The 71,089-nt window shown below is 50.5% G+C and overlaps 1 long non-coding RNA gene across 3 annotated transcripts; it reads left to right on the forward strand.

The window, feature by feature from the left end:
- Positions 1-3,153: 3,153 nt before the first annotated feature.
- On the forward strand, positions 3,154-51,317 carry LOC112662311 (uncharacterized). Of its 3 annotated transcripts, XR_007401595.1 has the most exons (8): positions 3,154-3,619; positions 4,486-4,574; positions 17,034-17,295; positions 29,614-29,956; positions 34,243-34,354; positions 34,857-35,023; positions 38,073-38,128; positions 38,620-38,914. It is a non-coding gene; the product is annotated as an uncharacterized LOC112662311 (long non-coding RNA). The 3 variants fall into 3 exon arrangements; XR_007401596.1 differs by lacking the exons at positions 38,073-38,128; positions 38,620-38,914 and adding an exon at positions 48,952-51,317 and having other exon boundaries at positions 3,156-3,619; XR_007401597.1 differs by lacking the exons at positions 3,154-3,619; positions 4,486-4,574; positions 17,034-17,295 and adding an exon at positions 18,212-18,421 and having other exon boundaries at positions 38,620-38,912.
- Positions 51,318-71,089: the final 19,772 nt, after the last annotated feature.

A 71,089-nucleotide genomic window follows, 5' to 3' on the forward strand; every position in this document is an offset into this window, starting at 1 on the left:
AAACGACTTGTTCTTTTCCTTTGGGTGAGTATTCAGAATTAAGGGAAAATTGCCCACAATCAGAGTCTGGGCATGATAAAAATGGGTCACAGTACAACGCCTTCCACAGTCAAATGATTCAATTAGTGTTGGAACGACCGTGTCATAGCCCTGGATCCCCTTTCCTGCTCCCCCTAGCTTATAAGCATCTCTCTGTTCTGAAGCCTGTCTTGAGGGTCTTGGTGTGTGATTTCTTGTATCTGTGTTTCACAGGCCTTATCTAGCTCTAAACAGGGTGAACTCTTTGAGGGATGGGACCACATCTGATGTACCCTCCAGATATCACTGTGCTTGACACAAAGAAGGCTCTCAGGGGACCCACAGGAATGAACCATGATGTTGTGAGTACCTGGGGGACATAGAATTTCCCTAAGAACTTGGAGATAAGTTTACATTTTGAGAATTCAACTTTAAAGGCCACACGTAATGGATCACAAAAGAGATGCCAAATGGGGCCATTTAAATGTGAAGACCCCTAGGGCATCTAGACCTTAGTATCAGCACCTAAAGAAAAATGTGTCAGTCAGAAGGCAGCATTGGCTGGCCCTGTCAGTGGTGGTTTGATCAGTTTTGGATGAATGGAAAAGGGAATCACAGAAGCACATCTTGCCAGGACCAGCCCAGCATTCATCAGGGAAGGAGTTATACTGGCATTGGGGTCCATTGGTCCAGTCATGCCCATGGTGGACAGGAAGTGAACACCTGGACATAAGCCTGGCACCATGGTGGTTCCAATTTCATGCTCAACAAGCCTGTTGGGTGGGTTTGCTTACAAGGAAATAGTGTATTCATTATATGGTCTCAAGTATTCTTGTTTCCATGTATGGTAGCCACAAAAATGGTCCCCCCAAGAGGTCCATGTCCTAATTCCTAGAGCCTGAGAATATATTACATGACAAAGGCAAATTAAGGTTGTAAATAATATTAAGGTTGCTAATCAGCTGACCTTAAAATAGAAGCTGATTAGACTGGAACATCCAGGTGGGCTCCTCGAAATCATAAGGGTCCTTAAACATGGAATCGGGAAGCTGAAGAAAAATGAGGGCAGAGCAATGTGGTGGGAGAAAGATTCAAGCCAGTGCTCCTGGCTTTGCAGGTGGAGGAAGAGGGCAACAAGCCAAGGAATGTAGCAGCCTCCAGAGCTGGAAAGGCAAGGAACCAGATTCTCTTCTAGAGCCTCCAGAAGGAAAGCAACCAGCTGACAGCTCGATTTGAGCCCCGTGACACTCAGGCCAGCCTTCTGGCCTACTGAATTGTAAGATAATAAATCTGCATAGTTTTAAGCCACTAAGTTGGTGGGGATTTGTCACAGCAGCAGTTGGAAACTAATACACCATGGCGGCGATTTTCTCAATGTGAGTGAATAAATTGGCATTTTGATTTATGTTCCAGTTTCAGGGTACGTGGTTGAAACTCTCCATGGGCTGACAAAATCAGATTTCTGACTTTGCAAAGTTAAGCAGACTCTGCCCCCAGAAGGCCTCTCTCCTGAGTATAAGAATATCACAAACCGGGATCCCTGGGTGGCGCAGCGGTTTGGCGCCTGCCTTTGGCCCAGGGCGCGATCCTGGAGACCCGGGATCGAATCCCACGTCGGGCTCCCGGTGCATGGAGCCTGCTTCTCCCTCTGCCTGTGTCTCTGCCTCTCTCTCTCTCTCTCTATGTGACTATCATAAAAAAAAAAAAAAAAAAAAGAATATCACAAACCGAGGAGTTCTATGTGCTGAGTGCTTTAGGTGGACTACCTCCAATGCCCTCTCGAGTCCTATGGGCTAGGAGTGGTTATGTCCACTTCACAGACGAGATAACCAGGGCTCCAGTGGAACCGCACAACCTCCAATAACGTGATCCGGATTGAAACCAGGTTCTGGTGTCTAAACGCTCGCACTGTCTCCAGCACTCCTAGCTGTCTCACCACCATGGGGTCCCAGAGAGCGACCTGTGTGGTCATGTTACATGAAGAACAGAGGATGCACAGCGGACTTCCCCATCTTCGTGCTCAGCTGGGGCTTTTACCAAATCCTCGGGAGAAGGCCGTGACACCCGCCCACAGGGTTGACTATAGTGAAATGTTGCCTACGTGCTCTGAAACTGTTAACCATTTTACCAACTGGGTGTGGTCCATTATGCCCTGCGTTCTGTTAGAGTCAATGACTTTGTTGTTGTTATTATATTAAGTATTTCTCAATGGAAGAGCTCCCTTAATTAATTGAAGCCAGGAGTGTTTAACCTGAACCAGGTATGGGGAAGCTGAAGGGAGACAAGGCAATGAACAGATGGTCAGAGAGAGCAGACGAGGAAACTAAAAACCTGAGTAGCAGGGCCGGGCGGGGGCGGGGGGGAGGAGTCTCCTTTTCTTCTACACAACACCCTGGGTGGGCTGCTCACATTTATGAGATCAGCTCCAGCAAATCCACTGGGTTTCCCCTGCTGCCTGCAGGAACCGGATTGATCTGCAGAACAGAGTTGAGACTGGTATTGTGTGACCACGGTCGGCTACACTGGGACCGAAAGACATGGAACATATAGCCACCACTCCCTGGATCCTCCCAACTCATGTGGTCAAAGAGGCAGCTGGCCCCGAGGGTCAGAGGGACTCGCCCAAGATCATGGAACTACAAGGCGGCAGGGGAGGAATTCACACCCAGTTTCCAGGGGGCATGCCCACCCAGCTGTACCCCAGCCTCCTTCCCCTGTACCCCAGCTGTGCCCTTCCAGCTGTGCCCTAGCTTCCTCTGTACCCCAGCTGCACACGTTTCTAGCTGTACCCCAGCTTCTTGATTTCATGGAGTCCTCAGCCCAGTGCCCTGCATATACGACGAGCCCCATATGTGAAGGAAGCTGAAATTTTGTGCACAAGAACCACGGATACCACTCCTTGTCTTCCAGACATTTTGTCGGGTGATTTTCATCGTCTTACTGATTGGGGATGTTCACCTCTGGAAGTCATTTCGATCACTTATGTCCTTGCTCAAGAGGTGGCCTGCAAAGCTTTGCAGCTTTGTTCCAAATTTTCCATTCAAACAACTACACAAGTGGAGAGGCCCCTGATTCCCTCCAAAGCCCAAACTGCTCCTCTGTCTCCTAAAGCAGAGCAAGAAAATGTGTCCTGCGTCGCCGCCGGGCTGGCCCAACCAGTGCCGGAACAAACGCGCCGCCTGCTTTTGGGGGCAGATTTCTTGGTTCCATCCTTTCATTTTCCTGCCGGGCCTAAGGAGATTCAAGATTTACTGTTTGTCAGGAGCCTCAGCAGAGGAGGTTTTCCCCATTCATGGTAGGGCCAGCGAGCTGGGTTCAGTCCCAGACACATGACTCTGCCCACCTTGGGCAGGAGGACAGAGGTGGGGCGGGAGCGTCTCACCCCAGGGAGGGCACACTGCCCGGCCTGGTGGCAGGACTCCGGCAGGCGGCACAAAACAGATGCGTGTCCCAGGCTGTGGCTGAGAGGCTGGGGGTGCTGAGGAGGGGCAGGCAGGAAAGACAGGACACATGCCTGTACGAGCCCTGAGACGCTCTCTGTGGGGGATCTGCATTGTTCCCCGCCAATCCTAGCAAGGCAGTTGCTCTTCCCATTGCACAGGTGAGGCATTGCGGCCCGGAGGAGCCAGGGCACCTGGGCTCAGACCCTCGCCCCCCCATTTCCCACGCCTGTCATCAGCCCCTCTGAGCCAAAGCTAAAGTAGCCACGAGGCTCAGTGAGAAATGTGGGCCGTCCAGGCCAGTGGGCTCAGTGCCCACCAAGGTCAGAGAACCCCGTGGGCCCCAGAGGCTCCAGGTGCTTGTGGCTGAGTCCCAGTTTCAAGAGTGGGTTCTCGGGCCACCCCAGAGGAAATGCCCGCATGGATTCTGTAGGACTGTGTTTAGCAGCTGTGTTGCTCATTATTCGTCTCCCTGGAGGGCTGGGCGCCCTGCCCCGGCTGGCCCTGGGGACAGCCACCCACGCAGCTGTGGGCCCCGGCCCTCCAAGCCCCGATCCGGTGTGGCTCCCACTGCCTGCCCGAGGGTGGGGGGAGCTGGTCGGAAAACTGTGCCTGGATTCGGAGATGCTGTCTGGCCCCGGGTTCAGGGAAGGTGGCAAAGGGCCTGCATGTGGGGTGGGGGGGTGTCTATTGATTTGGGGTGGTTTTTCTTTTACTTCCTTGTTTTGCTCATTTTATTTTGTTGCAGCGATGGGTTTTCTTCCCACTGCCTCTGAGAAGCCCCTCGGGAGAGGCTGGCGCGGGGTCTTCCTCACTAATGCGCGTCTGGCTCAGGGCCGCTCTGATGGATAGAGGCAATTTTCCTTGGAAATCGGCTGCAATATTGGCAGTTGTGCGGGCCATACATTATGTTCTCCTCGCCGAGCTTCTCCACGGGGCCTCGGGACGCAAGGATGCTGTTGGTAAGGCAGTGGGGGAAGCAGAAATAAGCTGAAAGGAAAGCATCTATTTTAATTTTTTTTTGCAGAGCTGTGTCTCCTACCGCATGGGTTCAGCCCACTCTTGGGAAGCGGCCTCTTTTGGGAAACGAGGGAACTTGCAAACGGCTTGTTAAAGGTAAGTAAATTCAAAGGAGGGTAACCAGAGGCATGTCCAAGTGGAATCCGCTGAAGGGGCCTCACAGGCCCTTCAGGTGAAACCAAGATTTTTTGGTTTTCAGCTGGGATGAAAGAGACTCCCGTTGATCATCACAGGCTGTGCCACCCACTGTGGGAGGCAGTGGGCCACAGGAAAGAGGGGACAAGTCACCATGCCTGCCTTCTCAAAGCTGACAGCTCTGCTGGAAGGGAGACATGCACAAAAATAGCCCTCTTGATACAACAGAGCAAGTTCATAATAACAGCTAACACGCGTGGGGTGTGTACTATATGCCAGCACCTAAAAAGCATGGAGTAATTTAAGTTCCCCCAAACCTAGTGATAGAGATATTATGACTATCATCTCCATTTTACAGAAGAGGACACTGAGGCCTGGGTGGTGAAGTAACTTGCCCAAGGCCTTCTCTACTAAGTGGAGGACCTGGGATTCAAATCCACGCCCTCTGGATCCCAGGCCTAGGCTCTTTATTGCTGGTTTGTTTCTGTCTCTGGCTCACCTTGGGAAATACGGAGAACTCAGAGCTTTATTTATTTCTTTTTAAAATATTTTGTTTAAATTCAATTTGCCAACATATAGTATAATACCCAGTGCTCATCCTATCAAGGGCTCTCCTTTGGAGAGTGTAGAGCTTTAAATGGTGCATTTGCTGGCTCTTAAATCCCAGATCCTCGTTTTAATCAGCCTTGTGCTCTTGCCCCTGGCCTCACTTCTTCTTGAACCCTGGCCTTCCTCCTTCTCGGTGACTCACCTCATCGTGGCTGAAGGCAGGCAGGCTCTGGAGTCAGTAGGGTGCAGGTTGGGGAGCAGAGGCTCTGGTTCAGGGTTAACCGTGGTCTCCCTCGCAGGAGAAGATGCTCAGCACACATGGGCCTACTCTGGGCTGGGTTCTGTGCCGGGCACTGGGGAGACACCCCATCTTCTAGATCTTGCTGTCTAGTGAGGGCATCAGATGATATTTAAATTAGCACATAAAAATGCAAATGAATGCTATACAGACCATTAAAACTGGCTCATGTGAACAACAGTTATAGGCATCTGGTTTTGAGTTGGATAGGTAAGGCCTCTCAGAGAAGTCATTTTGAAGCTGAGATCCGAATATTTAAAAGGAACCATGGGGCACCTCGGTGGCTCAATGGTTGAGTGTCTACCTTTGGCTCAGGTCATGATCCCCGGGTCCTGGGATCGAGTCCCACATTGGGCTCCTGTGGGAAGCCTGCTCCTCCCTCTGCCTATGTCTCTGCCTCTCTCTGTGTCTTTCATGAATAAATAAATATAATCGTTAAGACAAAAATAAAAAAATAAAAAAGAACCAGCTGGAGGATGATCAGAAGGAAGGACATCCCGGCAAGGGGCACTTGTGTGTGCCAGTGGCCCATGGAAGGCAGGACGGCAGGATGGGTGTGTGGACATAGTAGTGAATGGAGCACCGTGGGTGGAAGTGTGGTAGGAGATGAGAGAGGCCCTGTGGGGGACATGTGGGGAGTTAGGACCCTCTTTAGGTGCATTAGGAAACATGAGGGTGGTAGGCGGGGAAGGGACACACCAGCCCCTTTGCTGCGGTGTTAGTGGTCCTAACATGTGTAAGGCTCAAAGGCCAGATAGCAAAGCCTGAACTGGGGCCCTTGTCATGGAATCAGAAGAGCTACTTCATTCATTCGCTTGATCTTCATCCAGCAAATGTTTTTAGGGGCAATGACCTTGTGCCAAGCACTCTGAGGGGCACCGAGTATACGAAGTAGCCCAGCACACATTCCCACCTTGAGGCAGTCGCGTGCTCCTGGGCTACAAGGAAACCACTGGCCAGTGCTGGTCAGCAGGGATGTGAGCGTCAGCTTCTCCCATGGGGACAAGACACACGCAAATTTGTCTTCTGCTTTTTTTTCGAGATGGGCCTGAGAAGTTAGAAAATAAAAGTCCTTTTCTGACTGTTAAGAATTCTTAATGAAAATAACACAAATAATTACATTCCAATGTAATTCACATGAATGGAACCACTGTTTGGTTGGGGGACGGGGGCGGGGGCGGGGGGGTCCTAGAGAGGTTGTCCTGGAAAACGAATAGGAGCTTGTCTGATGGGGGGATAAAAGGGTTAGGAGTGGGTACTGCTCAACCTGGGTGTTGGGACCCTCTTCGCAGGAGTAGGGGTGCAAGGGAGGGCGATGAGGGCAAATGTGGAAAACAGTAATCCCTCCAAAATACGTTATGGCCTCACATTACAGCCAAGGCCCTTTCATGTGCAGACGCGCTAGGAATGCCCAGAACTAGCCACGTCCCCAGAAGCCAGAAACTTAAGAGACTTTGCTGACAACTGAACCTGGTGGAGGAAAAAACCAAAACCAAAACCAAAGCCAACTTCCTTCCCCTAAATACCAACACGTGTTGCACTGCCCTCTGCTGGCTCCACGTGGAACCACATGGCCGCGGGTCTTGATCAAACAACAAAGTTATATTCTTCGCTCTGTTTTCTTGGTAACAAATTTGTTTGTTGTGCCTCCCTCTGCGCACCTACCAGGGCAGACCTGGCAAACATGATCTTTTCCATGCTTGTATTTCCGTCCGCAAATAATTTTTGCCTACTCAGTTTTTACTCTCCAGTCATCTTTCACTGATTTATTGAGAAACTACTTACTATATGCTGGGCTTTTCGACACCTGCCTTGCATTCAAGGGGTCTGTGGGTATTTCCCTTCTTCTCAGACACAGAAGGGGTCTCCAGAAGGCAGAGAATCAGAGTGGTTCCCATTTGTGTTTAACAGAGGGGGAGGACATTAGTTAGAAAAACCCGGAGGTGGCCCCTTGTGCCGTCAAAAGGAGTGGGTGTGGCACAGCTCACACTAAAGGGCACACACATGTCTGTCCTGAGCCTTTTCCTTTTGCTGAGCTTTGTGGGAGAAGCAGATGCTGGGATGAGGTGGAGCGGGTGCTACTGTTGCTGATGCAGAGCCAGCTAGCAGGTATCAAGTGCTTCATAGACCAGAGCGCGTTATCTTTCCGCACTCAATGTATTCACCTGTTTTGTGGAGATGCTAGGACTTCTTGGACAAGGTATGGGACTGTTAGGTGGGTTACTGTGTAGGTTAAGCTGCAGCCTGGGACCCAGGCTGCTTTGCTACTGCCTGGAAAAGGCAATATGGGAATTCCCCTTTTTATGGGAATATGATGATAGAAAGACTGTCTTATCAGCTTCTTGGTGAAGATTAAATCTGATAATGCCTGTAAAGTCCTAGAACAGGGCCAGATGGCATGAGGAGCAATCAGCCCAGCTTAGTTTGGGGAAGAAAGAGGAGGGAAGAACCATTACAGATTAGAACCCTGCAGGGATGTGTAATGCGTGGACCTTGCATCCGATTTGAATGGGCTGTAAAAACACATTTTGAGACATTTGGGGTTCAGTGAACACAGACTGGCCACTAGAAGATGGGAAAGAGAAATGCAGTCCCTGGTACTGGGAGCTGGCCTGCTGCTAACAGCCATGCCTGGCTGCTGTGATGATCTTCTGATCTTTGTCTTTGTGGCCACCAAACCCTCTGGTTGGTTGGCTTAGTTGTCAGCTACTCATTGGACAGTTATTTCCTGAAATGCTTGGGACCAGTGAGTTTCCCAGGCGATGCCAAAGGGCTCCCTGTGTGTGTCGGGGCACACCTGCAATGGCCATTTGCACAGGAGACAACTCTACATTAGCCTTCACTTCCTTCTTGCATAAAACCTCAAGGTCAGACAGAGGTGAGCACCTTGGGTCCTCTAGGACATGTGAGGAGTCCTCTAGGTCTCCAGGGGTATGTCAGAACTTTTTTTTTTAATGTCAGAACTTTTCAGTCATTTATGAGCATCCCATCCCCCTGCTTTCCTTTTAAGGTATTTGGTTAGCCTGCTCTTTTCCCCAGCTCTTGTCACCGGCTCAGGCAGCCATCATATTGAACAGTTGCCACTGAATGTTTCCCACAAGTGACCTGGGAAATGTTTCTTCCCACTGGGAAACTCTTGAGTCAGGCTAAAAAAAAAAAAAAAAAATAACAAGCCCTGCAAATGAATAGTTACAATTCTCAGAGAACTAGGGCTTTGAAGGAGCTTCAATCCTTCTCTGTCCTTCCAGCAGCATACAGGCCACTGGTTTTCACTGTGAGTTAGGGCTGTTGGTGTTCAATCCTGCCATGGAGCTGGAGAGAGAGGACGGGAATGCAAGTTAAGTTAAAATGCCTCATGGCTCCCTTTTTACACACTGAGATTCAGCCATTTCTCTTAAACACAGGCTTCCCAGATTGTTGTGAGCCTTTGGTTATTTCTAGAGTTCTGAAGAAAAGTTGATTTTGACCATTTTGCTTCTGTGGAGGAGTGGATGTTTGGAGGTCCTTGCTCCACCATCCTCACGATGTCATCCTCCTAAGTAATTTTTAGGAACAGTTAATTTACCTCCATTGTGCGGATGCAACTATTTCTTTCTTCTCTCCTCAGACACTCAAATATTCTGCAAGAAACACACATTGTTATGCAAGTAACTTTGTACAAATCAAGAGAGAGGGTTCTAGGGGGAGCATCTAGGGCAAGAGGATTTAAAAAAGGGGGAAATAAAAGCTACTCTTCTCTACTTTGCTGCTTCACCTCTTCTCCCAAATCCTTAGAAAAATTGCCATAAATATGGGGTTCAAACTAATTTCACTTAAATTTTGAAAGACCAAGAATAAGGCAGATATTGGGGGAAATACCAGAAGAACGTTTACTGAGTACACGTTGCAGTCAGGGGTTGGGTACCAGTGATGATTAAGACACAGAACAGGCTCTTGAGTATCTCATAGCTTAGAATTACATCTAGAAATAAAGGTAGATGATTAAGGTAGATGATGCAGATGGTCTAATAGAGAAATCCTAAAGTCTCTTGGGTGGCAGACGGGGAAAGGGAATCAGGATGACATCACAGCTCCCAAGTGGTGGACTCATTTGCTCCCGTTTCTCCTGCTTGAAGCTCATCATAAGGACATCTCTAAGTTCAAGGAAAGTTGGCAGTGCACTTTGTTTCTATGCCTGGGGGAAGAGTAGGGAATGGGTTCTGGTACACACTTGCAGCCCCTGCCCTCTCTGTCAAGTCTTTCAAGGCTGTGATGCAAGTTCTGAAGGGCCCAGGGTCTGGGAGGGTTCACAGGAGGTTCAGAGTGGGCAGGGACTTCTTATTGTGAGTTCTGGGAATGTTTTCTGGAGCAGTCATCCTCGCAGCTCTGCCTCCATGGCCCTGAGCTTATGCTGTAGGCAGGGATAAAGGTGAGCAGTGGGCCCTTTGAAGTCCAGCTTAGGTACCGTCTTCTCTGGAAGAGTTAAGAATCACCCCCTGAGCTCTTGTGGTGTCCAGGGCTCCACAATACCAAAGCCCTTTCAGTGATTTCTTCATGTGGGTGGGTTTAGATCTCAATGGCAAGGAACAGAAAAAAAGTTGATGGGGATGGGAAAAATGGGTGAAGGTTGTCAAAAGGTACAGACTTTCAATGAGAAGATAATATGTCATGGATGTAACTTATAGCTTGGTGACTGTACTTCATCATACTGTCTTGTATACTTGAAAGTTGTGAAGAGAGATCTTTGTCTTTCTTAAGATTTTATTTATTTATTCATGAGAGAGAGAGAGAGAGAGAGAGAGAGAGAGAGAGAAAGAGAGAGAGAGAGAGAGAGAGAGGCAGAGACACAGGGACACAGGCAGAGGGAGAAGCAGGCTCCCTGCAAGGAGCCTGATGCGGGACTTGATCCCAGGACCCTGGGATCACGACCTGAGCCAAAGGCAGATACTCAACCACCAAGCCACCAAGATGCCCCAAAAGAGAAGATCTTAAAAGGTCTCATCACAGGGAAAAAATGTTAACTATCTGTGGTGATGGATGTTAATTAGACTTATTGCAGTGAACATTTTGCGATATATACAAATACTGAATTGTTATGTTGTATACCTGAAACTAGTCTCATGTTATGTCAATTATTTCCCCCCCAAATATGTATGTGTAAATATAAAAGAATCCCAGGTCATTCATATGACACTGATATTTGGAAACACTTATCTAGAGCACTTTTCTAGGTAACTGGGCATGATATCTATCAATTTTTTTTTTCTCCTACCACCATGGTCACAGCAAGTATAAATAAATAAATGGATGTATAGGCAAATTGAAGAAAAAAAGAAAGAAAATAATTTAAACAAAGAGGAGGTTTATCATGTTGTTGATACACTGTATCAGTCAGGACACAGTCAGGAGAGAAAAGAACCCAGTGCATATGAACAGGGCAAGTAGGATATAAAGAAGCCTTCATTGTAACAAGGGATTGGAGTGAAGGCGGACTGGCTTGAGGAACATAAGGGAATCCTAAGGGATGTAGCAAGAGGTGATATGCAAAGCAGCTTTGGACTTCCTAAGAGAAGGACCCCCCTGTCAATCCCAGGGAAGACTGGCTGGCCCTATCTCTGAGCCATGTTTGGTCCTCTCCCGTCCTTATCATCTTCTGTCCATCCTTCTTGACAGAGGACCTTTGATTCTAGCTACACACACACACACACACACAGTCACATTTCAAAGTCATTCAATAATTCAATTCAGTAATTCAATAATTCCTGTTAGAAGGATTAAGTTGGTACTATCATGTGGTGGGGAGCTAGGGACTCAAGGCAATCAAGGATGAACAGGGCAGGTGGTCCCTGTCCCCGTGGACCTGCAGTCTAGCGTGGAGACAAGTGAACATGGACTTGGGACACAGGTAGGTTCGAAGTGCTGGAACAGTCAGAGAAGTCTTCCTGGAGGATGTGTTAGCTAAGCTGGGTCCTAAAGAATGAGAGGAAGCCAATCAAGAGAAGAGGTGGAGAATGAGAGGATGAGCATTCTGGGCAAGAGGAGCAGAAGATGCAAAGGGCAGAAGATAAACACCTCTTTGCTTAAAATCTTGTAGGGGTTCTCTGTGTCCTTACATTTTGGTTCAAGTTCTTGGGCCTGTTCGCTGGGGCACCTCACTCCCAAGAAGAAGGAAGGAGGGGGCTGAACTATGGATATCCAGTATTTCCCTCTTACTTACCAACCAGGAAGTTCTACTGCACGCCCAGACCCCATGGGCAGAGAGGTGATGAGGGCCCAGGGAAGCCTCTCCTCCTAGAAATCCCTTCTGGCCAGCCCTCCCTGCCATCATCGCTTCTACTCTGTCTCCCATGAGGATGGGCTTAGACAAGGAACACGCATGCCCTCCCACACAACCACGTCAGAGACAGGGGGGCCCAGCCCTGGACGGAGACAGAACCTGCACAGAGGCAGCGCCACGAATACCGAGGGCAGCTGGTGACAGAACTCGGTGAATCACTGTGGTTCCTTCTCCGTCCGTCCCAGACAAGGATGCTTGTTCTACCTCGCTGCAGACGACATCATCATCATCATCATCATCATCATCATCATCACCACCACCATCCTTGTCATTCTTCCCAGCAAAAGTGCACTTGGGATGCCATCTTTAGAGAAACAGCAACCACATCTCATAGCTTTGAAACAATAGCTTCTCTCTGTCTTTTTCTCTCTCCTTCCTTCCCACCTTTCTTCCTCCCCTTCCTTTTTTGTAATAAGGAAAACTTCCAAATCTGCAGGAGAGCAGAGAGAGAGAGGCTTAATGAGCTCCCAGGCACCCACCAATCAGCTGCAACAATAATCACAATCCTGTGGGTCTCATTTATCTGCCCCCCCCCTTTGTTTTTTTCACCCCATGCTGGGATATTTTAAAGCAAATACCAGACATCAAATTATTTCATCTGTAAATGCTTCAGTAGAACAGAGAAACTCTTAGAAAAAAATATATAACCATGATACTATCATCGCTGCTAAAAATTAAAAATAATTCCTTAATATCATCAAATATATAGAGAGTTTTCAAATTTCCCCAATTGAGTACAAGGAAATCTTTTTACAATTGCTTTTGTTTGAGTAAGTGCACATATCACATTTGTTTGACATGTTTCTAAGCTTCATTTAATCTTGGATGATTCCTGCCTCTCCTTTTTCGGCTCTTCTTCTCATCAGTTTCTTATCAAAGAAACCAGGTCATTTATCTCCCAGATTTTTTTTCCATGTTCTAGATTTGACGGATTGTGTCCTAACATATTCCTCTACCCTCCCTATTTCTTATAAAGTGGTAACTAGATCTAGAGGTTTGATCAGATTCACATTCTGCATTTTGGCAAGATAAAATGACATCCTCTATCACTGCTACCCATCAAGGTTTCACAAGTGCACAGCATTACACTGGGTAGCGCTCTCGCTCTGGCGAGAGGGGCTAATTGTGTGGCTGCTGCTGTATTTATGATGGGGCTGGATTTACAGGAGCACAGGCTGAGGGTTATACCCGGCTGACAATGCAGAGAAGGCCCAGCGCTGGCGGCCCTGCCTGTGCAGAGGGGAGGAAGGAACGTGTGTGCATTTCCCTTCTTATGCATCTTCTCCCTGGACATGTTTGTGCGTGGTCACCTGCAGACTGACCACACTGGGGAGACAGAGGCAGAGGCTGGGCTTCCAACCTGCCATATGAATCTCTAGCAATAATCAGGCCTTTGAACGATGGCATTTACCCCAGAAGATCTCACTGCCGAAATGAAAGATGCCACAGAGACTCAGGAGCATGAGGCCGTCATCATCTGAAAGCTTCCTTGGCCTCAGCCCGGGTTCCTTCCAGATGCAGATCCTGAGCGTGGGCTTGTGTACATGGAGTCTGTTTAGGAAAGTGATCCTACAGGGCTGGAGCGGAGAGCTGAGAAGACTACAATGGGGAAGGAGGAGAAGCCAAAGCAGGCAAGGGATTGAGCGGTTAGTGCTGTGGGCAGTCGAGCTCGGTCTCACCACTGAGGACCCTCGGAAGAACTGTGCAAGGTGCATTTCAGAATTTTCTGCCCAAGAGATGAGAGTAGCTCACCCAGTAGCCCACCCCCTGGCTGCAGTCTCCCATTCATGAAGGGTCGATACAAGGAAGAGGGTTACCATGCATCTTCCAGGTTTGGACACGCACTAGAATGGCTAAATCCTCAAATATGCCCCATCTGATGTGGACAAAGGTGCCCACACAGGAAACGGTTACATGGAACAGCTGAGGCAAGGAGCTGTCGGGACGCACCTGTGCACTTGCTGCTATTTGCTACAGCAGTGTCTTTTTCTTTTTTTTTCTTTTTTATGATTTTATTTATTTATTCATGAGAGACACACAGAGAGAGGCAGAGACACAGGCAGAGGGAGAAGCAGGCTCCCTATGGGGAGCTTGATGCAGGACTCGATCCCAGGACCCCAGGATCATGGCCTGAGCCAAAGGCAGACGCTCAACCTCCCAGCCACCCAGGCGTCCCTGCTACAGCAGGGTCTTGAGAGGACATGGTGGCTGTGTTGGGGGGCCCCCGGGCCACCTTCAGGTTTGATGATTCACTGGGAGGACTCAGACAAGAGGTTGTAGTCACAGTGATTGGGTACAGATTAGACCTGTCCGGACTAAGGCACCCAGGGCAGAGACCCGGGGAAGCCAGGCGGGAGCTTGCAGTTTCCCTTCCTCAGTAGAGTCCCACGGACAGGTTAATGCCCCGCAAGAATATATGATGTGAGACAACGCAGGCCCGCTGCTCTGGGGGGACAGGGAAGCTCACTGAGCCTCGGTGTCCGGGCGCTGGTGTTCCTGGGACATCACATCTGCATGCCTGATGTTCACCGCTCACTCTCCAGCCCCCTGTGCTAACTGGGCTCTGGCTGTGCTCAGATCTTGCCAAGCATTGGTTGGGTTTTAGGGTGTTTTCCCTTGAGGCTGCAGGGTGGACACAAAGTAAGAAGAGAGCTGCACGCTGCATGCCAGTGAAAAGCCGCCCGCGCCCCCAGAGATTCCCTTCTCTTCCCACTGCTCCTCTTCATCTGGCTTCAAACCTGCCCAGGTGTGTCTGGGGGTACCTAGGAGTCGTATTTATTTCCTTGTCTTTTCTTTGTTCTCTAGCGAGGCTAGGCTTGCATTTTCCCTCCAAAATAAGGCCTGGGTCAGGCTTTGGGGATATCCTCTCACTGGATCTCCTGCCGCTAATCTCTCTCCTTCCTCAAACCATCCTTGCTGGGGACCCCAGGGGATCTGAAAACAGATTAAAGCTCAGTTCCTTTTCCAAAGCTGCTGTGGCTTTCTAGTGCTTCCCCAGCTAATTTCAGGTTCTTCGGAGGGTCTTCTAGGTCCTCAGAGATCCGGCCTTAATCAGTTTCTGTAGCCTCTGAATTGCTTTGCTCTCAAGCTTCAGTGTGAGACCGAGTTGCCCTGTACCCAAGGCCCACGCCTTTATATGGGCTGCTCCACCTTCCCTGGGCACCCACCTTCTTCCAAGCCTGGTTCAAAGAGTGGGGAGGTCTCCCTGATGGCTCAGTGTCAAATTAGGTTTCCTCCTGTGTGTCCCTGGAGAATGTTGTCTTGTTCGTCCCGAATTTGTACTTAAAAAACAAAAAACCCAAAACAAACCCAGTGTGACTTGTGTGGCTATTCTTCTCAGCAGAGGAGAGGTGTGCTGGGCGGGTGTTTTGAGAGCAGAGAACAGATTTTGGGGTTAGCTTTGGGCGTGACTCTTGGCTTTGCCACCTAAGCTGTCTGTGATCTTCTTCGAGCACTTTACCTTCTTCCAAGCTGTAGTGTCCTTCCTGGGAAGTGGGGAGAATGACCCCTGTTTATGAGGATTCACTTCTGTGTTTACATGCTCACCCTCCACTAGACCATAGGCTCTTCAGGGCAGAGAAGGGGGCCGTTGAAACTCTAGGAGCTTATGAATTCCCAGGGAACCTGCCCTGCACATAAATGTCAAGCGGAAGGGGAATTGGAGAATCGGATTAATCCATTGTGGGCACCATGGCATTTGGCTACATGTCTTCAGGCACTGCTGGCAATGGGTCCCACACAGGCTGGCACATCTTTGCTCACTTCTGCAAGGACCCCTCCGTGGATTCAGATCCCTGTGGACAGGGACACAGTGATTTTCTGATGTTAGGTGGCTCACTCTCTCCAGCTCCGAGTTCCCCTGAGAGTTCCCTGAGCGTGTTCTCCCTTGGGGTTGAACCCCATTGCCCCAACATTCCTGCACGCCGTGCCCTGCAGCTCCCCGGGTGGACTTTCCTACCTGGAGATCCCTCTGCAACCACCTCAGTTTATCAGACAAATTCCAGTGACATTGAATCTCCAAAGGAAAGGCGTAGGCATTTCTAGTTCCTTTCCCTTAGGAGGCCTCGTTGTTTCTGTGCCCATGTACACCTTTTCTCCCAGCCTGTCTGCAGAGGAGGGGCATTTGGAGGGACAACTTTTGTGAGGTCACAGCAGTGCTCTGACATCCTTCTTCTAGGGACGCTTTGCATTACAAAGAACAATGACAATTTGCTTCAGGCTGGTTCTGATTCTACTTCGACCACAAAGCCAGGCAACTGTTCAAAAGCCATCCTCTCTCTCTCTCTCTCTCTTCCAGATCTGCAGCAGGACTTCTCAAACATTAAAATGTCTGGCAATTGCCTGGGGATCTTGTTGAAATGCAGATTCTGATTCAGTAGGTCTGGGCAAGGCCCTGGGATCTGGCATTTCTAACAAGCTCCTGGGGGGTACCTTTGCTATGTGTCCTTGGACCAAACTTTGGGACCCAGAGTCTGGCTCCATGGCCAGGCATCTGGCCAAATCTACGTCTCCGGTACTTTATATCTATCGTCGGGTAAACAGTGGGAAATGGGTAAATTGTTGCTGGATGGATTAAAGAATTAATTCATCCTAATTATAATGTTGACAATAAAAGCCAGTGTTTGTGCTCTTAGTATGGGTCAGGCACTCTGATTTGCATTAATTCTAACTAGAGTCATGACAGGGACTTGTCATCATTTCTCGCACTTGGCAGGTGAGAACCCAGAGAGGCTGAGGGATTGTTCTGAGGGTGAAGCCGGTATGTGGACCTCAAGCCTGGGCCCTGAACATCTGTGGTATCTGGGCCATCAGAGGAAGGGGTAGCGGTTACCCTGCTGCATCCCTTGCCAACTTGTAAAGGAGCTTCCTTGGGTGCATTGTGGCTGCTTGGTGATTTCTCAGATTTCCTTGATGAGCTACACCCATCTTGAAGTCAGTAATATAGTTACCTGAAATAGGAAGGGTTATCTTTTTGTGCTAAGACAGAGATTTCCAGGTGATCAGGAGGGAATGACCCTGCGGACCAGGGGCTCTCTGTGGGGGGCTTGCAGGAGCATCAGTGGGTGTGAGAAGCTCCCGGCTGACATGCTATGCCGTGTGTTGCTGCATAGGACGTGGGTGTATTTTCTGGGAGGGTGAACCTGCAGACTTCACCAGACTCCGAGGCTATGTGACTTCAAGAAGAGCTAAGAACAACTGCTTTAGACAAAACTGTCTCTATGAAGGATTCTCCTGATGGATATAATTCATTCTTCAGATTTGCCAGGGAGAGGAAAGACTTTTGAGCATGTGGCAGGAAGGGGGCAACCTCGCTGAGACTCGTTGGCCTGGTTATGGACTGTTGAGTCCTCGGACACCCTGGTTCCTGTCTTCCCATTGCCATCAGATCCCGCTGGGTCCTTCGGGTCACCTCTCTCCTCCCCGCGGGGCAGGGGCCACAGGCCCTGTTCATCATCGATTCTAGGAGGAATGCCTTGGTGTCTGGCGCGGAGCAGGACTACGAGGCGTCTGCGGAGTTGGTAGGTGGGTCTGGCTAGCTGTGGGCCTGTCTCTGGAATTCATTATTTTATTTTATTTTATTTTATTTTATTTTATTTTATTTTTATTGGAGTTCGATTTGCCAACATATAGCATGCATAACACCCAGTGCTCATCTCATCCAGTGCCCCCTCTCAGCGCCCGTCACCCCGTCACCCCAACCCTCTGCCCACCTCCCTTTCCACCACCCCTTGTTCGTTTCCCAGAGTTAGGAGCCTCTCATGTTCTGTCTCCCTCACTGATATTTCCCACTCATTTTCTACTCCTGGAGTTCCCTTCCGTGGGTTCACCCGGGTGCATCTCCCCGCTGGTCCAGGCGCCCGAGCTCCGGGAGAGGAAGCTGTCGCCTCTCGCTTGGCCACAAGGCAGCGCTATTGGCCTGCAGTCGGGTCCCTCGGATGCCGCCACCTGCTCTGTGACAATGCATTATTCAAAAGGATGATCGCTACCGACGACAGTCAGACTCAACGATGTCTAATGTCACACACAAAAATGGCCAATAATGACTGGGGTGGGGTAGACGATCAGCTGCATCCCGGCCCCCTTGTACCTGTGCAGACACCACCTGGCCTGCGCCCTGCACGAGTCACAGGTGCCCACACGGAAGCCCACAGGTGGCTGCCAACCGCCTCCCAGGGATGTGCCTTCCTCGCTCCCCGAGCTCCTCCGGAGGCCACTGGGACAGGATCCTCTAGGGCAGGTGCACCTGTTTGCAGCCTCAGCTTTAGCCTGGCCGCGTTGGGCGGCGTAGCTCACGGAGTGGCCCGCGGGATGTGCAGGGCGTTTAGGGGAGTGCTTAGGGGAGGGGAGGGGAGGAGAGGGGAGGGTCGCCTCCCCGCCGGGCCCTCCTGGTTGGAGGGGGCCGGCCTGCCCGCCCCGGGGGCACCCCCCCCGCCCCCGCCCTGCCCTGCTCCCAGCTCGTGCCTCTAGGCGGCAGCACCGCACCGCAGAAAGCGCAGCCCGCAGCCTGGCGCAGGCCCGGCTCCCAGCCAGGGATGCTCTTAGCTGCAACTTCCACCAGCGATTTCGGGCCAGCGGCTTCCTGTCCTGTGTTCGGCCTCTGTGTTCTCCTCTGTAAAATGGGGCCGTGAGCACCTGCTCTCCCAGGTACGTGAAGGCTCCTCATATACTCTGAGAAGCCCCTTCAAGGGGAGGGAATGCGAGGATTAGGGCAACCCCAGATCTAAGTCTTCACGCCCTGCGTGGGCAAATCTCTGGGCCTCTGTAGAGGGGCTTGGAGCAGAGGATGCTCAGGGTGCTCCCATTCTGCACCTTTTATGCAACACCCCTAACCTGTGTGCTTTTACCTTTGCAGCCTCGATCTGGCGAATGATCAGAAATTATGGAAGCAAACATAGGAGGGGGCAATTAGAATGATCTGAATTCTTCTTCTTCTTCTCTCTCTCTCTCTTTTTTTTTCACGTACTCCAAATGCTTTATTGTTCTGTTGAGATGCTTACAAATACTGAAAGTCACCCAGCCTGGGGCCCAGCAGCCACGACCCAGTGATGGGCAGGGAGGTGGGCTTAGTGTTAAGGCGTGAAGGGCCAAGGCCAGGCAGCTGGTGGCCTGGTCCTCTGCTCTCCATTTCTGTCACCCTTCTGATGCTGAAGGGAGGGCAGCCACACCTCAGGATCCTCTCCCTCTGCTGCCTCCTCTCCTGCTCAGGTTCTCCCTGGAGCGTCTGAGCAGCCCTCCAACCCTCTTAGAAACCCAGCCTGTACAGAACCCGTGTAGCCGCCGTTCCCATCAGCTCCCCTCCTCTTCCAGTCTCTGGATGTAGGAGCTTCGTCCCTTCTGGCTCTAAGCAAGACACGAGTGGAAGGGAGAGGGCTGGGCTGGGGGGCCACAGGCTGTGCATCGGGGCCTGGAGACATAGGTGGAGGGCGAAGAGGGGGTGTCTGGTCCCCCTCTGTTACTGGCGGTGAAGGTTCCATGATAGTTTCTTCTTCTGGTCTTTTTTTTTTATTTTAGATTTTATTTATTCATGAGAGAGAGAGAGAGAGAGAGAGGGAGAAGCAGGCTCCCTGCAAGGAGCCTGGTGTGGGACTCAATCCCAGCTCCCGGGGTCACGACCTGGGCCAAAGGCAGACCCTCCCCCGCTGAGGCACCCAGGTGCCCCATTCTTCAGGTCTATTACAGGCAGCTCAGAGACCAGCCCCCTCATCCCCTCCACCCCACCCCCAGCCTCCTGTAACCCAGGCAATGCAAGCGTTTCTGATTCCGTGTTTGCTCATAGAGCACAACAACACATCGCTTGTGGGTTTGTCTATGTTCCTTCCTCCATTCTTTTTTTTTTTAAGATTTTATTTATTTATTCATGGGAGACACACACACACACACACACACAGAGGCAGAGACACAAGCAGAGGGAGAAGCAGGCTCCATGCAGGAAGTCCCATGCTGGACTCGATCCCAGGTCTCCAGGATCAAGCCCTGGGCTGAAGGCAGGCGCTAATCCACTGAGCCACCCAGGAATCCCCTCCTTCCTCCATTCTCATGGCTCTCACTAGCATGTGACTCCCACTGTAGTTACTTTACAGCATGGAACTTCCTCTGTGTTGTTAGTGGGGTTTGCATGCCTGTCTGGCCCTCTGTCTGTAAAGCGGGTAATGGGGCTCCAGTAATTTCTGCCCTCGGGGCAGCTAACCCAGTGCCTGGCCCATGGTGATCAGTTGGAGAGAGACCCTCATGTGAATGAACAAATGGAGAAGAGTAGACAGGAGAGAAATGGTATGAATGGACGAGGCATCTCTGATAACGGGGTTTTGGGCTCCAGGGCAGGCGTCGTGGGTGAGGACGGATCTGGAGCGATCATATGATGCTCGGCGCTGCCTCCTCTACAACACAGGTGAAGGTAATCCTTTCTGCTGCCCGAACAATGGACGTCAAGGTCATACATCTGCAATCTCAAACCGGTCTTTTTTTTTTTTTTTTTTTTTTGTATTGTGTGTGTTCAAGTATAGACTTCATGTTCTCTTTTATTTTCCTTGAAGGTTAAACTTTGGCTTTTTTTTCATCTATAAAGATGTTTTAAAATCCCATCTTGAAGCTTTAAAGATTTTTCTCTCAGCAGCTAGCTATAGATATATAAAATCCACCCACCTTACGAATGAAAATGATTGATACACATCAAAAAAAAGTTATCTGCATTGGATAATAAAACTGAGCTTAAGCCTCTCTTTAAATGCTCACTCCAGGAATTTAACTGAAAAGGCAGGTTCCTTATGGACTCCATGGTGGAGAATTTAGGAGTGGGGAGGGTTCTAGGTGGAAAGGGATACTCGCATTTGTGCAGGAGGTGTCCCAGGCACTTTATATAAGAGACTTCACTTAATCCTCCCACCCGAGGAAGTTAGCACCAGCTCTAGTTTTGCAGGGGAGGGAATTTGAGGCTCTGATATGTTAAGCAGCTTGTCCAAAGCCACACATGCCAGTTGGTGGTACTGGGTTCCACTTAGGTTTCTTAACACGCAGACCATCCCTCCTACCCCCCCCCCCCCGCCCCAATATGATCTCACCGTCTCGGAACTTCTGGAAAAGAGACACGGCAGGAACATAACTTTCTTTTTTTTTTTAATGGTATCTTTTTTAAAATAATAAATTTATTTTTTATGGGTGTGCAATTTACCAACATACAGAATAACACCCAGTGCTCATCCCGTCAAGTGCCCCCCTCAGTGCCCGTCACCCATTCTGTAAAACCGGAGTGCATCTTGTGGCTGCAGACCTCTTCTGATCCCTCCTTGCCCGAGGCGGAGTCCCGGTGTGCCTTTGTCATCCACAGGGGTTAAGAGCCGAGGGCTGGGAAGTCAGGCAGATATGGGTTCAAATCTCTGCTCCTCCACTTTTTAGTTGTACAGCTTTGAACAAGCTGCTTAACTAATTCTTGGTTTTCTCTTCTGTAAAATGGGGATTCGAGTGATGCCTGCCTCAATCCTATGAGGATTGTTTCAAAGATTAAGGGACATAATGAATATAAAGTGTTTAGAAATGTGCCTGGACATACTAGGTACTCAGTAAATGTCAACAGGATGTGTTACTGAAGCCTCAATAGTGCTTTGACTTTCCCCCTTCGCTCGGTGGGCCACTCTCAGCCCCACCTCTAGCCAGAGAGAAAGTCCCCCTCTTCCTCGAGACACTTTATTTAGATCTTTAAAAAAAGATCTTTAAAAATACTTTAATAAGTATTTAAATCTATGGCACCTCCTATAGTAGCACAGTGCACAACTCGTACAACAGTGCCCGACGGCCCTGGATCCCTTTGGAAAAGAAAGAGAAGTATTTTTTGTTTCCTGAGCAGAAACATGCCTTTCGAGGGATGGACCTCCCTTGCTCCCGTGTGCAACCGACCCGTGGATGAAGGCTCAGTCCTTTCCAGTCTATGGGTTCTGGGGGTGCAGGCTGATACTCCAGAGGGGGTGGGGAGAGACAGGAGTGCAATCCCAGAGAAAGAGAATTGAAATTCCTGAGCCAGAGAGAAGAAGAGGTTGTGGGGGTTGCTCAGATAGTGGAACCTGGAGCTGGGAAACAGAGGCAGGGGGGTGGGTGGATTGAGCCTCCGGTTGCATTGTGTTCCGGACGTGGGCCCCTGTCTCCGTGGGAAAGGTCTTCACGGGGTGGCAGGAGGGGCGGATGGCAGCGATGCCCTGCACCTCAGGGCTTGACGAGCAGGGCCGGGAGTAGCCACCCGCGGCTGCTGGGAGTCCCCAGGCTCGTCCTGCGTTTCCACTGTGACAGCCTCACATATTCACAGGGGTTGCTGAGAATGTGGGATTCAGGGGCTCGCACTCTCTCCGCCGCTGCCTGGTTGTAGCATCTTGGGCAAGTCCCTCGGTTTCCTCGTCAGTCACTGGACATGCCACCAGTATCTCCCCCAAAGTGTTGCGAAGATTGAGCCGGCTAACACACGAAGGGCCTAGAACAGCATCCGGCAGGTAGCAGGTGGTCAATAAAATGCGCATCGTATCATTTTAGAGTTTCAAGAGAGGCGGGAGGCTCCGCTTCATTCCCCTCCCAAATAACTGAAAGTGGGTTTATTGCTGATCTTGGCTGACAAGGCTGGGGTGGATTTAATTTGATTTAGCAATATATAGAAATATGACATTTCTTGTAAAAAAAAAAAAAAAGGAACAATGGCATTTCTTGGACCAGAGACTTAGGGAGGCAATCCACCTGCATTGCAGGTTTTGTTATTGTTGTTGGCGTGTGTGGGGGGGGGTTCTGCAGGCCCAGAACCCCGGCCTCGGGCCTCACTGGGCCCCCGTTGGGGGTGCCCTATGACTCCGTGTTCCCCGCTACCCTCCTACCCCATCGGTTCCAGGCTGCGGCCCCTCCTGTTTCTGTTTCCCTTCCCTGCGGCCCTGCCATGTGGATCTGTAGCTTGTTTGCACCGTGTACGTTTTATTGCTCATCTTTGTGGGAAAAAGTCAGCGAGAAATCACAGAGGTGGGTAAACAAACAAGTTCCCAGAGTCTGCACAGTGAGATCACGTAGCAATTTTCTTGGTTTGTGCATCTCCATTCCCTTTCGGAGCTGCTCAGTTTTTTACTTCTCTTTCGTACTCCTGAACACAGGGCTCAGCAAACCTCCCTTTCCTGTCGTCAGATCCCTCTTCCCCCGGAGCCCCCCTGGTGCCTGCAGATCCGAGAATGTGGAGCCTGAGACACCGCTTCCACACTCAGGCTTTGGGGGACATATGGTCCCAGGGCAGCAGGAGTGACGGTGCAGGGAACTAAGATGGACACGGGGGACGGGGACAGAAAGGCAAGGGGGTGCATTGCAGAGGCTGCAGCATCTCAAGAGGACACACCTGCTGGCTTGGCCGTGTGGGACATCTTGGGGAGCAATCTCCCATGGGGAAGAAGGGACAGGATGTGTCTGCAGGCTCCTTCTCCTCTCCCATCTCTCATTGGTCAAACTGTGCTCCAGGGGGCGAACTCCCCTGCACCTGCACCTTCTAGATGCACTACACAGCCCCTGGCTGATGGAGAAGCCGGATCCCATGACTCCCAGCACAGTGCTCCACCCGAGCCGGTGCGGGGTCAGCTCTGGCTAGAGGTCGATTCCTGCTGCTGAGGGTGTGATGGAGCTGGCGTGGGAACCCAGCCCTCGCTGCAGAAAAGCTGGGACAGCTCAGGAGCCACGGGGACAGTGTGGCCGGCGCTCTCCTTTGAGTGAATGGCCAAGTTGTCTTGGGGGGGGTGGTGCAGGCCCGAGGTGCTGATGTGGGTCTGTGCGGTCTGTCCTCTCTCTGTGACTCGGGGACTTCCATGAACCCCATCCTGTGCTGTCACCATCTCAACCTGTGGCTTCCGAACCCACGGCAACAGAGGAAGTGAGCACAGGATGAAGCACGGAGGCTTTCACTCCACTGGAAGGGGACGCTCCTCACTTCTGCTCATCGTCCATCGTCCAGTGGCCTCAGTCTGACTTCGGGTGGGGTGAGAAGCCTGGAGAAGCACCTGCAGGCGCCTTGTGATCGCCCCCATCTCTGCTACACCACCTGCTCCCCCTCCCCTCTCCTCCTCCTCCTTTAAACCTGCGGTCAGTGTTCACCATTCCTGCGATCCGTGGTCCCCAGCGGCTGCTTCTGGAACCATCTTGGAACCACCCCTGGATCTGGCGTCCTTCCAGCGCCCCCTGGTCAGGGACAGCCGAGCGGGGCCCAGATTCGAGCCCCTGTGTGCTAGATCTTGGACTCCTTCAGTGGGAGGCTTTGGCTGGAGGGTCCCCGTCGGCGTGGACAACATTTCCTGAAGTTGACTTGCTTTCCTTCCCAGTGTCAGAGCTGCGTGGCGGCTTCCATCTGTCGCTGGCTCCCTCCCCCTTACCCTTCCTTAGGTGTTTCCCCCAATAAATCTCATGCACATCTTCTAACATCTGCTCCTCAGGGAGCCTGAATGAACACATACATCATGATGACTCTACAGATAATTTCCAGCCCTGCCTTAAATAGCGCACTGTATTTTTTTCTGTGAGTAAACATCATTTTGTGTGTTTTATCTGTTTACTTTTCTAAGGATCTATTGCTCATGTTTTTCAAGGAACCTAACACCATAAATGCCCGCAATCTATTTTATTCTCCTGAAGACCTCCCTCCAGCGTGCTCTGATCCCTGCTGTCGTCCGGAGCGGGGGTCCTCTGGGCCCGATGCTGCTCTGTCCACATCATCCCTCTGCCTTGTTACATCTCCCACCCTCCTGTTGACCGACTTCCTTTCACACTGAGGCATAACCTCCTCCAGCTTCCCAAGGAAGGCTGCATAGAAGCTAACTTTTGACTCTGCAAATGTCTTTATTTTGCTCCTTGGAAATAGCCTGATGGGATTCTGATTCCAGTTCCTTTATATGTGACCTTTTTTTTTTTATTTTTTCTTTTTCTTTTTTTCTTTTCCATCTGGAAGTTGGTTGGATCTTATAACAACATGTCTTAGTATGGGTTTTATTTCTTTACTGTGGCTGGGCATTGATGGCCTTTTTCTATTGGAAGATTTGAAAGTTATGAGACAGTGAATGATGAGAAGCCAGTCTCCTTCCTCACCCTGGCTGCTGGCTGGGCACTTTCTCCTCCGAAGCATTGCTGTTACCACTTACTCGGGCACCTTCTGGAGATGGGCTGTGCTGCAGGGGCAGCTTGTAGGGTGACAGTACATTCCCATGGTTAACACTTCCTCAGTCCACTACCACGCCTTCGGAAACCTCCTTTTAACAGCACCACAGCGTTCTAATATGTGGATACACCGCAAAATGGATGGAATTGGTTCACTCTTGTGGAAGTTTGAGGCCAGGTCTACTTTTTATTTTGTGAGAAGGGAGGTAAGACGTGTGCTGTGAATCTTTGTGTACATCTCAGATTATCTCCTTATGTTCTGTTTTCCAAAGTGTGCTCACAGGCAGGATCTCAGTTCTGGATTACAGGGGACACGGTCTTGCGTGGTTTCATACTCTTCCCTTCCCGTGGATGGTTGCGGAGGGGACCCCGTTTCATCGGTAACGAAGCATGAATGCCAGGGAACATTTGGTTGTCTTTTGCCCACACGCGGAGTACAGAAATTCCCTTCCTGCAAATCACTTTTTGCTAAAGGGAGGCTTTCTCACTCATGCCAGATGACACCATCTCCAGGCCCAGATGTCCACACAAACTCAAAGCTGTGAGCTGTGGAAGTCACGATTTCCCAGCTCCTCTCTGAGCTTCTGAAGCCACAAGAACAACACAAATTACACACCTTCCTCTTCTTCTCCGCAAGTTCTGAATGCATGGAGAGTTCAGATGCTTCCAGCATTCCGCCCTCAACGAGGTCTGATGCACACAGAGGAAGTACCACCTTATGTCGGTTGGACGGTTTTCCTCTTTAACGTATTTTTCTATCTAGAAACACATCCAATCCTTTTCCACCTTTGTAGGGTTTCAGAGCATCTCACGGTTCCTCTGGATGGTGAAATGGCCTCACAGGAGTCAAGGTCACACAGTGATTTCAGGGCAGGTCTGGGTCCTGATCCTTGACTTTCCAAACCAAGCTAGAGCAGATTCCACTATCGACTTAACGGGGGTGTTTTCGGACAACAGAAAGAACCATCAGGAGTCAGAAAGAGATATTGGAGTCAGTGCGGCATGAGTGTGAATCCTAGAGACCTCTTCTCCTCTCTGAATCTCAGGTTCCTCTTCTACAATATGGGAAGAGCGTACTACCTCACAGCGTGGTCGTGAATTAAAACCTGGACACACACACACTGATCACAGGTCTGCTGAACAGCAAGTTTCTCTGTACGTGAAGAGAGCATTTGTGTGGGTGACTTGAAATGAGAGTCTCTAGAGCTGTGGACAGTCATGGTTAGATGGATGTCCACTATGACAGCCTGGACCTAGAAAAGGACAGGGGCTCCTGAGAGGCAGAGTCATGATTAGAACCAAGAGTATCTTCCCGTTGTTCTGTTTACCACTCCACTGAGGTGGTCCAACCCAGGTCCCCCATGACCTTGTCCTAGGGAGTACACAGCCTAGTGAAGAGCACCCAACTTGAGCTTGGGGAGACTGGCACAGGCAGCTTTCAGAGACTCTGGAGAGACAGATCGGGGGCAGCCAGAGTCTGGGAAGGCGGGATGAATCAGGGGTGGGCAGGAGGCTGAGTCAGTGTGGGGGCCAAGTGACAAACTCCAGCAACAGTGCGGGTTTGATTGGGAACATCTCCGATAGGGCTTGGAGGGAGCTCAAATCCTGGAACTCTCCAGCTGGCAGGGAGATTGGCTTTCATTCTGTGTGGTTACCTGTTTTACGGTGTCATAGCTCTTATGATACTACAGATTCTTTGACCACATTAGGCAGGATAGGTTAGGTTAACTGCTCTAACAAGCCAGCCCCTGAATCTTGGTGCTCAATATGCTAGATGTTTATTTCTTATTCATACCAAGTCTGATGCAGACCAGCCAGTGGCCTTCCATAGGGTTACTCAGGGGTCCCAGCCTCCTTCCATATTGTGGCTCTGCCCATCCCAGGGCCCAGGAGGCCTCTGATGGGCCTTCTGCATACAGCTGGCACAGGAGGAGGAGGAGTTTTTGGGGTCATTTTGTGGGCCAGGCCCCCTGGCACATATACCCATGGGCCAGAACTCAGTCCCATGGCCCACAGGACCAAGAAGCCAGGAAATGTAGATCAGCTACATGCCATGGGTGAAGTGAAATGGGTTCTGGGAACACAAAGTAGTCATGTATGTGAATATTTCTGTGCCTGGAAAAGGAGTTCTTTAGGAAGCTGGGACTGTGATGTGTTTGCCACACATTCCTGGGCATGGTCCAGTATCAGGCATAGGGAAGACACTGGCCACACAGAGATAGAAGACATCTAACTCTTTGGTTTTGTCCTGACTTGGGGATCTCTCCTCACTCACTGGACTTGGTGAGTAGACCCAACTTTCTCTGGGTGAGTGTTCAGCCTGGATTTTCATGTTTCTGGCTTCCATCCTGGCTCTGGCCTCTTGGCCCCAAATGTCAGCCTTGGGCCCATCCATCTCCTGAAGGGACAGGAGGACCAGACAACCAAGGAGTGCTTTCCCCTGTCCCTCCCCCCCTCAAATCACTATAGCTTCTCTAGCTGCACTAGCCTTCTAGCTACCAGCAGGCCTTTCCCCAAAATGCCACGTCTGGAAGCTTTTTCAGCAAGAGGACAAGCCTGGCCTGTGTCAGAGTTGTTTATGTGGGATCAGAGACACCCCGGGCTGGGAGCTGACCATCAGTCTGATCCACAAAGCTGACAGGGACCTGAGGGCCCCAAAGCTGCCGCCCAGGCCAGGCAGACAATGTCCAGCACAGTGCTGGGCCCTTGGGCAGCCTCTCTTCATGCTGGACCCTTGTCAGCCTCGGATCCCAATAGAGGGACTCCAAGGATAAGGACAAGAAAACAAACAGTTCCCAGCACATCGCCTGATGTTTTTCAGTGTGGAGAAAGAATGCAGGTTCAAAGGGCTGCCCTAGTTTCCAGCAACAAGGGTTCCCTCGGGGAGGCAGCAGCATATTGTACTGATAGAGCACAGGGGAAGCATCAAAAGGGATGTTTTGGAGACAGAGAGGAGGCAGGCTTTTGATAAAGAATGTTGGCTTCTTCTCTGAAAAAAAAAAAAGAAAAAGAAATTTGGGATAGGAAAAAATCAAGACAGGATAAATAATAGTTGCCATTTTTTTGTCTACTCTATGCACTTTACTTTTTGTGCTGTTAAAGGAATCCTCTGGAGAGCCTGTGGGGTGAGCAGATCACGGATACTTTATGGACGAGGAAACTGAGAGCCACAGTGGTCCAGTAATGCCACCAAGATCACATAGCTCTACGTGGCCAAGCCAGGAGACAAACTCAGGACTTTTCTGATTTCCAAACTGCTTTCTGTGCCCCCCACCCTGCCTGTTTTACATTTCCAGATTCCAGATTTTTCTTCCATGATAACATAGAGTCATTGCCGTCCCTGCTTAGACTTTGTCATTTGGGGTACTTGTGCCCCAAACCACTCTGCGTTGTTTCTCAGTTAGCATCCACGACCATCCTATGAAAAGGGCACTATTATTTTCCAAGTGTTTTGCGGAGGAACAAACCCAGAGATGTTAAGTAATTTGTCCGAGGTCCTGGGAAGAGGGAGGGGCCACACTGGAAGGCCACTGTGCGACCCCAAACCCGGGACTCACTCCTCTCCACCAGGGACTAGCAAACTACAGCCGTGGGCCAGATCAGGCTGGCTGCCTTTCTTTTTTTTTTTTTTTTAATTTCCCATTTCATTAAAATTTTATTTAAATTCATTTAAATTCAATTAGTTAATTAACATATAATGTATTATGGGTTTTAGTAGAGTTCAGGGGTTCATCAGTCTTATATAACTCCCAGTGCTCATCTCATCAAGTGCCCTCCTTCATGCCCATCCCCCAGTTACCCCATCCCCCCCACCTCCCCTCCAGCCACCCTCTGTGTGTTCCTAGGGTTAAGAGTCTCTTGTGGTTTGTCTCCCTCTCTGATTTCATCTTGTTTTATTTTTTCCTCTCTTCCCCTATGCTCCTCTGCTTTGTTTCTTACATCCCACATTTGAGTGAGATCATATGATAATTGTCTTTCTTTGAGTTATTTTGCTTAACATAATACCCTCTAGTTCCATCCAATGTTGTTGCAAATGGCAAGATTTCATTCTTTTCGATGACCAAGTAATATTTAATTGTATATATAGACCACATCCTTATTCATTCATCTGTCGATGGACATCAGGGCTCTTTCCATAGTTTGGCTCTTGTGGACACTGCTGCTATAAATATTGGGGTGCAAGTGCCCCTTTGGATCACTACGTTTGTATCTTTGGGATAAATACCCAGTAGTGCAATCGCTGGGTCACAGAGTAGCTTTGTTTTCAACTTTCTGAGGAACCTCCACACAGTTTTCCAGAGTGGCTGCACCAGCTTGCATCCCCACCAACAGTGCAAGAGGTTCCCCTTTCTCCACATCCTCGCCAACATCTGTTGTTTCCTGACTTGTTAATTTTGGCTGCCTCCTCTTGTAAGATTTGTAGCCCATTGTTGTTTTGTTTTACATTTTAAAGTACTGTTTTCCTATTTTAAATGGTTAAAAGAAATCAAAAGGAGAATAATATTCTGTGACATGTGAAAATTATATGGATTAAAATTTTTGTGTCTGTCTATAAATGAAGTTCATTTCTATTGTTTCCTTGTCATCTCCAGCTGCTTTTGGGCTCCCAGGGCTAAGTTGAGTCACCGTGATCGAGACTGCTGTGTGGCCCACAAAGCCTACAGTATTCACTATCTGGCCTTTTATAGGAAAACCTTGCTGTCCTCTGCTCTGTGGTATCCCGTGGACAACCAAAGGGGGACATCACCACTGAACCCAGAGAGCGAGGCATCCAGTCCCCCCACTGCGGAGCTGGGCCAAGCTGGAGGGAACAGTGGCCTTTCCTGCTGACCGTGCATGGCCCACTGGTCCCCCAGAGAAGCTGCAGAGGAAAGCCCAGGCTGGCCAGCTCTGGGGTTGCCTACAGAGTCCAGTGCCCAGTGATGCAGGGAATCAAGTCGCTGGGGGCTCAGGGGCCAGCTCAAGCTAAGGAACCGGCACAGAAGTGATGAGACGGCCTAGGACTTGGGTGGGACCAGAGCTGATGTGTGGGTGAGTTGGCAGGAGTTGAGGGGAGGGAGGTGGGTCGAGGCCTGGCTTGAGAGGCTGGTTTTGGGTGGGTGATGGGGTTGGGGAGTGGGCATCACACTTCAGGATGACAGAGGAGGAAAGGCTGGCAATCAAGGCTTTATGTCCAGGTGAAGAGTGTCTGGAAAGCTTTGGCCCACGCCCGCAGACAGATCCCTGGCCCCCATCAACCTCGGACAGAGCAGGGAGGGCTGTGGACACTGTGGGGCTCAGGGCTTGCGTGCCAGGGCTCCTTTCGCAGGCCATCTTCCCGTGGTTGTCTCCTGCCCTTCTTCCAAGTGCTGGAAGGATGTGCCATTTGTACCCCCCTCACCTTCTAGGAGTGCCCCTGGCCCTCTGGGGAAGGGGAGCTTCTTATTCCTGTAAAAGCTTTAGGTTCTAGGTATAATGAGCAATGAAAATCCACACGAAAAAGTGAAGAGAGGGGCTGGCGTCTGAGGGGGGAGATCAGGCTTTGGAGTGGAGGAGGTATGGGAGCTGTCTGCCCACTCAGAGCTGGGCTCCAGGAGCTTCGAAATCTGGTCCTGTTCCTGGCAGGGTTTGGGGAGAAGGCGGAGCAGAATGATGAGGAGGTTAGAAGAGGGGACCCTGGGTCTTGGGGGGCTGGTGCTGTTTAAGGATTCGTGGTGCCCAGTTGTTCAGGGGTAAACCGCAGACTGGAGGGGGCTCTGTGCTCTCGAGGAGGAAGAGGTCAGCGGCCAGGCAGGGGTGCAGGGAAGGAGCAGCATGGGCTCCTGGGATGCTGTGCACCTTGTGATGTGAGGGAACCCCGCCAGCCCCTGGGGATAGGGGCACAGAGTGGAAATTAGGGTGATTTCAAAGAACAGAATGTGGTATTTCCTAAGCATCGGAATCTTTGGACTGACAGTTGTGTGTCACACGCAGGACACTCAGTGCTTGCTCCTCCTCTCCCACTGTTACTCCTCCTTGCCTCCCTCCTTCTTCTTCCTCCACTCTTCCCTTTCCCCCTCCTCCTCCCATTCTCTCCCCTTCTCTCCTCTTCCCCTTCCTCATCCTCTTCCTCCTCCCACCTCTTCCTCCCTTCTTCCTCTCCCTCTCCTTCCCTTCCCCCTCCTACCCTCCTTTCCTCCCTCTCCACCTCCTCCCCTCCCTCTACCTCCTTCTCTCCCTCCTCTTCTTCCTCCTCTCCCTTCTCCCTCCCCTCTTCCTTCTCTTCTTCCTCCCCTCCCTCTGTTTCTCTCCTCTTCTCTATCCCCTTCCATCCCCTCTCTCCCTCTCACCTCCCCACTAGCCACTAATTCTTCCCCTTCCTCCTCTTCCTCCCTTCTTCCTCTCCCTTCCTTCCCCCTCCTTCCCCTCTTTCTTTCCTCACTCACCACCTCCTCCTCTACCTCCTCCTCTCTCTTCCTCTCCTCCTTACTGTTATCACTAAGATAAGGCTAAGTGCAGACTCTCAGTTTTCCTGATGATGTGACTCCTTCTAAATTGATAGCCATTAAGAATTTCTAGGTGCTCAGTTCTCTCATAGGTCCCAATGGGGGGAGGAGCTCAATAAAGACATGATCTGTGGGTAGACCAGAAACTCAGGACACTGGAACAGTGTGGGGTGATACAGAGAACACAGAATTGTGTGTCATAACTTAAGTGGTGGTGGCCACAGAGGGGGCAGGTCAGTGGGGGCTGGAGTGGAAGCTGCCTGCCAGCAGAACCTCAGCATCAGAGATGGTTGGCGCAAGAAGAAAAGAGCCAGAGATCAGCATGTGTAGCTCCCTCCTCTTACAGATGAGGAAACTGAGACCCAGAGAGGCTCAGAAGGGCCCAGAGCCTGACCTGAGGTACCCAGTAACTTGGTGATGGAAGTTGAACTTGATTATAATTAATGGATATTTCTGTCTCTAAACACCCAGTGGCTACATTTCTAGACTAAGATACCAGTGCAATTAATAATGGTGATCATAGTCAACGTGTCCCGCACACTCCCTGTGTGTCATCCGTCCTGCTGAGCACTGTGTTTGAATCACCTCGTATGACTCGCCAGTCCTTATAGAACCACTCCTGCTTTCCTTAGCAACCGCCTGGCCCTCCGACCCCAGCCAACCTGTTTTGGCTAATCTTTCGATGCTCTAACTTCTGCAGTCTTCACCTGTGTCAGCTAACCCTGCGCATTTCCTTGCACACCCCCTCTTCTTCTCCCTGGTTTACTCTGCCCTTTTCAGCCAAGGCCAGCTGGAGTTCTGATTCTCCCTGGAAGCCTGCCTCCCAGGCCTTGGCACTGGCTCAGAGAGGATGTGTGTGGATGCTCGCATGGGGGTGAGTGAACGGCATGAAGTGCATCTGCGGGAGCCTGTCAGGGATGCTGCGACAACCATCATTCCCTATTCCCCATTTGCTCCCTCCCCGGGTTAACTGAGTAGTAATGGCATAAATGAGTATAAAACAAGGCACACGAGCATCACGAACCATAGGGGAGGCACACACTGGCCGAGAGATGAAGGCAGGGATGGGTTATTCCCACCCATGGCCATCAGGTGTATTTTCTGATGTGATCCCTCTGGATCTGGAAGGTGGAGAGGTTGCAGATGTGTAGAGATGGTGGGAAAAGGAGTCGGTTTGGAGCCCCCAAAGGGATGGGGTGACAGGAGGTGAGGAATGTGCACACTGGGAAATTGTGTAAGGTGGAGAGAGGTTGAGAATAAGAGCAGAGGGTTGAGTGAGGTGTGAGGAGACCACATCTGTGGGGTGGGCTGTCAACGGGGGCCCCTAACTCTTACTGAGCACTTATGACCTGCTGAGCTCTTCTGAGAGCTTTCAATGCAGTGACTCGCATTTTCCACACAACATTATCCCCATGTTACCAATGAGGAAACTGAGTCACAGAGAAGTAAAGTAACAGACTAAGGCCACACAGCCGGGGAGTGGTGGCTCAATAATCAAATCTGTGCTCTGTGCTTTCCCCTGTTCCACTGTGCTGCCTCCCGAGGGCCCTGGAAGGGAACAGAGAGTAGTGGGCAGAGAGAAGAAAGGAGCCTTGTTTTGAGGACCTTTGGCCAATTCTCTGGCGTAACGTGGATCTCCTCAACTACGAAAAACGTGTCGTTGGAACCACGAGTTCTGTTGTGGTTCCCACACGAGTTCCAACCCAACCATGAGTTCCCAACCCAGAGCGGGTGCTCCCAGGTTGTAGTCCTGCAATAAAGGACACGGGGTTCCGGGGCCTAAGAAACGAGTGCCTGAGAGATTCTGCAGGCTCTCAAAGATCTTCCAGAAACGCAGTATCCTATGTAGCAACAGCATCCCTGCACTTTGTCATCCCTAGGCCCCTGTCTGTCACCTTTTGTTTATGATGACTGAGGGCATTTGCATGAAAACAGGGTTTTCTCAGTCTTCTGAGGGCTCTGCTTCCTGCTGCTGGTTCTCACCTGAAGCCATAATTCTCCATTTGTGGCTCAATAACCATCTCCCGGGTGGCTAATTATGGGCCATATGCTCCTGGGGCTGGTGTGCTGGAAAAGCAGACTGGCGTGCTCCGCGTCTGCCTCCTATTCCCATTTCTCTTTTGGACTTGCTAGCTCAAACCTGTCGTCCACAGTGTGTCCCCAGGGCCTCGCGAGACTGTTTTCTCCCTCAGGTAGTGTTCCGTTTTGCAGGTGACCCCAGCTGGGCTTAACTGGGCATTCACTAGACTGCCTGCCAGCATCACAGTGTTGACCAGTTGGCAAAAATCAACAAGAGGGCAGATGATGTCTGCTGTTTAAATCCCCTACAGGTGGGGTGATGAAGTGGAAAGAGTTTTGGCTTGGGATCTGCGGAAGTTGAGATCTGCTCCCGGCTTTGTTGGGAAATTGCTGTTACGACTTTGGAGAAATCTCTTCACCCTTCTGGTTCTTAGTTTTTTGTCCATATATATAGGAGAGATTTTGGTTAGATCAGTGGTTTCTAACCTGATTCCTAGGTGTCTGAAAAGGTAGTGATGGGCGTAGGGGGGCCTTTAAAAACAGCTTTGAATTCCCTCTAACCATTAACTCCTAGAGAGAAGTAATTACTGCCTATTCACTGAATCTCCATTATCTAGGACAGTGTTTGGCACAGAAGGTGCAAACAATGAATGTTTGTTGAAATATGAAGGCCTTTCAGAAAGCCCAACAAAGATCTTTCTTCCGTGCTGATGAGGCTGGGCTGGCTAACAGAAACTTTGGATTCTTTAATGATTAGCATGACATTGAAGATGAACCACTCACGGGTTTTTTTGTTTGTTTGTTTGTTTCTGCATAATCGTGTGACTTAAGCAGGGAAGGAATCTTTGGGAAGCGTGCTGGCTAGATTGAGGACTGAGGAAAAGATTGCAAACCAGGCTCAAAAAAATGATGGACATTTGCAGAAGCTAAGGCACCAAGAACATAGGTGAGTTTCAGTATTCAAGGCGGGAGGTGTGATTGGATGAGCCAAGGTCATGTGACTGTCCAACTACTGGGTGGGGATGGGCACTGCTTAGTTTTCTTAGGCTTCCAGAGGTTTTGTCTCCACCAAGACTGCCATACACATTGGGGATTTCTATGAAACAGGAAGGAAATTTGGATTCCAGGTAGCCAAAAATGACAAAGGACCATTGCACCTGTAACTCTGGCCCTGCTGCACTTAATCTGATCTTTGCTCAGTAGCCAATGGGTGACTTCGATGAAGGGAATGGGAAAATAAACTTATGTTTGCCTTTTGATAAGGAAAAACATCTATGTGCCTGGAGTGTATGTGAAATAAATTATAAAGGGATATCCACTTATGGATGAAGATAGGACCTTTTCCTATTCTACAAAGCTGAGGTTCTCTACCAAGATAAGTGAAGAGTTTCCCCTGTTGAGATGCAGATACAGGTGCTGAGGGAGATTCACCTTTGCTGTATCTCCAGCTGTTCAGTGGGAGCTCCAGTGACCGGTATGCCTCGCCATCTCTCCAAACCTCATAATCCCAACTGGTTTACTTCATTGGGATTTTGTGAGATCAAATGAGATCACGGATTTGAACATCATCTATAACCCTAAATGTACTCATGTTGCCAATAACCATCAACAACAGGTCAGTGATACCGATATCCATCTTGGTATTTTTCTGGACAGTGTGGGTGGGTAGCCATCCATGAGGAAACACTTTTCTTTCTCACTAACTTACATTTTTTGTGTTCCTTTTATTTGTGCAGTTGACAAATGTCACTTGCAGCTGTCCACAATCTTTTGAATAGCCTCACTACCTCTTAATTATTTTTAATGTTAGGACTCTCATCTTCTCAAGGAAGAATCCAGAAATTTTGCATTCCAAGGATTGCTTGAACCAGGATAATGGCAGGGGACCTGGGTCCCTTTAGTCAGGTGAACTTCTTGGAGGCCTGGAATCAGAAACGAGCAATATGAGGTCCTTGTCTGGAAGGTGGGGGTGCTGTTTGGTTCTTTGGGGGCAGCAGTGGTGGAATTTCTGGCATTCAGTCTCAGTCTTGGTAGGTACTGTACAGTGATGTTTGTTAGAAAATCCCCACAGGGGTGTTTGGACTCAGCAGATTCAGAGTCCATTCTTTATTCCTCTCAGAGATATTTTGAGTTATCTAATTGCCTTTCATATGTTCCTTTCATGCTTACACTAGACAGAATGAATTCTGCTGTTTGTAGCTGAGATTCCTTCCTAAGATAGGAAGCCAGTTCCAAAAGTTACACAACCCATGCTGTGTATCGAAGTGGCTTAGTGGGGGTGGCCAGACAGTAGGAGGCAAGGATTTACCCAAGGTCAGCTGGAGACAGGATGGCCTCACTTTCATGTCGGCAAATCCATGTCTGCTGTGCCCTGTTGGTCTAACTTTTATTTGTTCATCCTTGAGACACTACTTCTGCCAATGGAGACTGCAGGGTGAAGAAAAATGGTAGGAGAAGTTCTTTTCCAAAATCAAATGGAGTCACTTCCTTGTCTTAGGCAGTGGTTTGGGCATCTCCTTTGTTGCTTTGACTCCTGCTGATACCCTTGCCCTTTCCTTCTATCCCTTCACTGGTGCTAGTTGTAAGATCAGTAAAGGTTTTACCTTTTCACAAGTGGATGTTATAGTCTTTGAAAATGTAAAGATAAAAACTAATGGAGGAGATACAGGTGACAGAGGCAGAGATAAAGATGGAGAGAGAGAAAGGACAATGAGAGAGAGAGACAGAGGGAAACAGAAACAAAGAGGCAAAAAGTGAGAGAGACTGATGGCAGATATGATCTCTGGTGAGTTAGTTTCTGTGGTAGTAGCTTCTACGATGGCCTCAGTGAGCCTCACGTCTGGTCTTTGCACCCTGTGTAGTCCTTTTCCACACTGAATCAGGGCTGGGCTGTGTGACCAGTAGAGGATGGTGAAGGTCACAGTGGTGATTCCCAAGGCGAGGTCATAGAGTGCATTGCAGCTTCTGCTTTGGCTTCTTGGGCCATTTTCTCTCCAGGAAGCCAGTTGCCATGTTGGAAGGACACTCATGCGGCTCTGTGGAGAGCCCACATGAAGAGAAACCAACTTGGCCATTGCAACTTGTTGGCCATGGGAGTGAACCTCCTGGGAGGTGGGTCTTGTGGTCTTGGTCCATCACTGAGATGACTGGACTGCAGCTGATACCCGGCAGCAATCACCTGAGAGAGCCTGAGCCAGAGATGCCCAACAAGGCTGCTTCAGCTCCTTGATCTGCAGAGCTGGGGGAGATCGTGATTTCTGTCGTTTTGAGCTACTGAATGTCAGATTATTTGTCACACAGCATTAGATACTCAATATAGTTCTCTTGCTGCCCTTCTTTTTTGGTAAAATGCCCTAGTGTCTGAGGTAAGGGCAGACAATGGACATGTTTGGGAACCTCTTCTCTTCTTCTACTGGTGTTATTGTTTGGCTTCATAGACTCGCTTGTTCTTCACTTAGTAGAAATTCCTCTTGGGCTCTGGTAGAAAGCCGAACATTATTTTTAGTTTTCAGTATTATTGCACCTGTAATTCTCCTGGGTCTATTTTTGTAAGTATTTCAATGGGAAGGTGGATGAGGATAAATCAAATACTATTATCTTGCTGTTCTCTTAACCAGGAAATCAAAAATCTATAACTGCTCTAGGTTGTTACTTATGTATTCCATCATTACACAGTTTTGAACACGTAGTTCCAAACCATGTTATCTTGCTTGTTCATTTATTTATTATTTACATGTGCCATTATATTGTTTTATCATATGTTAGAAAGTATCCATAAAATATGAATTTAGGAAATATGAGAGAAAATAAATAGAAATTCGAATACCTTCTTTTTTCTATTCAAATGGTTATTGGGGCACCCAGGTGGCTCAGCCAGGTAAGCATCTGACTCTTGATTTCAGCTTAGGTCATGATCTCAGGATTCTGAGTTAGAGCTCCACATTGGGCTCCACACTCAGCAGGGAGTCTGCTTGAGATCCCTCTCTCCTTCTGCCCCCCCCCACTCATGTGCATGCTCTCTCTCTTTATAAAATAAATCTTTAAAACCAAACAAACAAACCAAATGGTTGTCTTGGCACTGATGGTAAATATGTCCCTTCTCCCACTTTGGAGACCACTGATCTCCCATATGGTTAGCTTTTGATATTCATGTATTATGTGTATGTTATTTAAAGACAGAGGTCCTGCTTTATTATCTTTTCCAAGATTGCAGGGTTGTTACTACATCATGTTTTTTTTTTTTTAATATTTTATTTATTTATTTGAGAGAGAGAGAGAGTGAGAGAGAGCAGAAGCAGGGGGAGGGGCAGAGCCCTGATGTAGGGCTCAGTCCTAGGACCCCAGGATCATGACCTGACAAGAAGGCAGATGCTTAACTGGCTGAGTTACCCAGGCACCCCTCCATCATGCTTCTTAAAAGAAAGAATGATGAATGACTATGAATGAGTGAACAAAGGTGGAGTTAATCTTCTCTAAGTTTCAGAGCCCCTCTCTGCTACACTCACTGAGAACTTTCTCTGTGTGAGGCACTCCCTCGGAGGACAGGTCTGGACTTATTTCTAAGACAAATTGTGTTCTGTTTTCCCTATCCATCCCACATCGTGACATATGCAGGTCCCCCAATCACACCCCCACACACAACAGTTTTCTCCTTCTCTTTCAAGCTGTCTTCCAGGCCTGGCTCTCTGGCAAATAGCCATCACCAATGAAGACCTTTCTAGTGAGTACATATGTGGGGGAGGATTTTCCTGGCCCTTAACCAACTTGCCTCACCAGGACTCAGGCTGTCTGGCTTTCTGTCTTCTTACATTTCCTGGAGCTGAGGAGTTGTGGCAGATACAATAATAACCAGCTTGTCAAGCCTCTTTGTTTGGCTGGGCATCTCTCTTGCATAGTCAGTCGACTTAGATCCTCATCCCCATTTAGGCTTCTGAGCGACTGAGTGAGTTAGAGTCAATGTCACCACTTCCCTCCTGCAGCCCATCCTCCATTCCACTGGCTCTTCTGCCTGAGGTTGTGCAAGCAACTGGGAACATGTCAGAAGGCATGAAGGGGCAGCTTCTCTGGGAGAACAGCTAGGTTTCTTCCTCTGTGTGTACACATGCACATGCATGCATTCAGAGAGTTATGGGAGGATATACTTAGTTGGATTTAGAAGATCTTAGTTTGATCTCTGATCCCTGGATTCTTCTTTGTTGGATCTTGGCCAAGACAGCTGAATTGGGACCGTGGTTGGGAGTCCCTGGGATCACACCTGGTGATACACGATCACAACGGAGTATTGCAGCGGATATGGATCTGGCAGCCCGGAAGCTTTGAATGACGGGATAAGCCCCCAAACCTAAGTGGCTGGAAACAACAAAGTTTATTTCTCACCAAAAAAAAAAAAAATAATAATAATAATAAAATTTATTTCTCACTAATGCTGTGTGTCCATCATGGGATATCTGGGGGTCTGCTTCACTTTGGGACTCCGGCTGATATGAGACCATCAACTGCCATGATGGAGAAGAGAGAGATGGCAAATTGCATGTCGCTAACATTTTTTACAGGGGGACTGTCACTTCTGCTCCCGTTTCAGTGGCTAAAGCAAATCATCAGGGATGACTGTTTTCCAGGGAGGCTCAGAAGTACAATATTACCATGTGACCAGAAGGAGACAGAACTATAATATATGTGAACAGTGCTGGTGACAGTCCATATCTTTTTCTTCTTTTGGATAAATTTTTTAGTTTCTGAATTCTGCTTTTCTAAGATGAAAGTCAGATATTTACTGTGGTGGACAGAGTAATGTCCACACAAAATTACTCCGCACAGGAGTAATGTCCTGATGCCCAGAACCTGTGACTGTATTTTACATGACAGAAGAGACTTTGCAGATATGATTAAATTAAGGGTCTTGAGATGGGAAGATGACCTGGGGTTACGCTGGTGGGCCCAATGTAATCACAAGGATCCTTATAAGGAAGGAGAGAGGGTGGAGAAGCAGAGTCGGACATGTGAGGATGGACACAGCGATGGAGCGATTAATGCAAAGAGGCCCACAGGCCAAGGAATGCAGGCAGCTTTTAGCAGCTGGAAGAGCAGTGACTTGGCAGTGGTGGTGGAGTTAAAAAGTGACCAGATCTCTACAGAGAAATGACTTGGCCAGATCTTTGTAAGAAGCTCGAATTGAGGAGCGAGATATATAATTCATTTTGCTCTTATGATTACATTGAATCATTTTCCTTTTTTACCCCATTTGATACATATCTGGATTAATTGCCCAATAACAATATCAACAACCCACTTTGGCATATGTCATGATGTCCAAGAGACGTTCACTAATACCATGACTTCTGATTCAACGCCTGGTGCCATTAGTTCATCAGAACTGGAGCTGCCCCATTGATGAATATTTCAGTGTTTTTGCTGTGTGACACCTAATGACATAATGCAACAGCATTCATCCAATGTTCACAAGTCTTCTTCTTCTTTTTTTTTTTTCCACAAGTCTTCCCGTTGACTGAATGTACCGTGTTTAGGCTGATCTGGGCTGGGCTCAGCTAGAGAGGTTCTGGTTCGGACTTTGGAAGTGACTGAGCCTGATCCCAGCCTCCAGGTTGGGCTCAGATCTGGGTTCTGGGCTGGGCGGGGAGCACAGAAGCATTCCCAATCTTCAAAGTGAGGCCAATCTCACTTTGAGTCTCTGCTCCTGTTGGGAAATTCTAACGTCCTATTGGCTAACATAGGGCACGTGGTTAAGGTGAAGCCAGGGTGTGGCAAAAGGGGGAGATGCAGAGCCTGTTACTGGGGCTGTCAAAAGTTAGACCTCATCGGATCTAACTCTGTCACAACAGAGAAGGAAATGGTGGCTCAGGGAAATTAAGGTTGTTTTCCTGGATCTCGTAGGAAGTGTGTCTTCTGAGTCAAGGCTACTTTTCTCTTCATTGTGCCGTATGACCATCATGACAGAACTGAAGCCTTCTAGCAGGTAACCTGTGCACTAATGCCTCATTTTGCCCTAGACTTGTCTTCCTGTTTCTGGAGGTTTATCTGTTTTCAAACTACAGTGTGTGAACAGCCCAGCTCTCCATTCATCCCTCTGGGGGAACTCTCTCTCTACAATCAATTCCATCCCCCTGTCTGGGATGACATGTCTCTCTTTGGGCCTTTGTCTACTCATCTGTAAAGAGATATAGTTGTCTGTCATATGCCAAGGGGTGGCAGCTCCCTATACACAGAGGAATTGCTTTGCTGGCAGCTCGTAGGCTGCTCCAGCCCCTCTTCTATGGCGTAGTGCCTTCCTGGCCCACGAGCCAGGAGCCGTGTCTCAGGCACATTTAGAGCAGGGGACTATCCACGAGGTGGGAGCCGGTCCTGCTCTGAGGCTGCTCAGACCCGACATGGAGTATTGTGTTATGGAGCAGCCTTATAAGTGGAGGCTGGTCTGGGAGGGGAGAGTCTAGAGGGATCATGGGGACCGAGTGGCTGGGGGTCCTCATGCACATTGGGCCTGGGTGAAAGAAGCCTTGGGGGAGTGGTGACATGATGGGTATTCCTGTTACCAGGTTTAGTTCATTTTAATAAGCAGTTCTTGAGCTCAGCAATGTGCCGGGACCTTGGCACATTGGCACACAGATGAAAGAGTTCTTGCCCTCGGGAAGCTTGGGGTCTAGTAGGAGAACTGAGGGCATTGCAAAAACAGTTGCATTTGTCAAGCGTGGCAAGAATGATGCAAACGAGAACATGGTTGTTGGGGGGTACTCAGCAGCTTTTGGGCTTGTCTGAAAGGGGTAAGCTATTCTCTACCTGTCTCGCTGCAAATAATAAATGGCTGTGTTGCATGGGAGCTCCTATCCCAGCATTTCGTGTTTCCATAGGGGGAAGGGAAATCCTACACCCAAGAGGGAAAGATGAGGGAGAAGCCGTGCTGGCATCTTTCTCCATACCCACAATCCATTCCTTCCTCCCCTGGAAGGAGAAGTGATTCTGATCCAATTAGTGAACTTGGGGGAAGGCACTGAGTGGGGTCCAGAGTCCCTGGTGTTGTAGTGCCTCTCATGAGAACTGGAACCTGTTTGAGACCTTAGGTTTAAGGAAGTGAAGTGACTTGGCCTCCTTTGTCCTTGGCTGTGACAGAGACTGGAGGCCCATCCAGAGATCCTGAGGCTGCCTCTGCACAAAGGGAATGGGTGGTGGCAGGGGACCAGTTAGCAGCTGTGATAATGATGGCGACAGAGGTGGGTGAGGAGCAGGCAAAGCCTGGGAAGAGCTGAATCAAAGGAAGAAAGGAAGGCTCTCTGGGTGATGGACAGGAATTCCAGAACCATCCAATGGCGGATGAGGAGTTGATGGCACATTCAGGTTCCCAGCTCAGGTGAGCCTGTGGGATGATGCTGGCACCTGTTGCCTCAAGAGGGAACCAGGCTCACTCAGTTTTGGATCTGAAGGAGTCCTGACCTTGAACTTGGGTTCTCTTTGAGCAGCCATGCAAATATCTCAGCAGGAGACTCGAGAACAGAATTTACAAAGTGGAGACCTTCAGGCTGAATCCAGCCCCTTGATGATGTGTTGTTTAACCTAATTTTAAAAGCTGTGAATTAGAGGCGCCTGGGTGGTTCAGTCCATTAAGTGTCTGACTCTTGATTTCAGCTCAGGTCATGGTCTCAGAGTTGTGATATCGAGTCCTGTGTTGGTCCCCATACAAGGAGTGGAGTCTGCTTGAGATTCTCTCTCCCCCTTTTGACCCAATTAAAGAAATAAAAATAATAATAAAAGCTCCGAATTAGTTAGAGGGAAAAAAGTATAAGATTATAGTAAAAATCTGGATTTCAATTTTTTTTCTTAAAAAATAAAAAAAATTAGGTGTCTTTGGGTCCACCTTCCTGGTTGGCAATAATGTCTTGATGCCCCTTCTGCTGGGGCAGGAGCCCCACTTTGCCACTGTGTCCACGGATCTTTGTTTCACAGACTCACTCAACTTCCTTCCCAGCTGGGTCCAGTGGGCATTTGAGTTTGTAGCCCTCACTCCCCCTGGAATGTTGGGTTTTCCCTCTTCTGGGTCAGAGATGCTTTTGAGATCTTAAATTAAGTGAACATTTTTTGCAGAGAGATGCACTGTGCACTTCCAAGTTTTGCAAACAATTATGGGTGCTTTCCAGACCCCGACCCCAGGCTAAAAATTCCTACTTTGAGAAAAGTAGGATTCATCAGTTTCTTTGAAACATCTCATGGCACAGGCTGGGGCACTTTACAGTTTACAAAGCACACTCCTTGTCCTTGCAAAATGCACCCTCCTGGTCCAGCTCCTCTGTCCACATGCCTGCTCACCCTGCTTCCCTCTGTAGGTGGCCCGGCAGGTGAATAGGGGCCTGGGGCTCTGAGCGGCCAATACAGAGCCCACAGTTGGGAGTGGGGGGCTGGCCCCCAGCACACCCCACCATTCCCGGCTCGAGTTTTAGTTTCCTTCCCACTGCCTTCCATTTGCGAGTCAGTTATAAATAGCTCAAAGAAGATTTTATTTCCAGCTTCGAAGTGACATGTGCTGTCAGCAACACCGCAAAACACTTCATTGATGTTTTCAAGGGGGTGGGGAAGAGGAAATAAAATTGCTTATTTGCCCAAAGCGATGTGAAGCGAACTGAAATCCATTGACTCTCCGTGGGACTCTCTGCTTTTCCCAAGTGAATGGATTTTCAAATTTGGAACACAGGTGGCCTTCAGGCTGAAACGGCAGCCGTCTGCCTCTCTGATTAATTCAGACAATGCCACAGTCGAGGAGGATTTGGGGGGGGGCTCCCCTCCCCACCCGGACCTGGGAAAGCCACAGGATGGGCAGTGAGGCAATTCCTAACACTTTGGGGGCCTCCGGCGGCCTTGTCTGAGGCAGGCAGGCGATTGCTTTGCTACTTCTCTACAGGTCAGGGCAGAGGCAGGACGGAGAAGGCATTTCTTCTCACTCTGAGCCTACTCCGCAGACAGGAAATCACAGCCATACCTTGGCAGTCAGAAGAGGAGGGCTAGTGTTCCCATCGGGGTGACACTGAGGTGCTTTTCAATGATATTATGGCCAAGAGTAGACGGGGACAACCCGTGGAAGGAGGGCCGGGCACAAGCGTGGCAAGAGGAGGGAAAGTCACCTGCCGTTGCTAGCTGAGCATTCCAAGCGGAGCCTGGGGCCGAGTGCTAGTAAATGAAAAGATACTTCAGGTCCTGGTTCGTGGTCCAAGAAGCTTCCAGACCCTGAGCTACTAGAAAAAGTTGAGTTATCTGGGCCTCTTTGTACTCAGCAGTCTCCAAGCTGCTTCTCCACGGCCCTTTGAAATGAAGATCCTTATGGGCTGTTGGATAGATGAGCAGATCGTGTGAGGGGCTAAGTAATTCGCTGGAGGCCACACAGCAGTTCGAGGCTGAGCCTGGCAGTGCAGCCCAGAGCCCGTCTCCTGAATGCTTGGCCTCATGGCCTCAGTGAACAGAGCAGAATGAAGAGAGCACCAACTGCCAGAGGAAAAGGAAGCCTGGAGAGAGGAGAGAGAGAGAGAGAGAGAGAGAGAGAGAGAGAGAGGCAGGTAGAGGCCGTCTGCTACAGTATCTTGGCCTGAGTAGGCTCAGATCACCTGTCTAAGAAAGATAAATTGTCACGAGGGGAAGGGAGCATGAGGATGCTCGGGGCTCACCTGAGGCTCCTTTCCCTTTGGACCCCAGAGGGTGGAGACATGAGAGCTCATTCGTGTCCCGACCTTTCCACCAGACCCTGACATCCCCTTCCCCGGCAAGCGTGGCCCACTGTCCTGGAGTCTCCGCACCAGATCAACCTCTCTCCCCCTGCTTGGCGAGGTGGACAGGGCAGGAGTAGAGAGACAGAGGCCTCGAATGCAGCACAGAGACCCTGTTTCTAGTCCTCGGCCTGCCTTCACCCCCTCTGTGAGATATCCATAGCGGGAAGCCAGGGTTGGGGAGGGAGGGACAACATTTAAGTCCCCTCCACCCCACGCTGGACGCCGTGCATTCACGTCTGCAGGCTAGGCCCGGTCACCCCTCTCTGGAGTGGCCGTGAGGGAAGTCCATGCTTTGCATTTTGTAGAGGAGGAACCTGAAATGGTGGTTTTCATGTGCGGGTTTTTTGTATCCCCCACCCTGGAACACGAGCTCCGCGCTGCTGGTGACCTTCTCTCTCTCATTCCCGACTGTGTTCCGCTGAGTGCCTGGGACTCACAGGAGCTCAGATCTTTGCACAATGCATGCTGGAAGTGATTGCCTGGCACCATCATTTGAACCTAGGTCTGTATGTGCACACAGGGAAGAGTGAGCCGGGCCTACTCGTCCCTGTGCATTCACGATGGTGAGGGCCGCCTGGGTGCAGGTCTGTGGGGCTGCGGGGAGCTGGTGTACAGCATGCAGGGAACCGGGGCTGGGGCAGAAATCCGTGGCGTGTAGCGTTCAGCTCCACACAGTCTGTATCTCTTACACTCTGACCATGCGCTCAGCCTGGTATTTGGGGTCTGAATTACACCAAAGAAATATGATACAGGTAATTAACTTCAGAAGTTGGAATGAACGAAAGAAGGAAACTTATTCTCTTTTTCGGGTCTCCGTTTCTTCAAGCATAAAATGAGGAGTTTGGATTTTACTAGATGTTGTCTTCTTCCCAGACTGGAAGCTGCACAAGGGTAGGGTCTCCCCAGAGTGGACCCTGAGACAGGTGTTTGGGTGCAGTTAGCTCACCAGGGAGGCGATGCCAGGGAGCACTGCATGAGGGTGGGAAGGGATGCAGGGACAGAGGGAAGCCGCCAAGGTGGTGTGGCTGTCGCTGCTGTGGGAGGCTGGGAGCCTGCCTCCCTGGGGACCTCTGGGACACTGCTTCAGACACACCCCAGCACTGTCCTATGGCAGGTTGAGGGGGTTGGGGTCCCTCATCCACCAACCCCATCTCTGGTTGGTCCATGGTTGTCCTGGACAGAGATTGCCTGGCAAGTCCAGCCTGCCCCATAGCCACGGGCTGTAAGGCATCGTCAGGTTGAGAGACATAGGGAGCCTGATATATGAGGACTGTGGGCAGGAGGCCCTCAGGTGGGTAGGGAACCACCGGCACCTGTCTCTGCAACAGGGACCATCTTTGTCCCTTTGACCCACTTCTGTCTCCCTGTGTAGGAGGCACTGGGTGCATTTGTGTTGAAAGAATAAATAAATGAATGACTTCTCTCTCCAGCTCTGATTTCCCCCAGTTCGATGGTCTCTGAAGCAACAAAGACCGCTGGATACCGGAGTGTAATGAGGTGGTGCCCTGTGCTGGTGGGGACCGGGGTGGTGGTGAGGGGTCTGCTCGGCTGGAGGAGCGAGGAGGCTCCCTGTGGCGGTGGGACCTGAGCCAGGCCGTGGAAGGTACTCGGGGTTTTCAGAGGGGGTGAGGAGAAGGCATGAGAGTCAGAGAGGCAGCCTAGGCACGCGCAGAGAGGCAGGCAAGAGCGTGGCATCCAGGGAAGCCCTTTGAAGGCCACTCTGATCCTGTGTCGGGACCTGCGCCCCTTGGCTCGCTGATGGTGGCCTGGGGTCGGTACCACCAGCTGGCACTGCCCTGGGAGGCCTCTGTTTCTCTCCTGTTAGCCCTGGCCTCGGGCTCCTCTCTCCTTCCCATCTCCCCTCGCCCTCCGACCCAGGGGAGCTGTGATGTGGCCTTCAGATGGGGCCTCCAGTGTGGCTCTGCTCTTCCTGGTGGAGAGACGTTAGGTAGGTGACTTCATGCTGAACCTCACCTGCAACTGAAGGCGGCAATAGTGCTCACCTGGCGGTGGTGCTGTGAGGTTTAAAGGAGTGAGCCCAGGGATCCCTGGGTGGCTCAGCGGTTTAGCGCCTGCCTTCGGCCCAGGGCGTGATCCTGGAGTCCCGGGATTGAGTCCCACGTCGGACTCCCTGCGTGGAGCCTGCTTCTCCCTCTGCCTCTCTGTCTCTGTCTCATGAATAAATAAAATCTTTAAAAAAAAAAAAAGCAGTGAGCCCCGGTAGGCCTGGCCCCCCACGGACCGGGCAGGTCAGACACCCGTTTCTCCCTCACCTGTGGCAGAGAGCGCCAAGACAGGGTATGTGGGGCTTAAGCGCCCTGTGTGCTCCCCGTGATGGATACTTATGAAGCTTCTCCTGACCTCTGAGACTGGCTTTGCTTCCCAACCGTCACATCTTCATCTCCTCCTCCTTCCCCTATCAGCCTCTCACCACCTGGGCCACCCCACACTCCCCTCCGCTCAGCCTCCGGCATCCTGGACCTGGGCCCATTTCTGGCAATGTGACAGGTGCCGGGGAGGGGAGAGCAAGGCCCCTGATGATCGGGGCGGGGGGCGGGTGTGGGCCATGTCCGGGCTAGTGGAGGGAGCGTGGATGGGGTGGCATGGGGTGGGGGATGTTCTGTTCGTCTTCTGCTGTGTGACCCAAGCAAGTGAACTTACCTCTCTGAGCCTCCAGTTTGTTTCGAATCTGAAGGGGGTGGGTTGATGGCAGCTGTAGCCTGGGAGAGCTGAGTGGACACGACCATGCAGGTGCCAAGCCCAGTTTCGGCTGCAGCCTTATCATTTGCCTCCTTCCCATGAGGAAGAAGCGGGGAGACGGTGAGCCTTGGGGGCTGTGATCGCAGGAGTAAAGGAGATGAATGGCGTCCCAGAAAGGCTCGGTTCTGGGGCTGCTGCTCCTCCCCGCGATCTTGGGGGAGATGGTCCCCTGCTCCCAACGCGGCTCTGGAGGCGAGACATGGGCGTAATCACCTCTTGCTCGTGACTTTCTCACAGGGCTGTCATGGAGACCAAGGCGCCCAATGAATGAGAAAGGGCTTTGTGGGAGGCCGTGCGGGACGTGGGCATGCAAGGTTACTACTGCTACTGTCGGGGCGATTGAGGGCCGCTATATTTGGGCCTAGCAACCTTTCTTTTCCATAATATTGCCCCAGTTTCCCTTCGGACACACCAAGGCCACCTTGGTCTCAGCTCATGGGATGTGGGGAGGCTACACCACCCTCCTGGTGGCAGGAAGAGCCCAGCTCCGGCCAGCTGTCACATCCTGTTTCTGTGGATTTAGCAATTCGCTTAGGGGTGGGTGCGGATCCCAAGCCAGGCTGACGAAGTGCGGTCCCTACGGTGGAAGGGTCGGGAGGAGGGGTTTGCTGCTGTGATTATAAGCTGCGAGGCTCTTCTAGGGAGGTGGGGTAAGGTGATGGTTCACTGTGTGGACTCTGGAAGCAAACTTGGGCTCTTATTCCAATTTTGCCATTTTTGGAGCTTGCATGACTTTGAGTCAATTACTTAACTTCTCAGTGCTTCAGCTTTGACATCTATGGAAAGGGATTAAAATACCATCCACTTTGTGGTGTCATGGAGGGGTTTAAGTGACTATGTGTTTAGAAATTTTCGAGAATACTGTCAGGACCGATACCTTACCGAGTATCAGCTGTTAGGTTAGACTGGCACTGCCAGCATCACATGTACGGAGGTTCTGTCTGGCATTGAAGCCAGCACAGACGTGGGAAGACAATCCTGATAGTATCACCTGAGCACCTGGATCCATCTGTTCCTGAAACCAACAAAGCTCTAGAACTTCTTATTTAAGTAGATTGAAGTTGAGTATCTGTTACATGCAACTAAGGGTCTTTACTGCTGTAATTATTATTTCCACATGAAAGTATTGGTGGTTATGTGTCCCCTGCCTAACTCACTGGCCTCCTTTTCCTTGCTCCCACTTGTCCTCTACTTCCAGCATTTCCAAACTTGCGGAACCCTAAGCCCATCCCGTTCCTCCTCCTCTGTGACTTTGCACATGCAGTTCTCACCCCGGGGATGCCCTTCCTCACTGGGTTGCCCCTTCCTCTGGTGCACTTGCTCTGAGGCTGGATTAGGGTCCCTTCCTGTATTTTGCACACCAGGCACTCTTGCCAGGAATGCTTCCCCCTTCAGCCCAAGACTGTGATTACCTTGAGGGCAGGGACCGTTTAGGTGGGAATAAAACACCTCTGAATTCCCAGGCGCTGGCATGGAGGGTGCTACCTAGAGGTTGCTCAACTCCCATTCATGGAAGGACCCACAAACACCATATGAGCGGGGAACACAGGCTGAAAGACAGATGTGAAGTGCCAACATTTCGATATGCTAAGAACCCCTAATGTGATTTGTTAAGAAAATTAAGCGTTTCGAAAGGTGCCAAGGGAGGCAGCCCATTGGGAACCCGTTCTGTGGCTGAGGTTCCTGTTGGATACCTGCTGATGGCCACTTTGGCCGTGTCACTGGCAGTGAAGCTGACTTCCTCCTGACAGGTGCTTGATTTAATAAAAACCCCTGAACTCATATCAGCCTTGACATGCCCAGGGAAAAAGATGGCAAATTAGAGAGATGGAAACTCCACTCTGGTGCAAGCCAAGATTTAAAAGGCCCTGGTAACCCTTATTTATGGAGTTTAGGTTTTCCTTTAGCCCTTGGGTGAGAATGGGGCGGGGGGGTTTGCAGGGGCCCTAAGTACTAATGAATTTTGTGCTGTGTTCTGCCTCCTGGCACGAAGTGCTTAATAAATGTTCCCATCTTTCTGCAGGGAAATCTCTCTCTGCGCTAATTGCTGTCAGCATCCATCAGGATCGCCGAGAGAGCAACATCCCAGCCAGAGGGGCCTTGGGCTGGAGCTCCATCACCAGGAGACGGCCTCCCTGGGAAGGCCCGGGACCGGACGCCGCTGCATCTGCTGGGCGTCTCCACCGGGAGGTGCCAAGGAGGCGCACACAGCCCCAGCCTGGGGGGCCAGCAGGCCCACCGACCCTACCTGGGAGCCCCTGGCTCTGGGGGAGCCCTGAGCAACCACGTGGGGGGCCCGGGGCGGCTGGGCTACGGGGCACCGGCTTCCATCAGCCTCTTAGACCAGTCCCCGTTTATCTCCTTTAGATCTCAGGCCAGCCCCGAGAGGTTCTGTCAAAGGGGTTCTGCTGGATTCAAATAGAAAGGTTTGCAACACGGACCCCTAGTCCAACCCTCACCTTTCACAGGTGAACAGACACAGCCCTGAGGCGGGGTGGGGGTGTGTGAGGAGGGAGGCACCCCAGCCAGGGTCACACCTGGGATGTGAGGACCCCGGGTCTCCCGAGAGTGTTTCTGTTCTGTTTGTGTTTTGGATTTCTCACACCCCAGGCCCGGGTCATATTCCTAAACTTGTGCAAGCGCCCACTCCCTGGGTGTCAGTCTCAGAGACGGCGCAGGAGGGAGGCTGGGGGAGGGAACCAGCCTCCCCAGGGGCAGGGCAGCACGCGCTTGCAGGGCGACGTCCTTGGGAACGTGACGTGTATAGTTATTTAGTGAGTATTTACCAATCGCACATCAGGTGCTGAGGGTACAGGACAGGACGAAACGAGGCGCAGGTCCTGCTCCGCGAGGGCTCGTGTCCAGGTGGGGAGGGTGAGGAAGCAGAGACGTGAACCTAGAAAGGATACGGTTATGGCTTAGTCTCGGGCAGCCAGAGGCAGACTACTGTGGCGGGGTGCGATGGAGGCCAGGGCGGGGGTGTCTGAGCCGGGCCCCGGGAGGGGAAGTCGGGTGGTTCAAGGCCTGGGACAGAGGCCTCGGCAGCCCCTGGGGGAGCGTGCGGAGTCCACTGGTCTCTGCCTTCTATGATCGGATTGTGGGATCCGAACGGCATCCTTTCTGCACCTGCTTCTGCCTTTCGTTTCCCCCTGTTTCCGTGGGGGGCGCTCCCCGCTTGGGTCAGAGGGTGCACTTCCACTGGGGTCGCGGTCACGGGACTTTACTCCTGTATTCGGGTGACGGGTTTTCTAGTTTCTTCCACCCCTTCCTCGTCTGCGCTGGCTTCCATGCTGTCTTCTGCTCTCCTTGGCGGGGTCCCTTCCCGTGTCCCTTCACTTGCTCGCCTCCCATCTCCTCTGCTGTCTATTCCCTTTGGGGGGAAGCCCCCCCTTCACCCTTGGCAGCTGCCTTGTCAGTCACCATCGGCCTCCAGGCGGGCCCGGGGTGTCTCCCCTGCATGTCCCTTTCTTTCTTAGGGACCAGCAGCCACACGGCTGGTTACTTGGGCTCCTTGAAGCTACTCTGGCTTCACTCCCACAACACTCTCCCGCTCTTCCCCCTCCGTCCCAGACTGTTCCCACTCCCTGTCCTCTGCTGGGTCCCCTCCCCTGCCCTGGGTCTAACTGTCCGACCACCCCAGGGCTCCATGCTGGGTCCTCTTTCTTCCATACCTACGCACTCTCCTTACGTGACCTCATCACTTCCATGGCTTTAAATACCGTCCTCATGATAATGACTTCCAAATTTGTATCTCCAGCACTAACATCCTGACGCTGCACACTCATACATCCCGCTACTTGACATCTCCACTTAGATGACTAATGGGCACCTCAGCTCAATACGGCAGAAAGTCTCACTTTTCCACCTTAGCCCCAGAGCTGCTCCCCTCTCACTTCCCGTCATTTTGGTGAATGTCACCACCTTCTCCTGGTTGCTTGAGCCCAGGGCCCGGGAATCACGTTCGGTTCATCTGAGCACCCAGCCCACACGTGAGGCAGGCGGGCGCCCTCCTCAAGAGAGATCCTGAGCCTGCCTGCTTCCCTCCATCTCCCTGCTGCCACAAGGCCCCCAACCTCAATCCCAGCCCTGACCCCACCAGCTCCCTTCGCTCCACTGGTCTCCATCCTGCTTCTATCACTTTGTAGGATCTGATCTCTTCTTTACATGGCACCTGCGCCCTCTTTAGAAAAATGGAACTCAGATCTCATCACTCACCAACTGAAGGACCTTTAAAATCCCCAATTGCACCAGCATTTAAATGATTTGCTACACTTACCAAGTCTCCAGCTGAGCTGCCCCCCCCCACCTCTGCCTCTGACTTCATCCCGCGTGGCACTTGCCTTCTCTCACATATTGCTCACTATGGCCTTCGGCTTCCCTCCCTCCCTCCCTCCCTCCCTCCCTCCCTCCCTCCCTCCCTTCCTCCCTCCGTATCCTCCTCCCCTAAACACGAAATCCATTTCCACCTGACAGCCTGTGTTCCTTTTCTATTGCCGTGTAACAAATCGCCACAAACTCGTCAGCATGCACAGTGGCTCCGTCGTGTTGGCTCCCTGTCTGTGCTCCTTCCCAATCTGTTACGGGGACTCGCCACCTTGAGGGTGTAGGGTGGGGAAGGGACGGTCTGGCAAAGGGTCCCGGGAGGGAGCAAAATAAAGCCATCCAGAAGCTTTTGCCCTGCCCTAGCCTCTTCAGCAGAAACAGCACCCCGCGACTCATCGGGGGCTGGAAGTCATAAGGCTGCAGACGACAAAGGGAAGCACACGTGTTACGTGAGGATAGTAGCAGTGATCTGAGAGCCCCACGGTGAGGGGTCACTCTCAGCCTGTAATTGTTGCCAGGCAGTGTCAGCTCCGGGGCGGGGAGTCACTTTGGGACAGGAGGAGAGCGGTCACATCTGTGGGGATGCTTGCACATGGGTTGTTCTGGAAACGGTGACAGGACCAGTTGTGCCACAGGTGCAGCTCCGGGCCAGTTGCTGGTGGGGCAATGGCGTGGGGAAGGGGTGCTGGGGAGACCAGCCTGCCTGGCGCCTTCTGGGGTCTGGCAGGGTGATGGGTGCGCCACCCAACTCTCAGCTCTCTGACGTGACCAGCTCCTGCTGGCCATCCTCTGGAGGACACTCCTTCTCCCATCTCCTTGGATGAGCCCCGCAGGTTCTCCCAGCTCCTTCTGATTTCTCTTCTTTCCAAGTCTGGGAGAAGTGCCTCTCTCTGCTCCCATTTCCAGAACTTCCTTCTCTCTTACCACGGCATAATTTGCTGCTTATGCTTTCTGAACTCTTGGAGGCCAGGGACCATGTCCTTCTTTTCCATCGCTATTGCACCAACACCAAGCACATTTCTTGGCAATTAGCAAGTGCTCACTTTGTGCTAATGTAATGAGTCCGTAATGCAGCTCTCATGGTGAGCCTGACATGCAGTCTGTGAAATAAGCCTTGTAAACTTCACATTTCTAATGAGGAAACAACACGAGAGCAGTAACATAACTTGCCCAAGGACACGATGCTAATGAATCATAGAGCTTGGTTTGAATCATCATCATTATTATTGTATCGATAGTTTCGATTTACTGAGCACCTACTATGTACCTGGCATGGTACTTGGTTCTTCATATGCATCATCTCTTACCCATCTTCTCATTAATCCTGGAAGTTATATATTATTCTCATGGTATGAATGGAAAAATTGAAGATCAGGGAGGTTTATTACTTTCCCAAGATTATTATAGTATAGTGATGACAGGGCTTGGGATCCAGGTGTGCCTCATACCAACACCCATGCTCCTTTTGCTGGACATGCCTGCTCCCAATCTAATAATGGGAGGCAAGGTGGATACAAAAAGGGAACAGCAAATGTGGGTGATGAGTTCACACTATGATGGCTGAGTGTCCTCAAAGTTAGTGTGTGACACAAAGAGACTGAATATCAAATAATCTTTGCTGATAATGACTTGACTGTCAAGCTTAATCAATCGGAGAAGATCATTAAAAGAAAAGATTCATTCCCCAAGGGGGTTGGGTGGAAGCCACAAGGAAAATGGAGATTCTTTCCTTCCAGAGAAGCAAAACTGGTCAGTGTATAGGGCCAAGAGACATAAAGCTTTTGGAAGTGAGGGTGAAAGCCATTTTGCTGTTGTTCCCCGTACATTTTCTCTGTTGGATTTTGGGCTGCTGAGGGCAAGGTCTTCATTGTTACATCCCCAGCATCGGGCACATGAATGGCCCATAGTAGACACTGAATATGTAAGGTCTAGCAACACAAATGCACAATTGTCCACAATCCTGATCACTTATGAGGTGTCTTTTGGTCTGTCACCAAAATATTTTATTGGGTTTTACCAAGTGGAGGCGAACTTGTGTTTTTGAACTCTGGCAAGCCATTCTATGTGTGTTGTTGTTTTTCATGCTCTATGTTGTCAAGTGGTTTAAAAAAGAGAGCTTGGCTGAGACATAATTGACATCAGTAAATAGCACATATTAATATTTAAATTAATTTAAAAAGTCTGTAAGTTTTGACATATGTATACCCTGTGAAAGTATCATCGCAATCCAGATAGTGAACATATGAATCACCCCAAAAGTTTCCTCATGACCCTTTGTCGTTTTTCTCTCTTGCTACTTCCCTCCATCTTTCCCCTGTCGACCACTGATTTGCTTTGTTATATGTTAGTTTGCATTTTCTCAGTTTTTATATAAACAGATCATACCGTGTGTAGTCTCTCTTACCCCTCTTCCTTCGCACAGCATACCGGCTTCGAGATTCATCCATGTCATTGAGCTTATGAGTAGTTCATTCTTGTTTGTTGCTGGGTCATATTTAATTGTGTACCACGATTCATTTATCCACTCAACTGTTGATGAACATTTGGGGTAGTGCTGGTTTTCAGCTATCCAGGGAAACATCCATACACCAGTGTTGGTGTGAATATACGCTGTTGACTCTCTTGGGTAAATACCTAGGAGCGGAATAGCTGGGTTATGTGGCAGGTATATGTTCAGCTTTTTAAAAAACTGCCCACTGTTCTCCGAAGTGCTTGTGCCATTTTACAGTCCTGTTAACAGTGTGTAAAAGTTCCAGTTCCCCTACGTCTTCACCAACCCTTGGTATGGTCAATTTTTACAATTGTCTCAATTTGAGGAGAAGTGTTGGGTATCTCACTGTAGTGTTATTTTGCATTTCCCTACTGACTAGTGATGTTGGCCATCTTGTGACTGTGAGGGTAGCTAGTATGAGAATGAAGATGGCATGCTGGAAATATGGGGAGATCTTGGTCCTTGACTAATCATTAACTAGTTCTGGAAAACCTATGTTGAGGCTTCGGTTACCTGGATGGATGCTCTTCCTCTTTGTGCTGTTCTGAGTCTGTCCCTTGCATCAGGAAGCACTGCCACGACTCGTTAGGCTCCTCCAGCCTCACTCCCCACGAGCTGGGAGGCGTGGACCCAGCAGTACAGGCCCTCAGTCTGCCTGGTGAAATGGTTATCGTGACGAGGGCCGCTTCTTAACTTCTGCCAGCCCTCTACAGCCCTCTCCCATATATATATTCTGCTGTTATATATCTTCACTATACCACATTTTGGCATTCTCTTTGTTTTATGGATGGAGAAGCGGATATCTCATTCAAATTGAAGTGTAACAGCTTTGAGATAACAGCTTCAGGTCTGACTCTAGCCAGGATGTGTTGTGGGAGCCGCCATCAAAGCTCTGGTAGTGAAATTTCAGGCATGAGCCCTTGGGGGAGATGGAATTGGAGGGAAATTAGGATTATTTGTGGGTCCTTGAGAAAAATGATGGAGGACATTGTGTACTGTGCTATGACGGTGGACCCAGGGCCGTGAATCATGGGGTTTTTCCCCCATTCTTTACAGGCTCAGTGGAGAATAATTTTTTTGTAATTTTTTAAAATAGAATGTGTGTAATTTCACTGAAAACCTGGGAATCTGGAGCAGAAAAGAGGTTGCCTCTGATGTGGGGAGAGGCGGTCCATTCTGATCATCCCTCCTTTGTGAGGATATTTCTAGTACCCACAGAGGGGTTTGAGGGTAAGGGGCTCCCTTTGGGGCATGTTCCCCAGTTGCAGATCTTGAGATAAGAACTCATGTGCAGGTGAAGCCAGTGAGGGAGTCAGGAGACAAGTGACTCCCTGGAAAGGGAAGGAGCCAAGTGAAGGCATGATTTCAGCAAAGTCCTGAGGTGGGTACCATAGCCTGACCCCTCAGGGCAGCTCTGGAGCCTGAGGGTGGCCTACCCTGAGCACCTGTCCTTGCTGAGGGCCACCTGTGGGCAGGTATGCACTTAGGCACTTCCCAGTGTCCTTGAGCTCTGGGCGACGTTCTCCAGCACACTGAGCAGAATCTTTAGTAAAAGTCTTGGATTTTGATTTTTTGAAATCAAAAAGCACAAGAGGCCACGGAAGGGGTAGGATGCATTGGAAGGAGATCTGGGCGGAAGCCCTGCTGCACGTGGGTCAGGAAACTGAGGAGGGACGTGCTCTGCTCCCTTTGGCGGGTGTGAGGTGGACAATGAATGCACAGAGAGCCACACCTGGAAGGTAAAGGTCTGTGTCTGAGCCTTGGCTCTCTGACACAGGAACAGACCTTGGGCAAAGTAAGGGATCTGAGCCTCAGTCCCTTCTCTGTAAAATGGGGACAAACATTCACCTCCTGGGCTGCTGTGAGTGATAAGTCAGATGAAGAGCCACACAAGCCATTGTTTGAATGTCAGGCATCAGTGTCTTCCAAGCAAGGGACAGCCTGTGATGCTGGTGACCATTTCTGGGGCAGCATGTGGGTGAAGGGACATGTCCTGATTTGGGACAGACCCAGAGAAACACAGGTTAGGCGAGAAAGGGAATACAGAGCCGCTCCTGTGTGCCTTGCCAAGAGATTCGCATGCGTTACGTTGTTGGATGTTCTCGAAAGTTATTATTGCTTCTATCTTACGGGCGTGGAAACCGGCTTGGATAGAATGTGTGGGATGTTTCTTCTGCTCTTTCTAAATCCTCAGCCGAGTCCCCAGAGCCGACCTGCAGGGAGTTTCCGTGGGCCCCTTGCCTTTGGCTTCAGGTGGAGCTGGTCACCTGGCGACAGCAGTGATAGAAAGGTGGGATGAGAGCCAGGCTCGCCCCTCAGGCCACCCTCGCAGACGGGGCCACACTCCTGGGCCCTTCTAGCTCTGGGGTGGTCGCTGTCCCTTCCTGCGTTTACACGCCTGTCTTTTTGTTTCCTTGATTTCTGCCCTTCTCTTCTAAATGGCGCCCTGTGAAACCCTCCTCATGTCACCAGTTTGCCTGCCACCTGTTCCCCCCGGACACAGAAGCCACGTCACGGGCCAGGGGCACGTGGCCAGAAGAGCTGGGTCTGGGCGTGGAGCTCAAGGCCCCCTTCAGTCTGTCTTTTCCTGTGACATCGGGGGACTCGGGTCTGGGCTGAGCCCAGACAGCTGTCAGCAGGCTGATGAGCCGGAGAAGACCGCGATCCCAGGAGTCCGGTTCTTGTCGCCATGTGACGTGTCCTTAGGTCCAATCAGAGTAGGGGAAAAATCACCACTCAGGGCAGAAGAGAGAAGGCCTGGATGGGACGCAGTGAGCATGACAGATGGCTTGCTCGTGTCTCATCTGTAAAGCACACTCCTTCCCAAGAAGGCTGCTGAGTTCTGAGACGGGGATTCCCTGCGGTCCACCCAGGACCGGCCAGCTGTGGCCATCAGCAGCTGTAAGAGCCAGCTGACCTTTGCAGCAACACCGCCGCCCCTGCCTCCTTACCCCGGTGAGCATCCTGCCGCTGAGGCATGCAAGACGCAGAGCCTGGGCTGTCCTGGCTGGAGGAGCTCAGCCCTAGCAGGGAGGTCCAGGGAAGGATCCAGAGAGGCCCCACTATCCTCCAGAGCACTCTCGGGGCTCTGGGAGGCCTCTGCAGGTCCAGACTCCCAGGAGCAGGGCCGATCACATCAGGAAAGCCGCAGGAGGAAGACTTGGTGCTGTAGCACTCTCTCATTCCTGGAGATCCAGCAGATGCCTTTGTTCTTCAGGGAGCGAATGTTCCCTCCACACAGAGAAGGAAAAGAGATTTTAAGAGCTAAGGGAGAGCGACCATGGCCCAGTGATACTGGGTGCAAATGTACCTCTTTTTTTCAGGACAGATTTCCTCCCCCTCCTTGAAGGGAGCTAGCTTTGATATATAAAACATGAAGTGAGTTTATGTGTATGCATGGGCGAGATTTGCAGAGGGACAGGGGAAGGAGAAGAGATGTGGGGATGGAGGAGGGGGGAAGAAGCGGACAGATAGAGTGGCAGCAGATGGCCCCATCCCGGGTGGCACAAAGGCGCTTGTTTAGGGAGCCGAGGGTCAGCGAGGGGAGGCCCGGGGACGGGGCAGGGGTCCCAGGCAGGGAAGCCCAACCCAGGGCGAATTCACTGCTGTGACTCTCAGTTCCCTTTGAAAGGAGGGGCTGAGAAGACCCCAGAATAGTGATAAGAACAACCTCACAAGGAAACCAAAGTCAATTTGCATATTTCATTGCTTGAATGGTTTGGTAAACATCCCATAGAAAATTTATTTTGTAAAGGCATGCCTTGTTCTTTTTTTTTTTTTAAGATCTTATTTATTTATTTGAGATCGAGAGAGCATGAGCATGATTGGGGAGGGGGGAGGGCAAACGGAGAGGGAGAAGCAGGATCCTCACTGAGCAGGGACCTGGATCCCAGGATCATGACCTGAGCAGAAGGGATCCCAGGACTCCAAGATCATGAGCAGAAGGCAGACACTCAACCGACTGAGCTCCCTGAACTGCTCGCCTTGTTCTTCTGCGCATAAAGAGCCTAGGACTGGCACATGGCAAGTTAGAGGCAGGTGTCACCTGTCACCTTGTCAGTTCCTGGGTGAGAAGCCATCCTGGGCTGGAGAGCTGGCCTGATGCTCGGCACTGGCACTCGCAGCCTGCAAGAACTTGGGCTAGCTGCTTAGCTTCAATCCATCTGCCTTGTGCCAAACACCGGGCGTCGTCAGAAAAGAGACACATCAGGGCGCTGCTCTCAGGAGCAAGATCGCTCTGCAGAGTGTGAGCTGGGGTAGGTCCACCGGCTAGGGGTTGGGGGTCTAAAGCATTTTCTTCCCGAGAGCCTCTTGGGTCCTTAGGCCGATACTCCTGGGTCCTTGGAAGAGAATGGAAGCTTTTGTTAAGGTAAAAGAGTCCTCGAGTACCCTTCCCTGAATATGGTTCCTATTTGCTTTTTTTCCATCCGTGTCATTAGAAGTGTCACTAAAGTGGTTTATCCAAGTTTGTTGCGTTCACTCTAAACACAGAAACACGCAGCAGGCAACTTTCAGATACAGCTTCTAACGTTTTCACTTAAAGGACACAAAGCCAACTCCAGATGTGCTCCTGCAAACCCCAGGCCATATCAGCCCTTGAAGACTTTGGAGGAAGAGTACAGGCCATGGCCAGGAGGGGCCAGGGGAGGGCCTGGGGGAGGGAGACTTGGGTGAGATGGGCGTTCGGGGTGGGGGGGTCTGCTCTCTCCGTGGCAATTCTCAGAGGTGTAAACACTCGCTTTTGTCCAGAAGGGAGGGTTTGGGGGAGGACGGGCTGTGCTGGAGAGGGCAGGGAGGCTGGGGCGGGAGGACCCCGTGTCTTCAGCCTGACACTGTGCCTGGCCCCGGGTATCCCGAAAGCCCTAGTCACCCCTGTGCATCCTGGACACAGGAGCCGAGGAACTCCCTTTCCGTGTACCTGTGTACCTCCTCTGGGCTGAGTCCATGTCGGGTGCAACTGGAACTGTTCTAATCATTTAGAACCGGCGGCAGAGACCAGGGAGCGTGGGAGATGCTCTGTGGTGGGGGCGCAGAGAGGGACCCGACGGTGCATCAGGAGCGCTCACAGGTGAGCAGGTGCCTGCCGTGGGGTGGAAATAGCACATGAGTCCGGGAACGTGGGCTTCATGGCCAATCTTCCAGGGGGGCTCCAGGGAGTTCCAGGGGGGCTCCCTGAGAAAGCCAATGTGGTAGCTGAGCCTCAGTTTCCCCCATGCGTACAGCAGAGGAAAGACTGCCGCACCAATGGGGCTGGGGGTCCTGTGAAAGGAACCGCGTGAGAGTGTTCTGGGCGCTCCCAGGTGCCAAGCACAGCGCAGGCACTAACCCAGCAGGCTTGCAGGCTGCTCCTTGTCTTACCTGTCCTCTCTCACCTTCTCTCCCACAGCGGTAGTGGTGATTCCATGTTACACGTGGGGTTTTACTCACCCCGCAAGGCTATCACATGCAGTGTCTTGTTTTCTTCCAACATGTTTTCCTTTGAGTTCAGGTGGCCGCCGTGCCGAGGGGGCGACACGGGACTGCCCTGGTCACCTGCCCTGGTCCGGGCTTGGTGCCCACTTGAGCTCGTTCAATCCTTGTGAGGCCGGGATGGCCATTTCCATTTCTAGAGGGGAAACCGGCTTTCTGTGAGAGTGGCTGCCTTGGGCCATGCAGCTGGAAGATGGAGGAGGCTGGATTCAAATCCAGAGCTGGAAGGTAGCAAAGTACCTCCCTTACAGCTGGGACCTCAGGGTTTCCCTCTAGGGCAGCCCCTGGCTCCTGGGAGGACAGTGCCGCAGGAGTGCGACCACCTTCCTCTGCCTCTCTCTCCAGCCCCACTGGGGCCCCTAACCCCTGCCTCTGGTGTGGGCTTTGCATGCACCTTCCTCCTCGTCCTCCTCCTTCCCCTCGTCCTCCTCCATCCATCCTCCTCCTTGCCTCCACCTGTGCCTCTCGTCTCTCGTGTTCTGTCCCCGAGGCAGTGGGGACAGCCCGGGCTCTGGCTAATTCAGGCTCCCTTTTCTGGGTTTAGACACTGGCAAGTCTACCTCCTCTTCCTCCCACCTCTCAGGAAGGCTGCTCGAGGGCAGTTGACAGCTCAGAAGAGGAGACAAGTCAGGCAGCAGCCAACTCTCTCCCACCCCCCCCGCCCCGTAGCTTCCCCAGAGGCCCCACTATGGCAGCGCTATCTCTACCTACAAGAACACCGAATCCTCTCCAACGGTTGATTTTTGTTTTGTTTCTTAAAAGAAGGGTTTACACAAGCCCCACAGTCCTCTTCTTAAATGGAATGAAAATATAAATGGATAAACTTCCCTTGGGGGATTTGTTGGGGGAGTCCCTTTTGCACCGCTCATATCAGGACTGTTGTTCTAGATTGGGAAGCAGCCCCCGCCATGTATATATACACACAGATATTGTAATATTTTATATATACCACATCACCTACTACACAGTGGGCACCGTGGAAGATATTTGGGGACACGAAGGTATGAATAAGATTCAATTCCTGTCTTTAAGTGACTCACAGCTCCTGGGGTGGTGGGATGAGAGACAAGAAGGTAAATGGGAGGTGGTAGTGAGGAGAGCCCCGAGGGTCGGTCCAGGGCATGTGCAACATGGAGGGCAGGGGAGGGTGTCCCCCTGCCCTGGAAGGGAGCCTGGGGGAGTGGAGTCTAGCTGCAAGGGCATGAGGAGTAGGGGGCAGGCAGGTGCAGGGGTTGGGGGAGGAGGAGTGAGGGGTTTGTAGAAGAGGTAGCCTGGCCAAAGCTCAGAGACGAGAAATGCATCGCTTGAGGGAGACCTGAAAACACTTGGTGCGTCCTCAAGATTATCACTTTTTCTAAATAGGGCTAACGCTGACTCCGGGAACTTTGTGGTTAAGTGTGTATGTGAGGGAATGGGACACTGTCTACCAGCAATTTTGTTTCGTGACATTTCACAATTTACAAATGCTTTTACTGCTAATGCCTCACTGGAGTCTCCCCACAGTCCTGCGAGGTGTGTGTGTGTGTGTCTGATCTTGTTATAGTTCTAGCTCTACACTTGGAAAAACCAAGACTTAGAAGAGGGCTGTGTCCCTTCAGAGCGTAAAAGTGGGTTGCCTCACGCCTTATATTGGTTTTTAGTTGCCGCACAACAAATTAGCACGTGTTTAGCAGGTATAAACAACACGTGTTTGCTATCTCACAGTTTCCGTGGCCCACGAGGCTGGGGCACAGCCTAGCTGGGTTCTCTGCTTCAGGATCTCTCCAGGCTGCAATCCACAGGTTGGCTGGGCTGCATTCTCATCTGAAGGTCTGCCCGGGAATGGTCTACTTCCGAGCTCTCTGAGGTGTTAGCAGATTTCATTTCCTTGAGCCAGCAGGAGCCACAGGAGCTTGCTTCTTTAAAGTCAACAAGGAGAACAACACCCTGAGGGAATCTGCTGGCAAGACAGGGTGTTAGATAATGTAACACAGACACAGTGCCATCCCATCCCCTTTGCCATGTTTTATTGGTTGGAAGAGATCCTGCCCATATTCAAGGGGGAGGATTTTATGCCAAGGCACGATCACTGGAAGGTGGGGAATCGTGTGACCTCTTTAAAATCTGTCTGGTACAGTCTTCTAACCCTGGCCCACCATACTCCCTCCCCTGGTTCTCTGTGGCAAGTCCTACCCACCCTCTGAACTGCAGCTCAGATGTGCCCCGCTTCCCTCAGGAAGACTCATCGAAAGCTTCTTACTCCTTCCACATGCTGCTGCCTTCCTTCCCCCGCCTGAATCACAGCTGGGTCACTGTGAGGTCTTGAACCCTCACTGCTGATTTGCAGGTCTCTCTCCCTCTAGGTGGGAACCGGGCCCCCTCACGTTTGCATTCCCAGTGCCCGATGCATCGTGGGTGCTCAGCGAGTATTTGTAAGTAATCAAATTGATGGGTTAAGTGATTTGCTTTGAGTCTCAAGTCTATTTAGGAACTGGAGCCCAGTTCCTGGCCTCATTCCACCACGCTGTAACCTCTCCACTTTCTCAAAAACCCAAATCGAAACTTGTTAGCACTGTGCATACTCCTGTTAGAACTCATTAGATTTAAAAGGCCAGCTCCCCCCTAAGACCCAATGGCAAAGGATGATAACACACAACGTTTTAATCAGGTTTTTAAAAAATTTTTTTTCAATACTAGAATGAATGCCTTCATTATCCAATTGGGTTTGGTCCCCTTGTATACACCATAAGTAACAGAGGTTTAGAAATATGAGACAATTTGCTTAAACCCTACAGACAAAACAGTTGCAACACTGTGACCCAATCGAGGGCTGCTGATTCCTTTCATCCAGCAAATGTTTACTGCGTACCAAGTCCATGTCAGACATCACTGGGATGCAGTCGTCCACAGGGTCACCATCATACCCACGGACAGTTCACGCTGCCGTGATGAAAGCAGACACCCGAGGTTGTAGACATAAAACAAACCGACAAAGGCATAAGTAATGTTATGAACAATAAGTTTTTGAGAATTAAGAGGATAAATACATCACTGAGAGGGGAGGGGGCTCCTCGAAGTGTGCACATAACGCTTGGTCGACTTCTGAGCAATCCATGGTGAATTTGAGACAAGTGGCAGGAAGCGCATCTAACGCACCCTCTCTTCTCTCTCTCTTCTCTCTTTCACTCCTGGTTCCAGAGCATCTTCTTCTCTCAAGGGCTGCTGCCTCTGCTTGTTCTCTGGCATCTGCAGCTCACAACCTCAATCTTCTGTATTTCCCACATTTCTTCCTCATCTTCAGCCTGTCCCTCGTGCTCTGTTCTCAGGGACTCCCACTGACCATCCAGGCCAGCCTTGACCCCCATCACTCTCCAGGTCCCCTCAGGATCAGGCCAGCAGTGACCTCAGTGTGCCGGATTGCTGGACACTCACGAGGCCTCAACTCCCATGCCTGCTCATCAGGCGGTGGGGTCCCCCTTGGCCCTGCTTCCTTGCACAACACTCCTGGTTATTGGCCCACGTTTCCAGCTGCTGGTCACTGCCTCTTTTGTTGTGGTTCTTCTGCTGCTCTTAGGAGCCCTTCAGGATTTTGTCTTCTGTCATCTCTTTAACTGAGAGAGAGGGAAGGGCTGCAAATGCAAAGGCCCTGTGGCACCAAGGATCTTGTTGTGTTTGATGAATTAGAAGAGGCCTGTGTGGCAAGCACTTAGCAGATCAGCAGGCCTCTCCCAGATAATGCTGGACATGTGGGCATAACCCAGGCCATGAAAGGCCTTGCCATTGATAAGGATGGCATTTATTTGGTATAATTGGAAGTCTTTAGAGAGCAAGAAATGGGAATGACTGGATTCTCTGTATATTTAAAAGATCACCCTGGTTTTTCTGAGGAAACAAGACAGGAGAAGAGTAAGAGTGGAGGCAGAGAAACAAGATGGTATGTTTTAAAGATAGAAATGACAGTATTTGTTGGTGAATTAAATATGGGGACAGTCATTAGAGATCCCATTCCTTTTTTTTTTTTTTTTTAAAGAAGGCTCCATGTCCAGCATGGAGCCCAATGCAGGGCTTGAACTCACAACCCTGAGATCAAGACCTGAGCTGAGATCAAGAATTGGACACTTAACTGAGTCACCCATGTGCCCCAGTAGAGAGCCTCTTATGATCCCTCCTGACATGGACGGTCCCTCTGTTGTTCTGTTAATTGTACAAAACATTTTCCTTCTCTTTGTTAAACACAAGCCCAAGGCCGAGACCTGACAGATTTGTCTGGTGAGGAGACAACAACCTATGTTAGATGGAGCCATATGTTACCTACATAGATGGTGAGAGGAGGAGAACCCGAAGGTTCCCGCTCCCCAGGTCCTTGTACCCCATACCCCAAAAGGAGGATGTCAGGGCCACAGGGGCAAGAGGACAATGCCACACAAGTTGTGGGATATCTCTGCTGAAGGTAGCTGTGTGGTTTTATAATCTCTTATGCCCTCGGAGGTGGGGGTGGTGTAGAAAGCCTCATACCTCATCAGAACCCCAGAGGTCATGAGAAATGATCTCTGAACAGACCTCTTGGGGAGATGGGAAGGGGGCAGAGATGCATTTGTAGTAGCTCCTTATAAGCCACTTGACCTTTCACGTGCTGGAAGGATCACAGTGTTCTATCAAGACTCGGATTGGCGATGGTTTGAGGCTGTGTCTGCCCAGTTTATGTGGATATGTGTTAGCTCACCGGGACATCAGGTGATATTCCTTAGTATCACTTGTTACAATTGGGATTCATATGATTGCAAACACACATGCCACTAACTGTGAACACTGACGACGTTCTAAGTACTTTACACATATTAACTCACATGCTTGATCTTCATAACAGTCCTGTGAGATAGGCACTATTTTTGTCTTGATTTTGTAGGTGAGGACCCCAAGCCACGCAGAGGATAACTAATTAACCCAAGCTAGTGAGGGATGGAGCTGGATTTGAACCCATGAGAGCAGGCATTATGTCCATTTTGTCCACTGGGATTCCCCGGGAGCTCATGTGTATGGTGCATGAGAGTAGCTCAATAAATATCCAGGAACTTATTGAAGACCAAGGCAAAACCAGAAAAGATCTAGGGCAGATGGCTGTAGGGCGTGAAGGAGCTGGAGGGGCCAAGGGTAACTCCTCACTTTCTCACGTGGTGATTAGGATGTTTGTGGTGCCACCAGTCGAGATAAGGTAGTAGGAGGAGGAGCAAATCTGAGGGACGGGTAAGGAGCTCACTCTTAGACATTTTGATTTAGAGATGTCTGCAGACCACCTGTGTGGAGACTCTCAGCAAACTATTGAGTAAATAAAGAAAAATGAGATACATCTTCCTCCTTTAGGATGCTCAGAGAAGTCTCAGAGACATAATGACAATTCAGCGGTGCAGTGGCGCTGGGAAGAGAAGAGGAGGAAGGGTGAGGACGCACAGAACGGGCCTCACACGGCCTGTAATCCTTTATCATCCTTCTCCGAGGCTCCTACAGTGTCGAGGAGGAAGTGGAGCCATTGATCAGACCCGGGGGAGCTATTCTGGTCTCGACACTTAAGCTGTGGGGTGTCGGGAATTGCATCTATTCTGGATAATAGTTCTTCCCTGATTGTTCTCCCAATTAGGTGATGTCTCAGCTCCTTGTCATACCGGATTTCCTTCGTTTTTGAATAGACTCTCCCTATAATAACCTGCTTCCCTTAATCACCTTAAAAGGCGGTTCATCCCCCTCCTGGCTGATGTCAATGTGATCGTGGCAGTCGGTGCACGAGGAGGGTGGATGTGAGGGAGTGCCCGAGAGGTCGACTGAGACAGGGATTGAAACGGCCCGTGAAGGATGTCGGGGTGGGCGACAGTTGTCACCAGAGATCAGACCTCCATGGAGGTCTGGAGGATAAACAATTCTGAAAGGAGGGCGAGGACTGCATACATGTTTACTCCTGGCATCCTTTCTGTGTTTTCCTCTCTCCTTAGTCAAAGGAGGTGGGGTTTTAAGACAGGAGAGTTTGAAACAGGGAGAGGACTTGGAATGGTTTAAAAAGGGCCACCTGGTGGACATGGACCATTCCTGTGGGGATCAGGCTTGAGAAGCCCCATTTCTGCCTCCGTATGGGCCCCTTGCCTCTGGGAAGGTCGCAGATTGTCCCCCCTTACTGCAGTGCTGATGGGTATTTATCTTTATGCATCACTTCAGCAACCCTGGGGACCTCATCTAATAAATGGGATTACCTTCCACTCAACAAACAGGGTTCCCATTTCCATCACACAGCAACCCTGTGACGTGAACTACTATTCATCCGATTTTATCCATTAAGAGGATGCTCAGAGTGATGAGACGTCTGAGGTCGTACAGCTAGTAGTGGGCAAAATCAGAACCGGTTTCCAGATTTCTTGATTCCTGAACCGAAGCCCGTTTCTACCGTGCCCTGGTGCTTTGGAGCCTGTTCGCCCTCCATCCCCTCTGCCTCCTCATTTCTCTTTCCTGTTCCCCAGGGGCTCGCTTACCTGAGTATGTAAGTTAAGCGTCTGATAGTTGATGTGGTGCTTAAAAAACACCAGAACCCTTCCCTGTGCCCACACGCAAATCTGCCCGAGATGAAGAGGAAGCTGGCATGTGGGCAGGTCTCATTAACACCGCATGACAAATGCACGCCCTTACCATGCCCTGAGAGCCAGGTGGAAAGGTGAAAAGAAAGAATGCTCGCAGGGAAGTCAGCAGACCTGGATCCAGGCTTGTTTCTTCCTCGTTCTAACTGTATTTGTAAGCCAGGGAATCTCCCTGGGGCTCAGTGTCCTTGTCTGTCAATTAGGAAAGCCGCCCTGCCCGTTGTACAGGCGTGTGAAAGAGCTGGGTAATGTGTCAGGCTCCATACAACTCTAAAGCAGTGCTGTAATTATCCTGGAGGCCCTGGGACCTGAAGCCTGATGTATAATTGCTTCTCTCCACGTGGGAAATAGGATGAGACACTTGCTCACTTCTTTTCCCCACAAGGGAATAGCAGTTATCTAGGGGGCATTTGGTTTGGTTTTTAATCATGCACAGGTGTTGTAAGACTCTGGCAGAAGAAGGCCTCTTTGTGTGCCCCTTCACAATCTCTGCGTGTAGAGACGGAGATAAGATTATTTACGCCCCCTTCCATTATTCACAGCCTCTTGGAATGTAGCATTAAATAATTCAGAGACCATACAGGCTTGAGGATTGATGGTGAAGCTGGTAGTTCTTACAAACACAGCATGCAGCAGCTGCGAAAAAGTCCAGATTCGGGCTCAAATGCACGTGGGAACAAAGGCTGGATACCCATCACTCATCAGGACCTTGGAGAAAGGCCTTCCTTCTGGTGGAAAGGTTGGCTCCCGAGATCGTGGGGGTGGGGAGCCTTGTCTCTGGGTAGGAGAAGGTCCACCCCCTGGCCACCTCCACATCTAAAGCTCCTCAAAGGCCATTCCACCTGGCATAGGTCCAGACCCACAAGAGGTGTTTGATGACTTTAAAAAAAAGGGGATGCTCTTCATTTCTTAGCTTTTTGTCTCCTATACTACAACACATATGGAACAGAGCTCTTGGGAGTTGGAAGACCTCTGTTCTAATTTGTCCACTTACTCATCTCACTGGCCACGGGGAAGTGTCCAGGGAGGAGGGGAAAGAAACTGCAAACGTAATCCAGAGAAGAAGCAGAGAGCTGGTGGGATGCAGCGAGGGGAGATTTTCGGGGAGGAAGGGGCAGTGTGGCATTTGAAGAGGAAGAGTCCCGGGAAGTGGCCACTCGGTGTGACAGCAAGAGGGTTGTCCACACTCATCTCTGGTCTCATAAATTCAGGCTGCTTTCAGGCAGCACACCAGTGCGGCACATTTGAGCCCGCCCTGAAAACTTAGCAGTCTGGCCTCTGGCTCCCTGCATTTGGCCCATTCCTGGGTCCCTGAGTCCCTGGCCCGTCCTCTGGCTCTGGTGTCTTCTCCTGGCCCTCCCTCCAGCGCGGCAAGCTGTCCAGACTCTCCTCTGGCTTACGGAGTGCTGTCCTCCTTCCTGCTTGACTCCGATTGTGCTCTTGATTTCAGAGCTGCCTCTAACTGGATAAGAGGCCTTGCTTCTCTGCCAGCCTCTCAGCCTTATGGAAATTTCCACGGCCGGAAGGCTCCTTGCTTTAGGGTTCCTATGGCCTTCCCTGGCCACCCCCAGAAGGGAAATTTAGGTGACTCCTTAGTTCAAATGCCATATTTTAAATAATTAGGAAGATACTAGTCTTTTTAAGTTACAAATGCAAGAATCCTGGTGATAGAACAGGGTCCCAGGTAAACCACAGGAGTTCAGCCTGGACTCTTCTCCCTGGGGGGTGGGGGCCACAGCTCTGCCGGATGGGTGCATTGAGGAGGGGTCAAGGTAGGCTGTGGCCTCCTGGAGCCAAAGGAATTTGAGCATGGTGGCCAGGGTGAAGGATGGAGACAGAAAGGAAAAGCCTGAGGTACAAGCCCAAAGGAATTGGGCTGTGAGGCGAGCAGCAGGTTCTGTTGTTTAGCAAAAATAGGACTGAGCTGCAGGAGAGGAATTAAGAAGTGGGTGAGGCTGGGTGGGCAGAGAGAGGGGCCTCATGGAGAGTGCCTACCTCCTGTCTGGGCTGTGAGAACAAACCCAAGGAGGTAGAACTGGTTTGGACAGGTGGGACCTGGGGGCATGGGCTGAGGGATCAGTTCTCCACCAGGAAGGGAAGCCACCTCTGAGATGCAGAAGGAGCATTGCAGATGGGTGCGGAGCGCCCTGGGGGCCCCAGGAAGAGGACCGAGGGGCCTGCCTTTGAGGAGGTGGACGGGCATGCCTGCAGATGCTGGCACAAATCTTGGAGGCCGGTAGGATTTCTGGGAAACCCCCAGCTGTGTGGGGTCACTAAGAAGCTGGGGAGTCAGGCTTCCCCATGAGCTGGTGGGGAAGCTGAAGTCGCTCCCCGGATTCATAGCTCCATAGAGCTCCTCCGACAGTTCAGACCTTGACCCATGTCATCTCTCTAACTCCCAGAATGCTGTGCTCTGGAGAATATATTGTTCTTCCCCATTTGGCAGATGAGGAAACAGAGGCTCAGAGAGGTTCATGAACATCACGAAGGCCACACAGCTGAAAGGGACTGAGAAGCGACTTCTGGTCTTTCTGTGCCGCCCTCAGTAAGGGAAGTGGGCATGACTTTTTCATCAGCCCATCATCACCATGATTTATCATAAACTCCGTTGAAGAAGGTGAACAATAATAATCACGACTGTGGGAAGAGCGTTAATCACTCTCCCGGGGATGCTTTCCACTGCTTGTAATTGACCTGTTTCATCAGATTCTGGTCTTTACAACATTTATCACCATGGGGCAATCAGAGCAAATACTTCCAACTACCCTGTTGGAAGATGAAAATAAAGTTGACCAGAGAGGCTGAAAGCTACATAGGAAGTTAGTTCCCTGGTTGTGGCTGGAGCCAGATTCCTTCTGTATTTTCATTGGGCTTCTTTCCGCCTCATCCTGCTACCTGCACATTATTGGGTTTACTATCCTTGCAAGGGACTGATGAGGAGGGATGGGTGACCCAGGGGCTGCGTGTGTCCCAATACCTCTCCACGCTCAGGCCTTGTCATGTGGTGCCAGTGCCGCTATCTGTACTCACCGACACGGGATGGGATTGCACACCTACTATGTGCCAGATTCGGGACAGACACAATCTCATTTAATTCACAAAAATATAAATTCTGACAAACCTGGGAGGCAGGTCCTGCCAAAATACCCATTTTACAGATGAGGAAAACTGTACCTGGTAAATGGTGGCAGCTGGCCTTGTCTGAATCTAAAGCCTTCCCTCTTTCTGTGGCCTGTTGAGCCTGAGCACGCTGATTCCAAAATGCTCTCAGGCAGTGACTGTGGAAGATCTGCTTTTAACAACCTGGAGAAGAATTAGAAATATCACCCTCCTGGTTCTAAGAATTATTCCTCCTCTGACCGAATGCTTCTCAAATTGATTGCAGAGGTTTATTTCATTGCTTTTCTTTCCTGCCAGATTGTAGATTCTGTGAGGTGGGGACTAGCTTCATTTTGCTGCCCATGAATCCTATGTGTCTGGTACATTATAGGTGCTCAATAAATATATGTTGAATGGATAAATCCCATTTTATAGCTGCAGGACCTCTATTCCCAAGATGTTAATAAAATGTGAAATTGGGATTCAAATTCCCTCTCCGCTTCAGAGTGGGCCCACTTCACACTCTAATAAGAGATTTAGGGGTGGGGTGTTGTTGGGGTTTGTAAATGGGGAGGAGGAGGCAAAAGTGGGGATCAGTAATTAAACCAGAATGTGCTCTGGAGACCCTCGTGTGAGCAAGTGTCGGAGGGTAGCTCTCAGGAGTTGAGGAGGGGAATTTCCACCAGTGCTGGCGTGCTGGTTGATAAACAGTCCCCAGGCCAGCGTGTGGGGAGTGGGAGAAAGCACTGGTTGGAAATGCTGCAGGGACCAGTGTGACCCAGTGACTATTCCCCTTAAGTGCTTGCTCTCCACGGAGACCTAAGGCTGTGGGGCTTGTGTTCTCTGTGCCTTTTGGGATGATGCATTGACTCTGAGCCTGTGTCCTTAGCTCCAGCCTCAACTGCTCCCGGTTTCCGACCAGCCCCGCCCTTTCCAGGAGGGCGCAGCAAATACATTTACTGAGACAGTGCCATTGGGACACTGCCTCATGACTTTGGACTTCAGGTTCCTCTTTGGTCTCCTGGGGATTCAACCCCTGTTTTATCAAGACCCTGCTTACGTGCGTTGCTCGGCACTGGCTCCTCTGGGTGGGACGGGCACGGTGAAGAGTGTGTGGCCCTTGGATTCGGACTTCTGGGGTGGGAATCCTGGTTCTGCTCTGTGACCTGGGGCAGGCTACAAATGGCCTGCAGCCTTGGACTCCTGGTCTGCAAAATGGGGTAGGAGAGATATTTCCTGCAAATCCCTAGGATGAATTTATGATTGCAAAATACTCAAGTGCCTGGCACATGCAAGTGTTCAGTGCCAGTACTTGCTTCATGGGCGTTAGGCTATTTTAGGGACCAAATGAGAGAGTGAGACAAAAGCACTTGGCACAAAATCACAGGGGCTGCACTCCACCCTGCGCACCCCAGGACCCCATCCTCGATTACACAGGGTCTCCTGAAGGGACCAGGATTTTCACACCTGAGACCAGGTATTACTTGTGTTCTCTGCTCATAATGACAATCCACTACCTTGTCCATGTGGCAAGCTCCTACTCGTCCTTCAACTTGCATTAGTGTCACCTCCTTGCAGCCTTCCTTGACTTTCCCAAGTACTGCTGCTTGTTCCAACTTCTGCATTCACAGCACTTGGGGTAGGGATCCAGACCTACCTGGATTGTATTGTTCTGTGCAGATCTGATCTGGTTCAGTGTCGGCTTCTCCGCCAATGGGCTCTGAGCTCTTTGAGGCCTCGCTAATCAATCCTACTCACCTCTGGACCCAGCACAGGGGCTGGCACGTGGACAGTCAGAAGTTCACATTGCCTTGAATTGAAGGTCTGGTGATTCACAGGAGATAAGATGTCATTTGTGAAATTTGAAAAGGTTATCTCCTTTTTTGCGGGCCTCAACACAGAAATATACCAGTGCTATGAATAGAGATTTCAATTACTTTCTTTGGTTTTTTTTTTTTTTAAACCCTTTTAATAATGGAAGAAAACCCACCAATGAGTTGTGTGGATGTCTGTAATTTTTTTTTTTCCTTCAAGAATTTGTTTTCTGCCTCATTAATAGAAACTCTCCCACACATTGCAAGAACCTTTCCTCCCCTTTGCTGGGAAGGACGGTTAAGAAATGGCTTGTGTTTTATTTTTTTCATGGGCTTGGGATAGATAATTGCTTAAAGCTGAATTTTGGA

The sequence above is a fragment of the Canis lupus genome, chromosome 13 (genome assembly GCF_003254725.2).
Source record: "Canis lupus dingo isolate Sandy chromosome 13, ASM325472v2, whole genome shotgun sequence".
Taxonomy (NCBI): Eukaryota; Metazoa; Chordata; class Mammalia; order Carnivora; family Canidae; genus Canis; species Canis lupus.